Source organism: Mustelus asterias, chromosome 1 (assembly GCF_964213995.1).
Source record: "Mustelus asterias chromosome 1, sMusAst1.hap1.1, whole genome shotgun sequence".
In the NCBI taxonomy this organism is placed as follows: domain Eukaryota; kingdom Metazoa; phylum Chordata; class Chondrichthyes; order Carcharhiniformes; family Triakidae; genus Mustelus; species Mustelus asterias.
The window spans coordinates 71,775,477-71,847,565 of record NC_135801.1 but is presented as its reverse complement, the minus strand read 5'-3'; the positions used below and the strand labels follow the sequence as shown (position 1 = coordinate 71,847,565).

General features: G+C 44.3%; 1 protein-coding gene across 3 annotated transcripts; it reads left to right on the top strand.

Annotated features, from left to right (window-relative positions):
• The first annotated feature begins 25,088 nt into the window (after positions 1–25,088).
• Positions 25,089–55,190, top strand: LOC144494171 (arylsulfatase J-like). 3 transcript variants are annotated; one of them, XM_078213778.1, is made up of 2 exons: positions 25,089–26,085; positions 50,556–55,188. In XM_078213778.1, exons 1-2 carry the CDS (start codon positions 25,739–25,741, stop codon positions 51,925–51,927), a joined length of 1,719 nt encoding a protein of 572 aa, XP_078069904.1. In that variant the 5' UTR covers positions 25,089–25,738; the 3' UTR covers positions 51,928–55,188. The 3 variants fall into 3 exon arrangements, with proteins under 3 accessions (XP_078069904.1, XP_078069916.1, XP_078069909.1); XM_078213790.1 differs by having other exon boundaries at positions 26,032–26,122; positions 50,556–55,189; XM_078213783.1 differs by lacking the exon at positions 25,089–26,085 and adding an exon at positions 43,869–47,368 and having other exon boundaries at positions 50,556–55,190.
• Positions 55,191–72,089: the final 16,899 nt, after the last annotated feature.

Below are 72,089 nucleotides of genomic sequence, written 5' to 3'. Positions count from 1 at the left end.
ATTCTGATGTGAGTTCATCGCTGGGCAACTGGGGAACACAATCTTACTGACACTGATCATCACCAATATCACCATTGCAGCAAATTCCAGACCAAGGTCTCCGGTTTCTCCATTTTCATCATTTAGAGTATAGATAGCACCCGTTCGGTCTTTTGTAATTGTTAAATGTCCATTGTTCTCTATTCCCCCAGAATCCATTGATTATTGTGGAGCCTTTTCTAGATTTATATAAGAATTTGGGAGTATCAGGTGGTGTTCATGGGATGCGAGTGCCGCAGGCTAGGCCAGCATTTGTTGCCCATTCCTATTTGCTCCTGAGAAGGTGGTGGTGAGTTGGATTGTCGAACCACTGCAGTCCATGGGGTGCAAGTGCACCCACAGGACTCATGGAAGGCGAATCCAGTGACAGTGAAGGAACTGCCACATAGTTCCAAATCAAGATGGTATAAAAACAAAATATAATGGAAATACTCGGTCAGGCAGCATCTATGGAGAGAAACAGAATTAATAAAAGTTTAATAAAGTTTATTTATTAGTTTCACAAGTAGACTTACATTAACACTGCAATAAAGTTACTGTGAAAATCCCCAAGTCGCCACACTCCGGCGCCCGTTCGGGTACACTGAGGGAGAATTTAGCATGGCCAATGCCCCAAACCAGCACGTCTTTCAGACTGTGGGAGGAAACCAGCGCATCCAGAGGAAACACACGCAGACACGGGGAGAACATGCAGGCTCCGCACAGACAGTGACCCAAGCCGGGAATTGAACCCGGGTCCTGACGCAGTAAGGCATCAATGCTAACAACGTGCTGCCCCAATTAATGTTTCCTTTCAGTGACCTTTCATCAGAACAGAAGGAAGATATAAATGTAAGAGTTTTTGAGGTAGCAGAAAAGCAATTAGGGATGGGCAATAAATGTTGGTCAAGCCAGCAACACCGATATCCCGCATGGAGGATAAGCAACAATATGGACTGACTGATCCAAAAACATTGCTCTGCAACTATTTCAATATTATCAGCAGTGACAAAGGAGAAACAAATTGGAGATAAAATTGTAGATGTGCTGTTTATATGTATATGTATTTAATTTATATTCATACCAATGTAATAACTATACATAATAATATGTAAGGAATTTTGTTTTCTTTCCAGAATTCTGGGTCCTACAGGATTATTACAACATGCACAGGCCTCTCTGCACCAAACTTTATTTAAATTACACCACAATTAATGCTAAATCTAATACGACAGCTCGTTGCTGTTACTGCATGAATAACCACTCAGGTGTCCAGAAATCTGATCCACTTTCCTGCCTCTGGGGGAAATTGTTCATTTTCAGTTGAGCAATCTATTTTTCTTCATGGCAATCACATTATTGTGGTAATTTAAAGTAGGAAACCTTGCCTTCTGGGGCACATAATAAAAATTTGTATGTGTGCCTGAATGATTTTCCATCCATTAATTATGTCTGTTAACTTCTCAATCAATTGTTCATGGGCAAACATAACAGCCAGGCAAGAAAGCAAAGAGATTGTACTGAGCAGAATGTGGGAAATATCTTCAACAATCGTGAAGCTTGATTCTTAATATTGTGATCAAACACAAAGAAACTAAATGGAAATAGATGCCTTACGCCGGAATGCTAAGCTGATTAGATCTTAATAAAGAGTTCATAAAGGAGCACTTGTTGCACTTTGAGCTACCACAACTTTCTTCTATCATCATCAGTGAGATTCCCAGGTCAAAGAGAGACAACCATACGGAAAAGGCAGCCAGAAAAAGGCTAGCTTGGCCATCAATCTTGCCCCATCCAGTTGTGTTACAGTGAGACAACAGGACCCCAAAGTTCCCCTCTCACCACAACAACAACACCATGCAAACACTTGGAAGACAAACATGAGAATTTATTTTAAAAAACAAGTGCCATAAACCTCCAACCTCGTCCGTGGCTGGGATTCTCCTGCTCCAGTGCAATGAATGAAGCTTTGGCTGAGCACCAAATTCTTGCTGACAGCAGGGTGGGAACAGATGAGATTGGAATATCCCGTCCTCGGGCCAAAGAAGTAAAAGTTCTGGGAAATTATTTTTCAATTCCCAAAAGTAAAGAAAAATCATTTTCGGGCGATATCTTCAATTACTGCATGAACTTGTTTCAAATGTCAGTGACTCCTGTGAAAAGAACAAACCTCTTGACATTTAATTCTATATTTAATTAAGTTACTTGCATGTCCTCCAATTCTCCCGAATGTATCTAATTCAAATAATCTGTCTGCATGGGCATATTTTAGTCCTGTTATCAATTTTGCAGGTTGAATGTCTAACTGCAGGGGAGGTCTAATTGAGGTATTCAAAATGATGAGATGTTTTGCTGGAGCAAGCAGAAAGAAACTATTTCCTCTCCAAGTGGGTTGGTAACCTGGGGGTCACAGATTTAAAATCATTGACAAAAGTACTAGAGGGAAAATGAGGAGATGTTTCTTCACACTGAGGATTTTAAGATCTGGAATGCACTCTCTGAATGGGTATTGGAATCAGATTCTTTAAAACTTTTAAAAGGCACTGAGCACATACTTGATGAGAACTCTTTTGAAGGATCATCAGAAAAAGGCTGGGATGTTAGACCAAATTGGACAACTCTCTCAAAGAGCTATGGCAGTTCAAGTGGACTCCTTTTGCACAGGAAGATTGCTTGCTTCAAAATTTCTCTAGTCCCATAGCTTAAGATAATTAGTATTGCAAAGAGAGTTAATAGTTTTCGACTAAGAACTCACAATCACTGGAATCCAGTTAACAATGCACAAAAATCACACTACTTAAAGTTTATTTATTAATCACATATAGGCTGACATTCACACTGCAATGAAGTTACTGTGAAAATCCCCTAGTCGCCACACTCCAGCACCTGTTTGGATACACTAGGGGAGAATTTAGCATGGCCAATGCACCCAACAAATCTTTCGGACTGTGGGAGGAAACTGAAGCATCCGGAGGAAACCCGCGCAGACACAGGGAGAACGTGCAAACTCCACACAGACAGTGACCCAAGCCGGGTCCCTGGCACTGTGAGGCAGCAGTGCTAACCACTGTACCACTATGCCACCCGTAAGACCGTTACAACTAAAATAAATTTTCATATGCCAGTTAGATTAGGTTTCAGATGGATTTCTAACAGTGAAAAGACTGTAATACTGATTCTCTTGATGAACCACTCAGGAATTTACTCCTCAGTAATAGTGTAATAACCATGAAGTTTTGGGAAGGTAGCCTTCAGCACATTTGATACTGAACCTCTGATTCTGATTCTGGAGAGTATTGTTTTCCTTGTTAAGATCACTGTGTGTGTACCGACCTAATTTGGTGCTGCAGATTGGTTACATTTTCCATGATGTTGCTTCTGGTTTGCTGTGCGCCCATACAATGCAAGCTGTTCATTGAAGAACTCTATCAATTAAAGCTAACTTGTCATATTTATGCACGTTATATTTTGAATCTTGTTGTTGACTTTCCAAACTGAATTTTCTGTAAGTGCATTTAATTTGTCTACTGCTGCATGCCTGCAGTTCATCAGATTTATGAGGTGCTAGGGTGGTTTTTGTGTCTCTCCTACCTTGTGAGTCCAGCATGCTGATTAATTCGCACTCTGTTCCAAGGCCCCATAACTATTTGGTGAAGTATGGTTCCATGCAGAATGGGCACTCTCCAATGGCCTCTACCGGTCATTCCTCATGCTTAAATCTAGATGGTGAATGCTTTGATGGCAAGAGGGGCACAGTCAATCCCAATCATATCCTCTCCAGACATTCACACATTTATTTATTATTAGTGTCACAAGTAGGCTTACATTAACACCGCAATGAAGTTACTATGAAAATCCCCGAGTTGCCACACTCCAGCGTCTGCTCGGATACATTGAGCATGGTCAATGAACCTAACCAGCACGTCTTTCGGACTGTGGAAGGAAACCGGAGCATCTGGAGGAAACACACAGAGACATGGGGAGAACGTGCAGACACCGCACAGACAGTGACTCAAGCCAGAAATCGAACCCAGGTCCCTGGTGCTGTGAGGCAGCAGTGCAACCTCTGTGCCACCATGCTACCCTTTCAGTAGGTATTACTGGATAACGATGAGGGGAACAAACTCCAGTCCATGTTCCTTTCTCTGATCAAGAGATGGTGAAGTCAAGTGCAGTGATCCCAGTTGAAATCAGATAACCTATTGTATTTGGGTGAGTTCCTCAATGCTTAAACCAATTGAAACATTTTAACTTACATTGTATGACACTTGTGTGAATGCTAACTTTTTAAGCAATTTACTTAATAGTGTATTTAATTATAAAGACAACTGATATCTGCTACTTTGAGAGTGTGAGACATTCCTTCTTTCCATTCAGAATTGAATTATTCATTTGGATATTGCCTTTTATATCGGAAGTGATTACATATTTTGTAAAGATTAAACAGGAGAGCAAATAGTGGTGAATTTATTCCTGATAAGACTTCAATATTCCATGTTTCAGGACATATGTAGAGGGCAGTATTTCACAAATTAGAATATCATTGAAATTAACCACACACATCAATCAGGTCAAAAAGAAGTTCCGAAACTGTGGTATTAAATTTAAAAAAGCCCCCTCCCAGAAATAGACAATTGTTCTGACATTTATAATGTCCATCTCATATCACATCAATTTCTAACCAGTCTTACAGCAGAGCTGGGATCCTCATTAGGTCAGAGAAAGATCCAGCAATCAAAGTAAGCAATCAAAATATCGCTCTTTCAATCGTCCCCCAGAGGCAGAAAAGTGGCTCAAATTTCTGGACACCTGAGTGGTTGTCCTGAAAATCTGTGGGCCTGGGATGCTTGCAATTACACCAGAGTGGCACACAGCACAAACCTCTGCCATTGGTCCCAGTGCACTTTCTGTTGTCAGGAAAAGCTGCCTTCATTGGCAAGGCCCCCACTGCTGGGAGGACGAGGCAGCAGAGAGTGATGTCAAGGGGGCCTTGCAAAGAGGGAGAGCATGGGGTTCCCAAAAGTGTAAGTCAGCCTCTGAGCACAGCAGACAACCATGGTATGAAAGACCATTGCTGGGACATACTGAATGCTCCACCAGTGTGATCTAGACACGTGAATCTCATTATTAGCAGCCCAATGGCCGGCTTGATAGTCGATCAGGTGGATCAATGGCAGCTGTTGCACATTTCCTCTGCTGCAGTGTGAGGGTTCCGCACAGGTGCAATTAGCCATGTCCTCAACAGGTAGCACTTCCCCTCGAGATTCCATCCCAGGCATGTGAGGGGCCAGAACAGCACTGGTACCTGAGACTGCCAAAGTATGTAAATGTTGTGGGCCCTTCATATCTAGCTTGGAAACACCTGAAGGATCTGTTTTCAGTGGTCGCAGACCAGTTGAACATTAAGTAAAACCCTTCCTGTTGATGAAGGCCACTGGCTCAATCATGAGAGTCTTGGTGGCCACATGTATGTATGTAGTTACTTTGGAGAATCCAGCAATGGTCCTCGCCACCTGACTGCCAGGACCAGTTGGGTAGTGAACATAGTCACAGGCCCTTTTGAATATAGTATTGGTCACCTCCTTGATTTTCCTATGGGCTGCAGCCTTTAAGACCCCAATGTTGTCAGCGGATCCCTAGAAAGATCCAAAGGTGTAGAACTTGAGAGCCATGGTGATCTTCAGGGTCACTGGAATTGGTTGTCCTCCAGCCTCATCCTGAAACATGTCACAGAGATCATTAACTGCTTCACTGGAGAGCCTCAATCTGCATTTCAGGCATCCGAGATCGCTGATCTGTGTATGGCATGATCTCTCCCAGGGATAGGCCCTTCTTCATGCAGGAAGCTATTGGCATGGCCCTCTGTGTCCTTCTCCACCATACCCACACTGAGACTGACTTCTTGCTGGTCCTGATGTTCCTAATGTGGCTCTGCTGGTGCTTGAACTTCTCTGCCTTTGAGCTACTCCCCCTGCTGATGGGAACTGCAAATATAGAGTGGATTTTTCACAAGGCAGGTGGCCTATCTCCCAGTCCTGCATCTTCTGTCCAGCTACCCTTTCTCTATACTGTTCTATGGCTAGCCCCTTGGGAGCAAGTGTCTGTGTCTCTCTGACATTGGCAACATGCCCCTTCAGTTCCGGTATCTTTACCCCACTTCTGGTTTGTCAGGCAATGCCCTCTTTCACCCACCCTCCCTTTTACCACACGCTGGCTCTGCGTAAGGCTGGTTGGCAGAGGCAGCATTGAACTTTCATTTCCTTGCTGTCTCCCTGGTGGCACAGTGGTTAGCACTGCTGTCTCACAGCACCAGGGACCCAGGTTTGATTCCCGGCTTGGGTCACTGTGTGTGTGGAGTTTGCATGTTCTCCGTGTCTGCGTGGGTTTCCTCCAGGTGTTCCGGTTTCCTCCCATAGTCCGAAAAACATGCTGGTTAGGTGCATTGGCCATGCTAAATTCTCCCTCAGTGTACCCGAGCAGGCATTGGAATGTGGAGACCAGGGGATTTTCACAGTAACTTCATTGCACTGTTAATGTAAGCCTACTTGTGACACTAATAAATAAACTTTAAACTTTCCTTTAATCGGGTGGTGCTCTAATGTTCCATGGTTCCCATGCATCATTGATAAAATTGGAAATATTCGATAATATTCCAGTTAATTGGTCTTCTAAATACTTTCATTGATGTACCACCATACTGATGTTATGTTTCCTTCCATTGGTAAAATCTGGAAGTAGCATCATGACATTGAACGTCTGGCTGGATGTGTCCTAATTCCCCACTCCAGTGCCTCTGAACATGCTTATAATAGCCTGCTAAAACTCCAGCCAAGTTGGGCTAACTGCCAAGTAGATTGGGTGCATTGCTGAAGCAATATGATTGTATTCTAAGGTAACTTTGGCTTGAACCGAAATGTTCCAAATCAGATAATTAAGAATCTGTGTTCTCTGTTCAATTTGTGACATACACTCACACGTGTTTATGGACTAGCTATTGAATGGATCCAACTCCTATGGCAGTTTGGGAGTGGCGCTGGCAATGGCCTGGAACCAGGATGTCTGGCATTTTCAATCAGCTGTGTAAGTCATTCCCTTAGCAATTAAGAAAGAAAAGAAGGAATTTGCAGTCATAAATACAGAGCATAAATAAAACAAGGAATTAATTGTGTTTCTTTAACTGATGGATTTGTTCAACAGCTAGTCCATTTTATATATTTGGCGAGTGAGCTTAATATTTGTACACATTCAAGGGCTTGGTTGGCAGCCTTCCCCTCCCAGAGCAGCAACAAAACAAACTGGCAGGTCACGGAAAACTCTCTTGTGGGCTGCTTGTGGTCCACATAACTGTACAGTGAAAGACTGTATACCCTTGGATCTGACCACATTACTCTCCCCAAAAACACTTCAGCCTGTTTGCTTTGGTTTCTTTCCAATTTCATTGACATTCATAAGGAGCTTACCTAAATTATCCTGCATTTTCCTCTGAACTGCACCAAGGTTGTGGGTGTACCGTACCATTTGAAAGCCAGATTTGTTTAATATGGGCATTGTACATATTTTATGATAACATGCCTATTCTTGTTGTCAGGCATACTCGTGCCCAAATCTTTACAAAAAATACATTACAAAAGTATGAATCAAAAGCGAAATTGGCAGGATCAAGGAAGGACACCAGCAGGTGGGTAAGTTTCAGCAGCAGTGTGTAAGGCATGAATAAATAATTCAAAACAGAAGAGTAATCTTCACATTTTATAGCAGCTTTCAGAAAACATTTCAGAAGAAAAATGGTAATTCTTTTCAAAAAAAAAGGAGACCAAAGCTTATTTCAATTTAATTCTTGCAGTATCACTTGTTGCTGTTATTGTGTATGCATCATACACACAGCAAGTTGTGATGAGATCAGTGTGTTCAGACATCCCCTGACTGAAAGACTGAGAAACGTTTGAAGCATGAATTCCAAGATAAACATCATAAGCCATTATGATTTCAATTTGGGAGATTTGGAAAGGGAAACCAAGGATTGAAAATGGTAAGGGGTGGAAACCCATTCACATAGCACTGCTTCCCAGAGGAATCGACTAAGTCTAGCGGCGCTACAAGAACAAATATCTCCCTCAGTGACGTTATTGTACAGCTGTCTCCACACTGAATTCAGAGTCTGCACTTAATTCTTGTGCTGCACTTTTAATGTGCGAAATGTGTTAATACTTTGGCTGTCAATTGTCTGTGGTGTTCTTTCCAGTTCTCATCTGCTCTATAAAATATATTTGGGAAAAGCTATCTCATGGTTACTGTGCGTCAACAATATCATAAAAAATAGCAGAAAGATAATTTATTTCTACTTTAGGGTGAAAAATGTGTTAAACCTATTTTTGGGAGCAGGGGTAACAATTTACAATCTGCCCATACCCACTCTTATTGATGATGTGGAGATGCCGACGTTGGACTGGGGTAAACACAGTAAGAAGTTTAACAACACCAGGTTAAAGTCCAACAGGTTTATTTGGTAGCAAAAGCCACACAAGCTTTCGGAAGAAGGGGCTTAGAGCTCCGAAAGCTTGTGTGGCTTTTGCTACCAAATAAACCTGTTGGACTTTAACCTGGTGTTGTTAAACTTCTTACACTCTTATTGAGGCAGGGAACACATAAGCTTCATGCTGCTGCCTCAGTCGGGCCAAGTGGGGGGGCCAGCTTGCTGGCTGAGTGTTCAGCAGAAGCTCCCAGCAGCATGTGCTTTTAGCATGTGGCGCAACCACCTTATTTCTCTTGAAGGGGAGCTGCACTCATTGGGAGGAAGTAATGCAAGAGGAACGTTCATTTCCACTTTTCTTACACAAGCTCAACCAAATACTTGTTTGCTGCTTTCCTTCCGAAGCCTTGTGTAAGTTTATGAATCTGTTCATTCAGCTCAGCTTTTTCTTCTTCTATTTCCTTGCATTTCAGTGTCGGATTTACATTTTCCAATCTCCCTTCTGTGCCTGCAACAGAAGTTTGTCTTTGTTCTTCGTTTTTGTTTCGCTGTTGGCCAAGTCCATCTCCGGCGAAGTTTGAACTTGTTTCAGTTTGGCAATCGTGCTACTCATGGCTTCATTATCCACTTGTGGCTTGGAAAGTTCTCTGGCTTTTCCTTGCAATGCCTCTCCTCTTTCTTCAACTGCTTCTTCAAAGTGTTTCCTGTAGCTATTGGCTTCCTCTTGGTGTATAGAACACTGCTAGTGTCTTCTCTCACAACTGGTTTGTCAGCTTATTTAGCATGACGTAAAACTCATTTTTCTTCTCTTTGTAATCTTCCAGAAGAATTAACCTTGATCTCAAGAACTCGTGCCATGTGAAAGTCTTTCAACAGGTTTACATTTTTTTGTGAAACTCGCTTGTTTCACCTTGAGATGCCCTGTAATTTAGTAGAGTCTCCTCAAGTTCCATTCTGCTGTTTAAGAAAGTTTAATTTCTTCATGTTGCTGAATGATTATGCATTCGTTTTGCATTCAATCTTGAAGGACGCTCAACTATTTATTTTCTTTCTGCCCTCCTTACAGGGTTTTTTGTTGCCCTCCCTTTGGAGTCTCTTGTTGCCTTTGGTTGAGTTGCTCTCCGTCTGAATTCTCTTGTTGCCCTCAGTGGAGTTGCCTTCTCTCTGAGGTCTCTGTTGTCCATAGCTATTTTCTCTTCTTATATTTATCACTTTAAATGTGTTTCTGCTTTAAGACAGTAACTGTTTTTAAACTCAAGCTCTAGCTGCTAAGATACAGTTGGCTTCCCTCTGTATTTTTTGAGAGTCCGGGTGCTGGGAAGATTTTTGGCTCAATTTGAAAAGAAAGTTTTGCAGGTGTATATTTTGCAATAAATATATCAATGCAGGTACAGAGTGTTCCAGCTTTCTGTACTGTACTGCAATGTACTTAGTTTGGGACAAAATCAGCTCTTATTTTAAAAGAAGAGTCTTAAAGCCATTTCCATTTTTTCTGTCGGAAAACAGCAGCCAGGGCCGTTGCTGAAAAGGGGTCTCTTTCTCTTAAACTCAACAGACATTTTCCTTTTTATACTTAGCCATCTTTCTCTCTGTGGCAGGTTTTTTAAAACCCTTTGCTTTTATTTGCAGCTCTATTTCAGCTGTTCTCTATATGCTGAGCCTTGGGACTGCCACCCACTCCAGAATGTAGGTACAGCTTTGTATTTATGCTCACTCATCTTCATAGAGTATCATATAATCTCTACAATGCGGAAGGAGGCTATTCGACCCACTGAGCCTGCACCGACAACAATCCCACTCAGGCCCTATCCCCGTAACACCACGTATTTAGAGTCATAGAGGTTTACAGCATGGAAACAGGCCCTTCGACCCAGCTTGTGCATGCCACCCTTTTATTTTTAAAACCCCTAAGCTAATCCCAATTGCCCGCATTTGGCCCATATCCCTCTATACCCATCGTACCCATGTAACTATCTAAATGCTTTTTAAAAGACAAAATTGTACCTGCCTCTACTGCTACCTCTGGCAGCTTGTTCCAGACACTCGCCACCCTGTGTGTGAAAAAATTGCCCCTCTGGACACTTTTGTATCTCTCCCCTCTCACCTTAAACATATGCCCTCTAGTTTTAGACTCCCCTACCTTTGGGAAAAGATATTGACTATCTAGCTGATCTGTGCCCCTCATTATTTTATAGGCTTCTATAAGATCACCTCTCAGTCTCTTACGCTCCAGAGAAAAAAGTCCCAGTCTATCCAGCCTCTCCTTATAATTCAATCCATCAAGTCCCGGTAGCATCCTGGTAAATCTTTTCTGCACTCTTTCTAGTTTAATAATATCCTCTCTATAATAGGGTGACCAGAATTGCACACAGTATTCCAAGTGTGGCCTTACCAATGTCTTGTACAACTTCAGCAAGACATTCCAACTCCTGTATTCAATGTTTTGACCGATGAAACCAAGCATGCCGAATGCCTTCTTCCACTCTGTCCACCTGTGACTCCACTTTCAAGGAGCTATGAACATGTACCCCTAGATCTCTTTGTTCTGTAACTCTCCCCAATACCCTACCATTAACTGAGTAAGTCCTGCCCTGGTTCAATCTACCAAAATGCATCACCTCGCATTTGTGTAAATTAAACTCCATCTGCCATTCATCGGCCCACTGGCCCAATTGATCAAGGTCCCGTTGCAATTGGAGATAACTTTCTTCACTGTCCGCTATGCCACCAATCTTGGTGTCATCTGCAAACTTACTAACCATGCCTCCTATATTCTCATCCAAATCATTAATATAAATGACAAATAACAGTGGACCCAGCACTGATCCCTGAGGCACACTGCTGGTCACAGGCCTCCAGTTTGAAAAACAACCCTCTACAACCACCCGCCAGCTTCTGTCAAGAAGCCAATTTTGGAACGATTTAGGTACCTCACCCTGGATCCGTGAGATTTAACCTTATGCAACAACCTACCATGTGGTACCTTGTCAAAGGCCTTACTAAAGTCCATGTAGACAACATCAACTGCACTGCACTGCACCTTCTTGGTTACCTCTTCAAAAAACTCAATTAAATTTGTGAGACATGATTTTCCACTCACAAAGCCATGCTGACTGCCCCTAATCAGTCCTTGCATCTCTAAATGCCTGTAGATCCTGTCTCTCAAAATACGTTCCAACAATTTACCCACCACAGATGTGAGGCTCACTGGCCTGTAGTTCCCAGGCTTTTCCCTGCAGCCTTTTTAAACAAAGGCACAACATTGGCCATCTCCAATCTTCAGGCACCTCACCCGTGACTATCGATGATTCAAATATCTTGGCTAGGGGACCCACAATTTCGAGGCTAGGGAGGAAATTTACTCTGCTAATCCCCCTGACACTATTATGTCCCCCTGACCCCGTTATTTACTCTGCTAATCCCTGTGACACTAAGGCGCAATTTACCATGGCTAATGCACCTAACCTGCACATATTTGGACTGTAGGAGAAAACCGGAGCACCGGAGGAAACCCATGCAGACATTGGTCAAATGTGCAAACTCCACACAGTCATCTGAGGCTGGAATTGAACCCATTCCCTGGCATCGTCTCTCAGTCTTGGAATTATTTTTTCTTAGGTGCACATCTCTCTTCTATAGTCAGCTTCTACAGTCAGCTTCTACAGTCTTTCGTACCTTGGGATGCTTTTCTGGGTTCATTTTTTAAGATGTCACCTTTTTTACCACCGCCGGTCTCCATGGTACTCTGTCAGTTGGTCATCACAACCTATCCCACCACTGCACACGATGTCATAATATAATGTGTGGCAATGTTTTGATGATGAGGTGATCATGAGACTTGCAGTTTAAACTTGAACCCTTTATTGGTAGTCTTTAACTATTTACTGTTCCCACATTATTATCATGCATGGTGACGATCAGCATGCAGGTAGGCTACTTAAGACTGTTGTGTGACTAAATTGTTCTCCCAGGGTCTCTTACCATGGGACTCTGTGCATCATCCAATGGGCGGTGCCATTCTCTGATCCCAGGTTATCTCTTGCTCTGTCGGGCATCTGATCATTACAATGCTTACAGGCACAAAACCTTCCACTGGTTGGTAAATGTTTAATGGACGGTTGTGGACACAGAATTATAGTACATTGTTCAAAGAAAACTTTTTAAATCATTATTATACCATTGAAGGCTTTATCACAAGCAGTGATAAAATGCCATTTTAGAGGAAATTGAATAAATAATTTAAATAGTATCTAAATAATGGTATGGAGAGACTGCAAGGAAGTGGCATTAAAGTCGATCAGAGGTTCTTCAGTTAATTTTGGACGACTGGGAGGCTACTTTATGGAGCTGGCAGCCTCTATATGCAGTAGGAGAGGCAATCTGCTGGCAGCAAAGGCTGCAATGTTATCCCTAATTAGGGCCTCAATCATCTTCATTAGTTCCCTGACTCCGCATTTCCCACCCTCCTCTGCAAAATTCCCCAGTGGCAAGTAAGTGTCATGGAGTGGACCCCATCCATTCTCCCCCATTTCCCCCTTGCCCAACCACCACCTCCAGGGTGCCAAAAGTTATGGGGGATTAACAAGAAAAAGGCCACAGTTAAATCAGCAATTATTCTACTGAATGGTAGAGCACGCTTGATAGGTCAAATAGCCTATTCCTGCCCACTATATCTTATGATCATATACATCCACCGTCATGGGGCTGGGACATTCCAAACTATTTAATATGTATGAGTCTTTGTAAATCCCTGCAGAACTTGCTGTGTCTCTTCATTTAGGGTTAAAGCTTTCAGTTCAAACTGTGGAGGATGCTCGCTGGGCCTCTGACGCAAATCTATGTCTCGTCACTGGACACAGGTGAGGTCCCAGAGGATTGGAGGATAGCTAATGTGGTCCCGTTATTTAAGAAGGGTAGGAAGGATAACCCAGGTAATTATAGGCCGGTGAGCTTGACGTCCGTGGTAGGGAAGCTGTTGGAGAGGATTCTTAGAGATAGGATGTATGCGCATTTAGAAAGGAATAAACTCATTAACGATAGTCAGCATGGTTTTGTGAGAGGGAGGTCATGCCTCACTAACCTGGTGGAGTTTTTTGAAGAAGTGACTAGAATGGTTGATGAGGGAAGGGCCGTGGATGTCGTCTATATGGACTTTAGTAAAGCGTTTGACAAAGTCCCTCATGGTAGGTTGGTGCAAAAGGTTGGATTTCATGGGATAAAGGGGGAGGTGGCTAGATGGGTGGAGAACTGGCTTGGTCACAGAAGACAGAGGGTGGTAGTGGAAGGGTCTTTTTCCGGCCGGAGGCCTGTGACTAGTGGTGTTCGGCAGGGCTCTGTATTGGGACCTCTGCTGTTTGTGATTTATATAAACGATCTGGAAGAAGGTGTAACTGGGGTGATCGGTAAGTTTGCGGACGACATGAAATTGGCTGGACTTGCAGAAAGTGAGGAACATTGTCAGAGGCTACAGATGGATATAGATAGGCTGGAAATGTGGGCAAAGAAATGGCAGATGGAATTCAATCCAGATAAATGTGAAGTGATGCATTTTGGTAGAGCTAAACGATAAATGGCAGAACCATAAAGGGGGTAGATACGCAGAGGGACCTGGGTGTGCAAGTGCACAGATCCTTGAAGGTGATGTCACAGGTGGAGAAGGTGGTGAAGAAGGCATATGGCATGCTTGCCTTTATAGGACGGGGCATAGAGTATAAAAGTTGGGGTCTGATGTTGCAGATGTATAGAACGTTGGTTCGGCCGCATTTGGAATACTGCATCCAGTTCTGGTCGCCACACTACCAGAAGGACGTGGAGGCTTTAGAGAGACTGCAGAGGAGGTTTACCAGGATGTTGCCTGGTATGGAAGGGCTTAGTTATGAGGAGAGATTGGGTAAACTGGGGTTGTTCTCACTGGAAAGACGGAGGATGAAGGTAGCCCTAATAGAGGTGTATAAAATTATGAAAGGCATAGATAGGGTGAACGGTGGGAAGCTTTTTCCCAGGTCGGTGGTGACGTTCACGAGGGGTCATAGGTTCAAGGTGAGGGGAGGGAGGTTTAACACGGATATCAGAAGGACGTATTTTACACAGAGGGTGGTGGGGGCCTGGAATGCGCTGCCGGGCAAGGTGGTGGAGGCGGGCACACTGGGAACATTTAAGACTTATCTAGATAGCCACATGAACGGAGTGGGAATAGAGGGATACAAAAGAATGGTCTAGTCTGGACCAGGGAGCGGCGCGGGCTTGGAGGGCCGAAGGGCCTGTTCCTGTGCTGTATTGTTCTTTGTTCTTTGTTTTTGTTAGCTGTTTGCCACTATTGACAGTCATAATGGCACCACAACTTCTGTTGTGTACACGGACACTTACACTGAAAATCGCAAACTGTGATGTGCAAGAATGCACACTGGGAAAGTTTCTGCTGATCTGCTTGCTGACCTGCTTTGTTAAGCGGCAGGGATTCATCGTTCATCTATTTGGGTGAATTGTCCACAACTAATGTTGACTTTTATGTTGTTTTGCTTAGACCTGATATTAACACGAACAGAGCCTGTTCGGGAGGATTTATTTTGTCCAGGAAGGTAACTGCAGCAGCACTTTCAAAGCCAAGTGCAGACATTTTCAAGGTTGACTTTCATTTGTTATCTGTCAATATAGATTTCTAGCATACCTTATTAGACTTTTTTAATTGATTTTGCTTATTTGATTTTTTTGAACAAGATTGACCCGAACAGCCGCTGAAGTGCGGCGACTAGGGGAATTTCACAGTAACTTCATTGCAGCGTTAATGTAAGCCTTACTTGTGACTAATAAATAAAATAAGGTGACTGAGGCTCTCACCCTTGAACTAAATTTGAATCTCTGTACCACGAGTAATGGTTTAGGTTGTAATTGAGCCTTCACTAAATCCACAAGCTTACTCAAGGATTTGGAATCGGGCATACAAGACTGCAAATAAAGTTATATGTCTGAGTTCCACAAACACTTCGGAAGATTGCTTTGCATTTTGCCTCCTCCCCTGTTTCATTTGATTGGAAATAATACCCATTGTATTGTATTGTGTCTGGTCCTCGGTGCAGGAATCAAATTAGTCTATTCACCCAAAGACTGGCATCCTGGCAATTTTTTTTTGTTTAATTTTTGAATAAAACAGGATACTCACAGGTATCAGGCCAGAGGCAGCATCAGGAATATTTATCCTTGTTGTCAAATCTAAAGATGCATATTGCAGACTGCTTTCAAAACACAAAATGTATTTATTAATTTTTTAAAAATCAGCCTCATGCTGTGGGCAGCTCCCTAAACACGTCTGCTTTTTTCTGAGAAGCTTCCATCCTTCTCAGGTGATTCCACACTCTGAGTCCCGATTGGCTGCACAGGTCATGTGACCCTTACTCTGCTGTGTTACCTTTAAAGGTGCAATCACCACAAATCACCTCACAAGTACATGTAAAAGGATGGTTTTTGGTACCTAAAAATGGGAAATCATACATGTTGTGCCGACTTATATGCCATAGTCTACAAAAAAGTGATTAGAGAATCTTTAGCAAGATTGAAGTGACTTATTAAAGAATTATCTTATGTTTAAAGGCCTGAATTTTCAGGATGGCAAGCTCAGCACCTGTTAACCAGTCAGTGGGGAACACATCCCCAACTCCGACTGACCTGCTGCCTTTTCACACTCAAACAAGCATTGATTGACAGCAAGCTGGGCTTCTGCCCCAGAGAGCTGTTGACCAATCAGATAAGATGGAAGCTCTCCAGCCTATGCAGACATAGCACTGCAGTGGCCAGACAAGATACTGCTGCACCATGTCTGAGACAAGTCCCAGGAATCACAGTGCTGGTCAATACCAAGGGTCCCAGGGGCGGTAGGGGATACCCTGGGGGACCACAAGGGGAGTGATCTTGCTGTCAGGGGTAGGCCAGAGGAGGAGGGAGGGGGGTGGGTGAGAGGGCCAGAGGTCGCCAGTCCAATAAGGGAGGGCAATCCGATGGAGACCCACCCTTTCTGCCTGAGATGAAGGATAAGAACCTTTTCTGTTTCCCACACTCAGTCTTAGGGGGCCTATTAGCCTAAAAATTAAAACTGGCTGTGAAAAGGCCCTTAAGAGCCTTAATTGGCGGATGGGTAGGCTTTCCGACTGAGACCCCGTCTGCCCCAATGTAAAATTGCATCCAGGTCAGGAAGGGCAGGATACCAAAGGGAATCCAGTCCAGTCAATTTTACATACCTCCCAAAACCGCACCCTTCCCCCTGCCAAAATCCTGCTTATATGAATATGACATTGCAAGCTGACTTCAAAATAACAGACACTACCTTTCTAACAGGTACTGCAATGCGTTAAAGATTAAGCCTGTGAGGAAGAAATGTCTTTTCCACTTTGTGCACTAGTTTTGCATGGTTTCTGGTATATGTCAACACAATACAGGGCTCAACAAAACGTTAGGCACCATGTCCATAGCCTGATCAGGAGGGACTTTACACAACTTTGCCCTGTAGGAAGGATATACTTTTCACCCTGCAGATGAGATCGTTCGAGAATAGTACAAAATGGATGACACTAGACCACAGAAGGCCCAGTTCTAGCCACCAAAGTGGCTGGAGAACAACTGGTGGCTTATGCATTTGGATGTTGTGAGTGACAAAATATTCTCCCTCCCTCAGGAAATCAGATAAAAGAACATGGGCAATGGAAAGTGAAACAAGTGAGTCTTTATTTTAACAGCAAAGACACATTGCAAGACTTCTGAGGTAGTTATTGCTGAGCAATAGCACAAGACCTTGTATCTCATTTTTGCTAAATAGCTATTTTTCTACTTTATAGACTGTTATAACATTAAAATGGTTCATGTTTATAAAATTATTTTGAATACTGTTGAATGACTACAAATGTAAATACAACAGACTCAAGTTTTAAGAAACTGTAATGTTTTCAACTAACTTTGGAACTTGTGATTGGACTTGCGGACGCTATGCAACCTGGGGTCAATGGCAGTTTACATGATATGCAAAGTGATGCTTACTATTTCAGTTGAACAGAAACTTGACTAATTGTACCAGCATGCTTTGCAAGGCAAAAGGGCAATTTTCAAATTAAATAGCCCACAAAAAGCTGCAGGCAGCTTTTTCACAAATTAAACAAGGACCGCTGGAACATGACAGGTAAAAACACTTTTGAGGCACTATCATAAAACACAACTGAAGCTGTGTCTAGTCACTATGATTGCTGGAATGCAAAATTGACTAGCATGTAGGGCCTTATTGCATAGTTTCAATAGATCAGAGAGCATTGAGACTGGATAACCATTATGAACAGCTCTGAACATAGTTGGCTGGTAACAGGTGAATATGGACAAGGAATCTCTGAAAGTTACTTCAAAAATGGGAGACAAGACATCTCAAGAGAATTGTGGAAAACGGCCTTGGATCAGATAAGGAAATGAAAGTAAATGCTTGGTTATTCAAAGAGAGACGGCATGTATGAAAACTCTAGAAGCTTGTAGAGGATGACATTGTAGCCTAGAGTGGATTTAGATTGGACAGCAGGGCCCCCTGTCAATGGAATATCCATGCTCACCGTGGAAAAGAAAGTTTAAGGATTTGTTGCAAAGAATGATTTGGCACTGCAGTCAGAGGAGTTAGATAATCAGTCACCTTGCAGGGAGGACGTACAATGAACAAGGACTGATCTTCCACTGGTGGCTGTATATATGGTTACCTCTTGTAGCATTATTGGTATAAAGTTCACATCATGGTGTTCATTGTAAAGTTCATGTTATAGACTCCAGGAGTGAGGTCTTACAAGGAGAACTCCAACAGTAATTTTTAAATATAATTTGATAATGAACACAATACTGCTTGACCCTCTCTTCATACTAACTGAGATCCACCAGAAAGACTACATTACTCCAGGTAACTTCAATGAACTGTTCCATGTATTCTAGGGAGGAATTTTCCCATCCTGCCTGCCATGGGAATCATCGTAGGTGGGACACAGACCATGCAAAAGTCCGTTGACCTCGGGTGGGATTTTCCAGCTTTGGGGCGAGTGGTGCCAGAAAATCCCACCCCTAAAATTTTTAACATTTTTCAAAGCTTTGGGGCTTTACTAAATTATGTCAATTTTTAAATGTTTATACTTTTTAAAAAGTTTCATCATACTATTCACCTCAACTATTACAATTCACATCCAAACACTCTCAATAAAGGAGGTTTTCCTGAATTCACAATTGAGTTTATTCGAACTAACCTATACTTACGTTAGGTCTCCATCAAAAGTAGAAATACCTTCCCTGCGTCCATGCTAATCATGATACCTCCTTAAAAAGTTCAACTGAATTAGTCAAACATGATATGTGCTTCACAAATCCATGCTAAGTCTCATCAATTCATATTTATTCAATCACTCAGTCCATGATGACAGAGTTTGGCTAATTTCTCACACAAGGGATGTTTGACCAAGAGATCTGTGCCTGTAGTTTCCTTCCTTTTTATTAATCGAGTAACATGTCCAATTTTCCAATTTAACAGCACAATTCCAACGTTGAGGGAGCTTGGAATAATATGACTAATTCACCTGCAATTTCCTCATGTAGATTTAAATACCTGGCATCAAAAGCCTCAGGTCCTGAATATCTTTATATTCTTCATGACTATTTTTTAAACAGATATTAAATTCAATAAGATCATCCCTTTGATTTATTTTTAATTTCCCTTGTACCTTGCTGGTGCTTTGTTCTCTTCCTCAACCCTAAAAATAGTGTGGTGTATTCATTTAAGAGATCAATCATAAACGTATAATTGATCAGAGTGTCACCTGCATCTGTCCCTTGTGGGCCCACATTCTTCTTGGCCACTCTCTTCATATTGTATTTATTAACATTTTTGATATCCATTCAAGTTAGTTTTCATATCCCCTGTTTGCATTTGATAAACTCCATTTTGGGTGCTAGTGAAGCAATGTAAACCTGATTAGAGGGATTCAAACATGGAGTTCCAGGAAAGACAGGTATGGATTTGGGAGATGGCAACATGTTCTAGGAGGTTGGAGTTAGGGTGGTAATTTGCACGGATAGTGGGGGAAAGGTTTTTTTTTGAGGATTGGGGTGATGACAGCAGATTTAAAGGAGAGAGGGACAATATCTAAAGACCATCAAATGCCACATTTGGGTCAGTACATAGTATGAAAGCTAGGGGCACTAACATGAAGTCAGCAAATTAGTCAATGATGCTGATATTATTCACCAGTAATTTTTGGATTTGAGTGACAAAACACAGATATCCTCACATGTTTACCCTGGTGTGCCATCCCATTTGAAAATCTACACAATTGCCAGTTCATGTTGGAGAGCTAGCATTAGCATGGACAAAACTGATTGAATGGTCTCCTTCTGCCATGTAAATTCTATGATTCTAGGTTATAAAAATGAGTTAAACACCAAATGCTCCAAAATTGTATCTCAAAAAAGCACCCGACTCCATCAGTGTGAATTCTCAGCTGCATTCACCAGTCACAGAATCATAGAATCCCTACGGTACAGAAGAGGCCATTCAGCCCATCAAGCTAGCACCAACATCAATCCCACACAAGCCACATCCCTGTAACCCCACATATTTACCCTGCTAATCCCCCGACACTAAGGGGCAATATAGAATGGCCAATTTACCTAACCCGCACATCTTTGGATATGTCACTAGGTTGTCTTTTAACGAACATGTCAATTTAATATCGAACTGGTATCCATTAATGCAAATTATTTTCATGTTCAGCTACAAGTTCATTTGTACAGCCAACAGAAAATCATGCAATCCCTACAGTGCAGAAGGAGGCCATTTGGCCCATCGACTCTGCACCAACTCTCTGAGAGGGTATCTTACCCATGCTCTATCCCCACAACCCCATGTAGTTACCCTTCTAATCCCCTTAAACTACACATCTTGGGACACTAAGGGGCAATTTAGCATTGCCAATCCACCTAACCTACACATCATTTGACTGTAGGAGGAAACCGGAACACCTGGTGGAAATCCACACAGACATGGGGAGAACGTGCAAACTCCACACAGACAGTTACCCAAGACTGGAATTGAACCCAGGTCCCTGGTGAGGCAACAGTGTTAACCACTATGCCACCGTGCTGCCCTAAGAGAGAGAAAAAAGTGGTGCTCACCCCTTCTGTTTGGTTTGAATTTAAACTACAGTCTGAAAAGTGAAAATATTTTGTTCTCAGCCACTTTGATAATCTGTCCCCCATATCAGCATTTTCTGTGAGATAATTACATTCCAAAGGTTGGTTGCTATGATTAATAAACAACTGCATTATCTATGTACCAGGTGACTACTAGGACAGGAGAGGGCAAACTATATGGATCTGGTCTTTTTTTCAATTGTTGTTCTCATCTTAATGTAAACTGTATCTCACAGTTTTTCTGTTAGTCTTTGAACAATCTGTTAGAGTTAGTTAAAACAAAATTATAAACCTTTGATTTCAAAGAAAGGAAAGGGGGCATTTGTTCTTCCTAGGCCGACAAGAGGTGAGGCCACATTGGATTTGGTACTGGGAAATGAACCGGGCCAAGTGTTAGATTTGGTTGTGGGAGAGCACTTTGGAGATAATGACCACAATTCGGTGTCTTTTGTTATTGCAATGGAGAGGGATAGGGCCGTACGGCAGGGCAAGGTTTACAATTGGGGGAGAGGTAATTATGATGCGATTAGGCAAGAATTAGGGGGCATGAGTTGGGAACAGAAACTGTCAGGGAAAGGAACTAATGAAAAGTGGAATTTTTTCAAGGAACAAATACTGGGTGTCCTTGATAGGTATGTCCCTGTCAGGCAGGGAGGAAATGGCCGAGTGAGGGAACCATGGTTCACGAAAGAGGTGGAATGTCTTATGAAAAGGAAGAGGGAAGCTTATGTAGGGATGAGGAAACAAGGTTCAGATGGCTCGATTGAGGGTTACAAGTTAGCAAGGAATGAGCTGAAAAAGGGGCTTAGGAGAGCTAGAAGGGGACACGAGAAGTCCTTGGTGGGTCGGATCAAGGAAAACCCCAAGGCTTTTTACTCTTATGTGAGGAATAAAAGAATGACCAGGGTGAGGTTAGGGCCGGTCAAGGACAGTAGTGGGAACTTGTGTATGGAGTCAGTAGAGATAGGCGAGGTGATGAATGAATACTTTTCTTCAGTGTTCACCAAGGAGAGGGGCCATGTTTTTGAGGAAGAGAAGGTGTTACAGGCTAATAGGCTGGAGGAAATAGATGTTCGGAGGGAGGATGTCCTGGCAGTTTTGAATAAACTGAAGGTTGATAAGTCCCCTGGGCCTGATGAAATGTATCCTAGGATTCTTTGGGAGGCAAGGGATGAGATTGCAGAGCCTTTGGCTTTGATCTTTGGGTCCTCGCTGTCCACGGGGATGGTGCCAGAGGACTGGAGAATGGCGAATGTTGTTCCTCTGTTTAAGAAAGGGAATAGAAATGACCCTGGTAATTATAGACCGGTTAGTCTTACTTTGGTGGTTGGTAAATTGATGGAAAAGGTCCTCAGGGATGGGATTTACAACCATTTAGAAAGATGCGGATTAATCCGGGATAGTCAGCACGGATTTGTGAAGGGGAAGTCGTGCCTCACAAATTTGATAGAATTTTTTGAGGAGGTAACTAAGTGTGTTGATGAAGGTAGGGCAGTTGATGTCATATACATGGATTTTAGTAAGGCGTTTGATAAGGTCCCCCATGGTCGACTTATGATGAAAGTGAGGAGGTGTGGGATAGAGGGAAAGTTGGCCGATTGGATAGGTAACTGGCTGTCTGATCGAAGACAGAGGGTGGTGGTGGATGGAAAATTTTTGGATTGGAGGCAGGTTGCTAGCGGAGTGCCACAGGGATCAGTGCTTGGTCCTCTGCTCTTTGTGATTTTTATTAATGACTTAGAGGAGGGGGCTGAAGGGTGGATCAGTAAATTTGCTGATGACACCAAGATTGGTGGAGTAGTGGATGAGGTGGAGGGCTGTTGTAGGCTGCAAAGAGACATAGATCGGATGCAAAGCTGGGCTGAAAAATGGCAAATGAAGTTTAACCCTGATAAATGTGAGGTGATTCATTTTGGTAGGACTAATTTAAATGTGGATTACAGGGTCAAAGGTAGGGTTCTGAAGACAGTGGAGGAACAGAGAGATCTTGGGGTCCATATCCACAGATCTCTAAAGGTTGCCACTCAAGTGGATAGAGCTGTGAAGAAGGCCTATAGTGTGTTAGCGGTTATTAACAGGGGGTTGGAGTTTAAGAGCCGTGGGGTTATGCTGCAACTGTACAGGACCTTGGTGAGACCACATTTGGAATATTGTGTGCAGTTCTGGTCACCTCACTACAAGAAGGATGTGGAAGCGCTGGAAAGAGTGCAGAGGAGATTTACCAGGATGCTGCCTGGTTTGGAGGGTAGGTCTTATGAGGAAAGGTTGAGGGAGCTAGGGCTGTTCTCTCTGGAGCGGAGGAGGCTGAGGGGAGACTTAATAGAGGTTTATAAAATGATGAAGGGGTTAGAGTGAACGTTGAAAGACTATTTCCTCGGGTGGATGGAACTATTACAAGGGGGCATAACTATAGGGTTCGTGGTGGGAGATATAGGAAGGATATCAGAGGTAGGTTCTTTACGCAGAGAGTGGTTGGGGTGTGGAATGGACTGCCTGCAGTGATAGTGGAGTCAGACACTTTGGGAACATTTAAGCGGTTATTGGATAGGCACATGGAGCACACCAGGATGATAGGGAGTGGGATAGCTTGATCTTGGTTTCAGATAAAGCTCGGCACAACATCGTGGGCCGAAGGGCCTGTTCTGTGCTGTACTGTTCTATGTTCTATGTTCTATTATATTCCTGATAATAGAATATCAGTATATTATGATATTTCAATATGTCAAATCATTTTAATGTGTCAACTCACCAGTGGATGTTGTGCCAGGGAGTAACCACATAGCAGATGCAAAAGAGAACTCCCATTGCTTGTTGCATTAAAGTGGAGTGGACAAACAGAAATCACTGCAGGTGGGCAACATAAAACATCTGGAGATACACCAAATATTCCTCTGTCTGATCCAGGCAGAATTTACAAAGATGGAACACCAGTTTGACACAGAATTGACAGTTTCATTACTCAAAGCCACATCTTGCCCAGGTTTGCTGTACTCAGTTGCTCAATTTAAAAAGAATCCATTCATTGACAACCAATGAAAGATGCTTAACATTTCCTTTAACCCTGAAGTTCATTGAGAATTGGCTCAGAATTTGCTCATCCGTCAACTTAAACAGGAAATTAAGCTACGTCTCTGGTGTCAAAGCTTATTAGTTGCTTCTCAGGTTACTCTGACAGATGTTTGAAGGGTATTTGTTTTGACAGGTTAGTACTTAAAGTGAGGGGAAATAACATAAATGCATGCATAGAATCATAGAATTATAGAATCCCTACAGTGCAGAAGGAGGCCATTTGGCCCATCGAGTCTGCACCAACCACCCAGGCCCTATCCCCATAACCCCAGGTATTTACCTTGCAAGTTCCCTGACACTAGGGTCAATTTAGCATAGCCAATCAACCTAACCCGCACATCTTTGGACTGTGGGAGGAAACCCACTCAGACACGGGGAGAACGTGCGAACTCCACATAGACAGTCACCCGAGGCCGGAATTGAACATGGGTCCCTGGCGCTGTGAGGCAGCAGTGCATGCTGTGCCACCGTGCCGCCCATGAGTTAAAATGTATATTTAATTTTCACCGCAAATTCTGAAGTGGGGGATTAAAGTTCAAAGGGCCATACTCGTGCCTATTAAACATGACTTTGTCCCACATTGGTATAGGATATTGAATTTATTCAGTGTGTGTAAATAATTTAAGTACACTTTAAGTTTCTGTTATACAAAAAAAGTCTCTGCTATAATGAAAGGATAGGGGGGAACAGCATGGTGGCACAGTGGTTAGCACTGCTACCTCAGAGCACCAGGGACCCGGGCTTGACTCCCAGCCTGGGCCACTGTCTGTGCAGAGTCTGCACATTCTCCCCATGTCTGCATGTGTCCCCTCTGGGTGCTCCAGTTTCCTCCCACAGTCCAAAAGACATACTGGTAAGGTGCATTGGCCATGTTAAATTCCCCCTCAGTGTACCCGAACAGGCGCCGGAGTGTGGCGACTTGGGGAATTTTCACAGTAAGTTCATTGCAGTGTTAATGTAAGCCTACTTGTGACACTAATAAATAAACTATAAACAAAAAGATATGGGGAACGGATGAGGAGATGAATTTGAGACCAGGGAGAGATCAGCCATGATTTGATTGAATGTTGGAGCAGGCTTGAAGGGCTGAATTCGCCTATTTCTGCTCCTAATTCCTATATTCCTAGAAACCCTCAGTCCTTACAGTCTGCAGGTCCTGAGGAATTCCGCAGCTCACCGAATCCATCCTTGTGGCCTCTTCGGTTGCAACACATTTCTTTCCGAATTCTTGTAAAGAGAGGCTAATCCCAACTCTGTAACTTATTAAACCGGATAATGCAATTTGTGCAGAGATGTGACTGCGGGCGCCTTCCCGGCACAGTTAAGCGATGTTGGTGTTAGGGGCAGGGTTGGACTCAGTTTGAAGGTGCGCCCAGCCCCCTTTCCCCTCTGCTGGGGGTGAAGTGAGGGAGCTGAGCTGTGGCAGTGACAACTCACACCGGCGGTCCAGCCGGTCACCCTCCGGGAGGCTGCCGGACCCTGTGACAGGGTCAATAAGGCGCGGGGGGGCACACACGGGGACAGCAGGCAGGGTGGGAAGCAGCTCCGGCAGAGAGTCGGACAGTTTCATCTGACTGAGCGGGAGAGAGAGAGAGAGAGAGCAGCAGCATCTCCAAAACACATTCAATCCTCTCATACCCCTTCAGACCAGCAGCCCAGACAAGCTCTCAACACCCAGAGCTCCATCCGAACCTCCCTATTGAGAGAAAATAACTTTTTTTTACATATTTATGTATCCATCTGAACCTGCCTATTGAGAGAAAATAACTTTTTAAAACATATTTATGTATCCATCTTAAAGTGCCTACTGACAAAAAATAACTTTTTATATTTAGGTGTCTATCTGAAAGTGCCCATTGAGAGAAAATAACTTTTTAAAAAATATATAAATTTATGTATACATTTCAAAAAGAGGCAATTTTGACCGAGGGGCGTTTTGAATCCATGAGTGTGTCCCACTTGTCAGGAGCTCTGGAGAAGTGAGTCTTTTTCATGCCTCACAGCAGAAGGCAGAGCCTCCCTCCAGTCATGATCGGCGCCCTGGCCGGCTTCTCAGCGGCCAGCTTACTGACCTTCGGTTACTTGTCCTGGGACTGGCTCGAAGCTGAAGCGCCGGAGCCCGGGCTCCGGGAGCCGCCGGCAGGCAGCGGCAAGCCCCCCTCCCCGCCTCACATCGTCTTCATCCTCGCCGACGACCAGGGCTTCCACGATGTGGGTTACCACGGCTCCGAAATCCACACCCCCACCCTGGACCGACTGGCCGCCCAGGGGGTCAAACTGGAGAATTACTACATCCAGCCCATCTGTACCCCGTCCAGGAGCCAACTCATGACAGGCCGGTTAAGTATTGGACATGTTTCTGCTCACCCTCAAAGAGTAACATCTGTATTATTATTATTTTTAAAACTCATGATAGTTATCTGCATGTTTGTAGGATCGAGAGCGGGCGCAGAATTACTTTTTGTGGCGATGTCCACAGAATTTATTAATTATGCAAAGAAGGGACTGTTGCTTTTATTACATTAACAGGATGATACCTGCAGGTAATGCAACTAAAAGCAACAGGTGAAGTTGTAAAGCCCTGCCAGAATCCTGTTAATAAGCTCAAATGCATTGCTTACATATATTTCTAATATATTAAGAGTAAAAATTCGGCGGTGTGTGGCATTAGGTAAAAACGTGGCTCTTAAAAATATGTCCCTGTTTATGAAGAGGTAAATATTGCTTGCTTGACTTACTTTTTTCTGTAATTCTTCACAGTCAGTATTGAGAGAAAAGTATTCCCCCCATATCTTATACGTAAGAAGGAATGTAAATGTGTTTCTCAAATACTGCAGGAAGATTAGAAAAGCAGTATATTATTTAAATGGAAAGAGATTGCAGAACTCTGAGGTACAGAACGATCTGGGTGTCCTTGTATGTCACAAAAGCTTGGCATACAGGTACAGTGAGTAATCAGGATGGCAAATGGAATTCTGTCATTTATTGTAAGTGGAATGGAATATAAATGTTTGCTACAGTTGCCGAGAGCCGTTGGTTAGACCACATCTGGAATATATTTTTAGTCTCCTTCATTGAGAAAGGATATAATTGCATTAGATTCAGTTTAGTGAAGGCTCACTGAACTGACGCCCGGATGAAAGACTTATCTTACGAGGAACGGTTAGACAAGCTGGGCCTGTATCCATTAGTGTTTAAAGGTGTGAGAGGTGAGCTTATTGAAAGATATAAGATCCTGAAGTGACTTAACAGAGTAGATACTGAAAGGATGTTTCCCCTTGTGGGAGAAACAGGAAGCAGGGGATACAGTAGGGGATGGAGATGAGAATTATTTTCTCTTAGAGGATCGTTAGTCTGGGGTCTCTTACTCATTCGACAGTAGAGGCCATTGGTACCAGTCATTGAATACTTTTAAGACTGGGTTAGGCAAATTCTTGATTGACAAGGGAGTTCAAAGTTTATCATAGAAGTCATAGAAACCCTACAGTACAGAAAGAGGCCATTCGGCCCATCGAGTCTGCACCGACCACAATCCCACCCAGGCCCTACCCCCATATCTACCCACTAATCCCTCCAACCTATGCATCTCAGGACACTAAGGGCAATTTTCAGCATGGCCAATCAACCTAACCCGCACATCTTTGGACTGTGGGAGGAAACCGGAGCACCCGGAGGAAACCCACGCAGACACGAGGAGAATGTGCAAACTCCACACAGACAGCGACCCAAGCCGGGAATCGAACCCAGGTCCCTGGAGCTGTAAAGCAGCAGTGCTAACCACTGTGCTACTGTGCCGCCCACAAAAGGGAGGGGGTGGGGGCAAGCTGTAGACTGAAAAGTGAAGTTGAGGCCACAATCAGATCAGCCATGATCTTACCAAATGGCAGAGCAGGCTCGAGGGGTCAAATAGCCTACTCTTCCTCCTCACTCCTATGTTCATACATAGGTTCAAATATGGTTTTGAATTTATTACACACTGGTCACAGAGGAATTCTCCTCATGACAGAGAAGGAGTAATGGAAAGTTGGTCTTTATCGGAAAGGGATCAGAATACTGAAGTACAGAAGTGATGGTTCAGTTGTACAGTCTTGGTCAGATCCCACCTAAACTACTGTATTGAATTTCACTGGCTTTAGAGGAAGTACAGCTTGGATTCAGCAGAATGATACCAGGGCTTAAACAGATGAAATTGTTAGCTCCAGCACCACTGTTTGGCCAAGTCGCAGTTCTTGGCGATCTCAAGGGAGAAAGGCCAAGGGTAGACGAGAAGGAATGTATTCTTACAGCAGCTTCAATTTGTAAATTGGAAGGAATTGTGGGATGAAGATGAGGTGGGACATGCGATGGAAGATTAGTTAGGAATATACTGTCATCGTTGGTTACAGTCACACTGCTGTCCACAGCATCAGCCATGACCATCCCAATAATGATGAGTACCATTTCCACCATGGGTACAAGGACTCCACGTGTTAGATGCTGCTGCCTAAGTTGTGCGCCACTACGTCCTGCAAGTGAGAGGGAATTGTGATGGAGAGCATGGTGCAAAACTTTTGAAAAGCTGACAGTGTGCTCAAGCTGTGAGATGTAATGTGAGGCCCGCAGCAATGTAAAGTGTGTGAGGGTGAGGTGAAACTATAAATGTGAGGAATGAGTTGTGATTGATAAGAAATTGTTGGTTGGTGAGTAAAGATTGTTGGTTGGTGAATTAAGCAGTGTGTGAGGCTAGTGGTTCAATAGAAAGGGCATGGTATTTGAAGATGCATTCACTCATCTCGACCACTCGCATGAGGTGGCTGAACTTCTTGCAGCAGTACATCCAGGTCCTCAGAGCTGCGCTGCAGGCTGTTATATATTTTTTATATCTCAGATCTACATGTAACAGGTTTTATTTGCAATGCTTTAAAATGTCAACTCTACGCTGTAGCTCGAGCTTCCAGTTTTTACTACAGTTTGTTGTCTTTTCTCAAGTCCACACCAGGCTCACCCAATGAAGCACAGTGAGCATAGATCAGTTACCAGGCTCACATAATCAAATACAGAACAATTGAACACTAGGCCAGTGGTTGTTTTTGCTGATGCTGCAACTGTAGTTGCAGTGCCTATGATGTTACTTTCAGTGACATCCTTGGCAGCAGCCTGCATCAAAGGTGGCACAGACCAAATTCAGCTGGAAAAGAATACTTCTCAGCACCCTTCCCCTGAGCCCCTGCTGCCTTTTGTACAATGCCCCTTTCTCAAGCCCTCGCCGACTTGCTTCACCTCGCCTGAGCCCTCAGAGCCTCCTGCTCACCGTCCTTCTCCGAAGCCCACCACCTGCCATTTGACACGCCTCTCCTAAGCTTCCAATTCTTCCTGTTCGACACACCTTTCCGGAACACTTGTTTCTTCCTGGTCACCTCAGGCAAAACAGCAAGCCAAGTGGTAGGTGTCAGGAGAGGGACAGCAAGCAAATGAGGGCTTGGGACAGAGGTGGCGAGTGGACAAGGGCACGTGATCGCCATTCATCCACCTCCCCAGCGGGATCTGCACCACTGGGTGGGCTTTGGTGCTGCCCGAGGGGTGTCAAGGAGGTAAATGCAGTGCCCACATGCCCCTCCCACTGCTGCCAGGCTGCAGAGGGAGAGTCCCCTAAGGGTTCTAGGTGTTGGGTGGGCTCAGGCTGGGGGCAAGTGATGACCTCAGCACTCTCCCCTGGGATAGAGGGTCTAGTGGCTAGACTGCCCCTTCTAGCCCTTGGCTTGGCGATTTCAGAGATGTCGCTGATCAAAATCTTCATTCTTACCTGTCAACTGCGAAAACTTTGAGGCGGCCTGGTCACTTTAATCTCCATACCCCCTGGACACCTGGCAGGCTCGTAAGTCCCAGCAGCAGTCTATTCAGCAGAAGAGATTTCCCTTTCTCTCTTTAAGTACCTGCCCTGCTCCCCAATTCCCCCCAATCTCTGTGTTCAGAAGGGCGTTCAAAAAGGGTGCCCTGATCTTGTTGAAGGCAGGCGGCTGGCTGGGGTGCCTCCCGTTATGCATAATTGTACATGCTAAAGGTGGGTGAATCCCACATGGGAGGCGCTGCCATGCCAGTGGGAAACACTCTGGCATCAGCATTTTGTTTTTTATTTCCCCAGAGAATCATGGCCTCTGTTAGTTTCCTAGTTGAAAAGTACTGATTTAACATGTCCTCCTTTTTCATTTATACTGTCACTGTTATCAGTATTTTAAGAGGCCTACTTGCTCTTAGACACCCTCTTTTTCCAAATATATTTTTAATAGTTGCTTTATGTTGATTTTCATCTTCCTTACACAATTCCTTTATACTCTTTTATAGCTCATGCTACCTATTTTTTGCTGTTCTTTTTGTTCCTCCGATTCACCAGAATCTATGATTTCTTTTTTGTTGTTGCATTCTTGTACACCTTTTCCATGTTGCCCCTTACCTCTCTATTTGTCCAAAACACTTTCTTTTTGACAGGGAGAGCTCTTGTCCTTCAGGAGTATAAATTGGTTCAGCGTCACCTTACACTTGCAGTTCTGTGAAGTGCCTCAGACAATTCTCGACATTAAAGATGCTATGTCAATGAAAATTGGTATATTTTTGCACAGTCCTGATCAACGTGCTGAATGCATCAATGTATTCTTGCTGTATATAATATGACAGAAGTGGGGGCTTGCTGAGATTTTTCTCACCTGGTCATGGTAAAATGTGGCATGAGACTAAATGGGTAATATCCCAACAAAGCTTCATCATTGATAACTAAGTTTCTGTGCAATTGGAAAACACAAGGAAAAAATATACAAACCTTCCAAGCCAAAACATTGAGATCATTAAATAGAAAGCAATACATTTCAGAATTATTTAGTGACTAGGACGATTATGTAAGGTTTGATGGGCCATTCCATTGATAGGACATACACATTGAATTGTGATTCCTCACAAGCCAGAATCCCTTTTGCAAACAACCGAAATAAATATCGATACATGCCAGGGGCTTGGCCATTCTGCTGTCCCCTGGACGTGTCTTCTGGCAGTGGAGGGGGCTCATCATTTGCTGCTGGCAAGGTCTTCCAGTCCTGCCAATGCATATGGTGTTTTGCATGGCTTGCCCATACCACCTCCGGGGGCGGGGGTCACCTTCGGCGGTACCGGAAGATCCCACTGTTGGGATTGTCTGAAAAATCCCACACATGGTTTTAGCTTTCATGGACTAGTGTTATTCTTTCTGCAGGATAGTGATTTCTGACTGCTGTTCTAATTGGTCTTCATGATGTGGAGGTGCCGGCGTTGGACTGGGGTGAACACAGTAAGAAGTCTCACAACACCAGGTTAAAGTCCAGCAGGTTTATTTGGTAGCAAATACCATAAGCTTTCGGAGCGCTGCTCCTTCGTCAGATGGAGTGGAAATGTGCTCTCAAACAGTGCACAGAGACACAAAATGAAGTTGCAGAATACTGATTAGAATGCGAATCCCTACAACCAGCCAAGTCTGAAAGATACAGACAATGTGGGTGGAGGGAGCATTAAACACAGGTTAAAGAGATGTGTATTGTATCCAGACAGAACAGCTAGTGAGATTCTGCAAGCCCAGGAGGCAAGCTTCTGGATTCGCATTCTAATCAGTATTCTGCAACTTGATTTTGTGTCTCTGTGCACTGTTTGAGAGCACATTTCCACTCCATCTGACGAAGGAGCAGCGCTCTGAAAGCTTATGGTATTTTCTACCAAATAAACCTGTTGGACTTTAACCTGGTGTTGTGAGACTTCTTACTAATTGGTCTTCACAGACTGAATTAATCCAACCTAATCAGTGTCTATTGACTATTATTCTGGCATAGCATGAAGCGGCAAGAACTGCCATCAGGCACTTAATAGGCCAAGAGGGCTTTCTGTGAGATTCTCCCCTCTCCACTGCCCCCCCCCCCCCCCAGTTGTCAGCCAGTCACAAGCCTGCTGCCTGTCATAGATTCTCTACAGTGCAGAAGGAGGCCGTTCAGCTCATTGGCTCTGCACAAACTCTCTGACAGAGCATTCTACGCAGGCCACCCTTTTCCCCGCCCCCCCCATCCCCATAACCCCACACATTTACCTGCCCCTTAACACTATGGGGCAAGTTAACATGACCAATCCATCTAACCCACACATCTTTTGACTTCAGCGCCACCCAGGCATGGTACAGCTCTTAGCAATGCAGTCTCCAGAGGCAAAGAATCTCCGAGGGACCCAGGCCACAAGTCAGCAAGGATGGGATGGCGGTCATGGGTCAGTCGTCTTTGGCTGTGATGGAGGGGGGTGCAGGGGGTTTGGAAAACAGGGCAAGAGGATAGCTCTCAGTGGCCATCCTCCCTCCTTTCTGGTGCTGGGTCCCTTGATCATGCACTGATTGCCTTTGAATGAGAACCACCTCCCCCTCCCGCCCCCGGGTTTGCTTTTCAGGCTTCCCACATGACGAAACCTGCACTAAATTCTGCCCAAGGTATGAGATTATAAAATATCAATATTGTACATCTGCTTTTGCTGTTTGAGAAAATTATGATTGTATAGAGGAAGTATATTTTCAATTAATTTTTACTTTAGAATGATCTGTATTTTCCCACTCCTAACTCTTGCCTGTTCATTCATGTAGAATTCCGCTCACTATGACTCATGTAGCGAGTTATTGTTCCAAGACAATATCATCCTTATAAACTGAATTTGTTGTCAAAAGGCACAAAAGTGTACACTTCAATTATACTCACTCATTATACCTCCCAATAAGTTAAGATTTAAAAAAAATCTCTCATGGCATTGTAGTGATGCAGCAAGTTACCGCTTGCAAATTTGCTTGCATCGGTCGGACACAGAACCACACCTGCACTTCTCACAAACAGCAAGTTACTGATTTCTTGCCCATGATGTGACACAGGCTGCCAAGCGGTTGCTTGGTGCTTTCCAAGTCAGAAGCCGATTGTGGAGCAGTTTCGGTCGACGAATTCTATGTTGCACAAGAATTAAGAAGTGGAAAAAAAACACTGAGTAATTGGACTAGGAAACTTAGATCTGATTCCCAACCTTGGCTGGCATTGATATTTTAGCTCCTGTCAGGTGACTTCAGTTAACTGAGGCATTAAGTTAATGTAATACGAAGTGAAAATGAGAAACCTACCTTCAAGTTGTACTTTACACCCAGAGGATGCTAATAAAAATGACAGAATCATAAGCGGTCATTTACTCGTACCGTCAGATAGAAAAAACAGCACTAAAAATAGCTGATTTTTGACCTTTAATAAAATGAACAATAATAAGAGGACAAATATGTTGTAAAAATTGCCTGGAGCTACCTGTAATGAAAAATAATCCTGTTCTCTCTGTCAGGAAAACAATCAGTGATGTGAACCCCCTATATTTCTTTAAAATTTGGACAAGAGGCTGCTATCATGGTATCCATAGTTCCCCTATCTTTGTTCAGAAACTATTAACTCACCATTTGGCAATCAGGACTTTTTTAATGTATGTCAGTCTGCAAACTATGAAAATGCTTGAGAGATAAGTCTCAACATTGTAAAATGAAAGGCTTGTTTTTGCAAGAATCTGCTCGCTTTTACTGCTGACTAATTGACAGCTGAGATCCTTGCGGTAGACGGGGAATTTTGCACCACAGATATACTGCTATCGCACCGGAAATCACCAAGAGTTTGTTTCATTGAAAAAGCCTCTCAGATTATCAGACCATGCAACAAATATGTGCTAACAGGAATGGTTAACCTTTTATGAAATCATTTTCTCTATTGTTTAGTGTCGATACCATCACTAACTTGTGTCATTTTGGTTTTATGGGATTATCTTACTTGTAAATAAATTTGACCATTACGTTTAGCCTCAATGGAGGGATAACAAAGTGCTACTTACCATTCCTGAAGCAGAGCGCTGATCCTTGTGGGAACTCCATGTGGCCTCTTGTGGAATATATTGGAGCTAAATAGCAATTGTTAGTGTCATGGTATGCCACACCATTAACAGCAGTTGTAAGGTAGGCTGTGGCATAGTGGTATTATCACTGGACTAGTAATCCAGAGACCCAGAGCAGGATCTTGGGGACCAGTGTTCAAATCCCACCATGGCAGATGGTGACATCTGAATTAATTAAAAATCTGGAATTAAAAGTCCAGTGGTGACCATTGTCACTTGTTGTAAAAAGCCAGTTGGTTCATTAATGCCTTTTGGGAAGGAAATCTGACCTACATGTGACTCCAGATCCACAACAATCTCAAATGGAGGGCAGTTGGGGATAGTAATAAATACTGGCCCAGCCAACAACACCCATGCTCAAATTCATAAGAGACACTGCCAGCTTATAGAATCTGCATTTCTGCCATGAAAAGAGAACAAAGTGTTGGAAGAAAGCCTGAACCACAACAGTGTACATTCAATGATCCACTCTTAAATCTTGAAGCAATGAAAACTTGTCATGAGTGTGAACCATATTGGCTAAATTAACAGGCTGCTCAAAAGCTGCAAAAAAACCCCAGTAAGTTGGAAGGACAATATCCTGGTTCGTTCTTTTGTCCTATCTTCCTGTCAAATCCTTGAATATATTTCTGAATCTTTCCAATCTGGTGACTGCTCTGAGCACAGCTCTGCAATGACTGTCAAAAACACAAAAGCTAACTACCATGGATGCTGAAAATTTGAAATTAAAACAGAAAATGTGCAGCCGTTCAGGCAGCATTCGTGGATGGAAAAACCACAGCTAACATTTCAGTCTGTGACCTTTCATGAGAAGTGGAATTGAAATGGTGCTAATCAAAGTTACAAATTGCATCCTGTGATTGTGGTGTATTCTCCATCCTCATCCTTCACCACCTCTCTGTCGTCTTTGCCGACCACACACATTCTCCATCTGCTACTGCTTACCATTTCAACAATGTGTTAACCCTTGTCCCCCTCCCCTCTTTCTCTGTCAGTCCGAGAAATTGGGCCACTCTTGCTTCCTCTACCCAATAGGACTGAAAGTAGAGCAGCCTATCCAGTGATTCTTAAAGGGTTAAATGGAGGATGTTTCAATAAAGGCAACAAATTTAACCTCGTACAAGAACGTAACAAATCTCAGCCCATTTAACATCTCTCCCTGATTTATATTTTGTTTGACTTTGCATCTTGTTCCCAGGGAAATTTAGGCTGGACAATAAACATTGGCCTTGCCAGTAACAATTTTTCATTCTCAGCATATTTCCTAAGAATGAATAAGCAAAGGAAAAAACGGTTGTCCAGATCCATAGCATTCCCTTTAGCAGTACATCTAGCCACTTGTCAATATTATGTGAAGTCAATCAGATTCACTGGATGCTGGCATCTAAGATGGGATGAACCTTGGGTAGAAGATAAGTAGATAAGTAGCCCAGCACTTTTAGCTAAAGTTGATTATGCAAAAACACGAGCATTGTCTCTCGGTGAATGTAATGTTTGCTGTATTGCATGTTGCCAAGGGTGAATCATTGAATCTCTACAGTACAGAAGGAGGCCATTCGGCCCATTGTGTCTGTATCAACCACATCCCACCCAGGCCCTGTTCCCATAACCTTTACCCTGCTAATCCTCCTGACACTAGAGTCAATTTAGCATGGCCAATCAACCTAACCCGTGCATCTTTTGAGTGTGGGAGGAAACCGGAGCACCCAGAGGAAACTCACGCAGACACGGGGAGAACATGCAAACTCCACACAGACAGTCGCCCAAGGCTGGAATTGAACTTGGGCCCCTGGTGCTGTGAGGCAGCACTGCTAACCGTGCCACCCTTAAATCTTCAAAGATCAAAGCGAGAATATCATGATAACCCAGGAGCTTGCTTGTGGTTTTAAGTCTAATATTTCACTTAACCTTTAGTAAAGATAATGGAATAGAAACTGTGAACAATGATTAAAATGAAGCGCCATCAAACGTTGTTTCTGGAAGGTGCTAGGAAAGATAAAGATCTATGGACTCAAAACAAATTAGTGCGGATACTTAAAATCTAAAATAGGAATGGAAAATGCTGGAAATATTCAATAGGTACTACTCCTGCTCCTAATTGGTATGCTTGTATGTAGGTCAGTCGTTGGTCTGGAACATTGGTTTGAATTTTCCGGGCTCCTAATGGTGGATTTAGTAGGGTGAGGAGGAGGAGGGGAGCTGAAAAAACAGGGACTGGGTGTGGGGGAGGGAGCCGGGATGCAGAGTCTCCCTGACACACTCCAACCCACTGGAGAGCTTTCCCAGCCGAGGTGGGCAGGGAAAGAGACCAACTGCCTGCCTCAGCCAGCTGACATAGTGAAAGGTCCTGACCAATTATTGACTGCTGCACAGCGCAACAAGGCAGCTCAACGTAATGGACCAGACCCAACCTCAGCAACAGCCACTTTTCCCAGTGGAGCTGGTGTGGGGGCAGAGCTGCTGGCCCTCTGGTCAACAGTGTTGAGAACGCACTCACCAAGTGAGCAATAGGACATGAGATCAGAGGTGTCTAATTAGGAAGCCACCTCTGAGGAGATGGCTCTGCCAATCTTGCCCTCAGGAAGTGCAGTCTCAGTGTCAAGATCCTGAAGTCCGTGGCAAAATCCACGATGCTAACTCTGTTTTCCTTTTCACAAATGCTGCCTGAGCAGTATATTTCCAACCATTGACTCAGTTTCCTATTTGTTTTAAGGGGACTGTAAATTTGGTAAAAGTGAAGTTTTGGTATCTTGAAATGTCTTTATATTCCAGCTGTAAATAACTATGATCAAATAGTTTAGCCCAGGGTAAACTGGGTTCCAAAACTCCAAGCAGTTCTGCAGCAGGGCAGGCTCAGGGGTAAAATTTGAAAAATAACACTGAAGCGCAATCAGTAAGGCAAAAGACTACTTGTGTACCAATACAACTGTAGGCTTTTATTCATTGCAGAACTAGGAGCATATCCTAACAGATAACCGACCCGAACTGAACAAGGGGGAGGAAACAGCCACCTTTATACTAGGTGACAAGGGGAGGAGCCGGCAGGGGATGTGTCCAGGCATGACAAACACAACAACAGTGGTCCAGACAGGACAAAGGCGCAACTGTAGTCCACCACATTCACCCCTCCTTTAAAAAAAAATGGGGTGAAGCGGAAACAATGTCACAAGTTCAGACGAACCGGTGGCTTGATCCGCCGCCGCGATCGTCGTAGGGCAGGTTGCAGAGTCGTCCGAGCAGGGAGCGGTGTCAGCCCAGGCTCCAGGCACTGAGCGTCGAGAGGAGGCACCAGGTGGTGTGAGGCGGAACCCTCCGTCGTCCCGTCCAGTAGTCGGGTACTGCGTGGCGACGGTACCGGCGACTCAAGCGAGCTGTACATAGGGGTGAGAGAAGTGAGCTGTGGCCCTGGTGGTGTATGGAGAACAGAGGGAACTGGGGCTGGGGGGTGGAGGGACGTAGTGGGCTCTGGGCGCACAACATAGGAGACTGGGACTGAAGGGGGGAGGGGCGTAGCGGTCTCTGGGCGCACAACACAAGGGACTGGGACAGTGGGGCGGAGGGACATGGTGGCCTCAGGGGCACCTGCGGGTGCCAAGTCACGGACAGAGACTGTGTCCTCCCGCCCATCAGGGTACGCCACATAAGCGTATTAAGGATTAGCATGTAGCAATTGGACTCTCTCGACCAAGGGGTCTGCCTTATGGGTCCGGACATGCTTCCGAAGCAGAACGGGCCCAGGGTACATCAGCCAAGCTGGGAGCGAGGTACCCAAGGAGGACTTTCTGGGAAAAATGAACATCCGCTCGTGAGGGGTCGTATTGGTCGTTGTACACAAGAGTGACCTAATTGAATGTAGTGCATCCGGGAGGACGTCTTGCCAATGGCTGACTGGAAGGCCCCTAGACTGTAGCGCTAATAGAACAGCCTTCCAGACAGTTGCGTTCTCCCGCTCTACTTGACCATTACCCCTGTGGTTATAGCTAGTGGTGCGGCTGGAGGCAATGCCTTTGGCGAGCAGGTACTGCCTCAGCTCGTCACTCATGAAAGAGGACCCACGGTCGCTATGAACATAGGATGGAAAACCGAACAGGGTGAAGAGCATGTTCAGGGTCCGAATCACCGTGGCCGAGGTCATGTCCGGGCAGGGGAAGGCAAAAGGGAAACACGAATATTCATCGATGACATTCAGAAAATAAATATTGCGGTTAGAGGAAGGGAGGGGGCCTTTAAAATCAATGCTGAGGCACTCAAACGCGCGAGTGGCCTTTATAAGGTGCGCCCTACCTGGCCGATAGAACTTGCACTCTGCGCAGACCCTGCATTGCCTGGTAACCGACCGGACTTCCTTGAGGGAGTAGGGCAGGTTGCAGGCTTTGACAAAGTGGAAAAATCTGGTGACACCCACGTGACAGAGATCATTATGGAGAGACTGTAGCTGAACCAGTTGGGCGCTGGCACATGTTCCACGGGACAGGGCGTCTGGGGGCTCATTGAGCTTCCCAGGCCGGTACATGATATCATATCTATAGGTGGAGAGCTCAATCCTCCACCGCAAGATCTTATAATTTTTGATCTTGCCCCTCTGCCTAGTGTTGAACAGAAAGGCAACGGACCACTGGTCCGTAAGTAAAGTGAACCATTGGCCCGCAAGGCCAACTCTGAGCCAGTGCCAGAAGGCTTCCACGATGGCCTGGGCCTCCTTCTCAACCGAGGAGTGTCAAATCTCAGGGCCTTGTAGGGTCCGGGAAAAAAAAGGCCACTGGACGGCCCCTTTGGTTAAGGGTGGTGGGTAGGGCAAAGTCAGACGCATCACTTTCCACTTGGAATGGGATGGATTCATCCACAGCATGCATCGCGGCCTTCGCGATGTCCACTTTGATGTCATCGAAGGCCAGACGGGCCTCCTCCACCAGGGGAAAAGAGGTCGATTTGAGAAGCAGACGGGCTTTATCCGCGTAATGGGGAACCCACTGGGCATAGTAGGAGAAGAAGCCCAGGCATCGCCTCAGTGCTTTGAGAGTAGTAGGGAGGGGAAGCTGCATAAGGGGACGCATACGGGCTGGATCGGGACCAAGGACACCATTTTCCACCACGTACCCAAGGATAGCGAGGCGGCGTGTCTGAAAGACACACTTCGCCTCGTTATATGTCAAATTCAGGAGAGTGACAGTACGGAGGAATTTTTGTAAGTTGGCATCATGGTCCTGCAGGTCATGGCCGCAGATGGTGACATTATCCAGATACGGGAAAGTAGCCCGTAGCCCGTGCTGGTCCACCATTTGATCCATAGCCCGCTGGAAAACTGAGACCCCATTGGTAACACCAAAAGGGACTCGGAGGAACTGGTAGAGGCGACCATCCGCCTCAAAGGCAGTATGAACTGCTGCACTTCAGATCAGCCATGATCTTATTGAATGGCGGGGCAGGCTCGAGGGGCTAGATGGCCTACTCCTGCTCCTATTTCTTATGTTCTTATATGGGGGATCCTCCGAGCAGATAGGAAGCTGATTTTAAATCAATCGTGGAGAAAACCCTATAGTGCGCGATGCGATTGACCATGTCAGAGATGCGGGGAAGAGGGTTCGCATCTAGTTGTGTATACCTGTTTATGGTCTGGCTATAGTCGATCACCATGCGGTGTTTCTCCCCCGATTTAACTACGACCACCTGCGCCCTCCTGGGGCTGGTGCTGGCCTGAATGATCCCTTCCTTGAGCAAACGTTGTACTTCGGACCAAATGAAGGCCCGGTCTTCCACACTATAGCGCCTACGTTTGGTGGCTATAGGCCTGCAATCCAGGGTGAGATTAATGAATAAAGGGGGGGGGGGTAATCTTGAGGGTCGAGAGACTGCAGGTGGTGCACGGGAGGCGCTTAAGTAACGGCGCATTGCAGACAGTGAGCGGGGGATAAGGGCCATCATACTGCAAAGTGACGCTCCTATGATGGGTGAGGAAATCTAACCCCAGCAGTACAGCTGCGCAGAGTTGCGGCAGCACGAGGAGCCGAAAACGCTCGTAGACTGTGCCCTGTACCGTCAGCGTCACTAAACAGCACCCAAGGACATCCACTGAGTGAGAATCCGAAGCCATGGAGATTGTCCGTCTCCAGGGCCGCACGGGAAGGGCATATCGACGCACTGTGCGAGGGTGTATAAAACTCTCTGTGCTCCCGCAGTCGAACAGGCAGGTTTCTACATGGTCGTTTACCTTAATCTCCATCATTGACTTGGAGAGTTGGTGAGGTTGAGATTGGTCCAGACGAATCGATGCAACCGTTGAACCCGGTGGGCATTCATATTCGTGCGCATCTGATGACGTCGCGGATGATGTTTCCCGCTCGGCGCGCCTTGACGACGGCACCCAAGATGGCAATTTCCGCGCAGCCACTGACTGCATCAAAGATGGCGGCGCCCGCGGAACACACGCGGCGCCACGAGACTTCGCGATCGACTTCGCCCGGCAGACTTTGACGAAATGGCCTTGCTTACCGCATCCGGAGCAGATCGCAATCTTCGCCGGGCAGCGACGCCGAGGGTGCTTGGCTAGGCCGCAGAAGTAGCATTTAGGCCCCGCTGGAACAGCCGCGCGGTGGAACCGTCGATGGAACGGGGTGCATTGTAGGCCCCGAAATTGCGGGAGGCCGCTTCTAGGGATTCAGCCATCGTGGGCGTTTTCTGGAGATCCAGGCCACCCTGTTCAAGCAGACGCTGCTGAATGTAAGTAGACTCAATAAGTGTCCCGGATCAGGTCCTCCGTGTTCTGAGTGGCTGAAACAGCCTTACAGTCGCAAGCTCTAGCCAGAACCCGCAGGGCGCACAGAAATTGGGCGCACGATTCTCCTGGCTGCTGCCTGCATGTAGCCAAGAGATGTCTGGCGTAGACCACGTTAGGGCTCTTTCGAAACTGCCCTTTTAAGAGTTCTATAGCGTCCATGTATGTAGTAGCATCCCGGAATATACAGTAGACTGCATCGCTTACCCGGGCGCGGAGCACGCGGAGCTTATCGCCGTCAGAGTCGACGGCCGCAGAGGCGCTGATGAAAGCTTCAAAACAGTCCAGCCAATGGTCAAAACTATCAGAAGCTCCGACCTCTTGAGGGTCCAAGGTTAATCTGTCAGGCTTCAAAAGCTGCTCCATATCGGTCAAAGGTAATGAATAAAATTGAAGCGCTATCAATTAGGCAAAAGACTACTTGTGTGCCAATACAACTGTAGGCTTTTATTCATTACAGAACTAGGAGCATATCCTAACAGATAACCGACCCGAACTGAACAAGGGGGAGGAAACAGCCACCTTTATACTAGGTGACAAGGGGAGGAGCCGGCAGGGGATGTGTCCAGGCATGACAAACACAACAACGGTGGTCCAGACAGGACAAAGGCGCAACTGTAGTCCACCACAAACACAGAGCTAATTGTCCAATCAGAGACTCACTTCTGGAGAAACCAGCCTCTGATTGAATGAGCTGGGAACAGCACAAAACTAAAATCTCCAGATCAGAGCAAGCGTGGAGAGCAAAGTGATGGGGAGAGTGGGACTTGGAACGGGATTCAAGCAGGGCTCGGAGCGGGATTCAAGCAGGACTCGGAGTGGGATTGAAGCAGGACTCGGAATGGGATTGAAGCAAAACTTGGAGCAGGATTGAAGCAGGACTCGGAGCGGGATTGAAGCGGGACTTGGAGCGGGATTGAAGCGGGACTCGGAGCGGGATTGAAGCGGGACTCGGAGCGGGATTGAAGCGGGACTTTGAGTGGGAGCAAGGTTGAAGAGATTAAACAAACCCTAGCCAGAACTGAAACTGTTTTCCTCTACAAGCCTAGATTCTCCCATCACCACATTGTGACATGACCCTGTCAATCAACCTAATCAAAATCCCCGGAGAAATTTCCATTGATAAACAAGAATGCATTAGCTCTATCCTAAGTAAACACAGCATGGCTAAAATGAGTAATTATCCTCCTCTCCAAGCATCTAGCTGCATTCTCTTTAGACATACCCACTGCCTGTAGAAAAAAACTGAACTTTAAATCATTCCCCTTAAAAATAATATATATGTATATATATTTATCTATAGCAATGACTGTCAGCATGTGTGCATGAGAAGGAGGGGTGAGTATATGTGCACATGTATGAGAGAGGTGAGTACGTGCATGTGTAAGAGAGAGAGGTGAGTTTGTGTGCATGTACGAGGTGTGCGGTGTGTCTGTGTGTATGGGTGTGTGTGTGAGAGGTGAGTGTGTTCATGTCCAATATGTGAATCCAGCCTACATAGAAACATAGAAGATAGGAGCAGGAGGAGGCCATTTGGCCCTTCAAGCCTGCTCCGCCATTCATTAAGATCATGGCTGATCATCCAACTCAATAGACTGATCCTGCTTTTTCCCCATAACCTTTGATCCCATTTGCCCCAAGTGCTATATCCAGCCGCCTCTTGAATACATTCAATGTTTTGGCATCAACTACTTCCTGTGGTACTGAATTCCACAGGCTCACCGCTCTTTGGGTGAAGAAATGTCTCCTCACCTCCGTCCTAAATGGTCTACCCTGAATCCTCAGACTGTGACCCCTGCTTCTGGACTCCCCCACTATTGGGAACATCCTCCCTGCATCTATCCTGTCTAGACCTGTTAGAATTTTATAAGTCTCCATGAGATCCCCCCTCATTCGTCTGAACCCCAGCGAAAATAATCCTAACATAGTCGATCTCTCCTCTTACATCACTCCCTCCATCCCTGGAATCAGCCTGGTAAACCTTTGCTGCACTCCCTCGAGAGCAAGAATATCCTTCCTCAGAAAAGGAGACCAAAACTGCACACAATACTCCAGGTGTGGCCTCACCAAGGCCCTGTATAGTTGCAGCAACACATCCCTGCTCCTGTACTCGAAACCTCTCACAATGAAGGCCAACATGCCATTTGCCTTCTTTACCGCCTGCTGCATCTGCATGCTCACCTTCAGTGACTGGTGCACAAGGACACCCAGGTCCTGCTGTACACTCCTCTCTCCCAATTTATAGTCATTCAGGTAGTAATCTGCCACCTTGTTTTTGCTTCCAAAGTGAATAACCTCACACTTATCCAAATTAAACTGCATCTGCCATTGATTAGCCCACTCACCCAACCTGTCCAGATCATTTGGAAGGATCTCTGCATTCTCGTCACAGTTCACCTTCCCACCCAACTTGGTATCATCTGCGAACTTTGAGACGTTACATTTTGTTCCCTCATCCAAATCATTAATATATATTGTGAATAGCTGGGGTCCCAGCACCAATCCCTGTGGCACCCCAATAGATACTGCCTGTCAATTTGAAAAGCATCCATTAATTCCTACTCTTTGTTTCCTCTCTGCCAACCAGTTTTCTATCCATCTCAATATACTTCCTCCAGTCCCATAAGCTTTAATCTTGCACGATAATCTCTTGTGCGGGACTTCGTCAAAAGCTTTCTTAAAGTCCAAATATACCACATCTACTGGCTCCCTCTTGTCAACTCTACTAGTTACATCCTCAAAGAATTCCAACAGATTTGTCAAGCATGATTTCCTCTTCATAAATCCATGCTGACTGCTTTCTAAATGCTCTGCTATAAAGTCCTTGATAATGGATTCGAGAATTTTCCTCACTACCAATGTTAAGCTTACTGGTCTATAATTCTCTGTTTTCTCTCTACCTCCCTTTTTGAATATTGGAGTGACATTGGCTACCCTCCAATCTGCAGAGACCGTTCCAGAGTCTATAGAATCCTGGAAGGTGACCACCAATGCATCCACTATTTCTCGAGCTACTTCCTTAAGTACTCTAGGATGTAGATTATCAGGCCCTGGGGATTTATCTGCCTTCAATCCCATCAACTTTCCCAGTACCATTTCTCTACTAATATTGATCTCCCTCAGTTCTTCCCTCTCACTGAATCTTTCATTCTCCAACATTCCTGGCATCTGATTTGTGTTCTCTTTTGTGAAGACAGAACCAAAGTATGTATTCAGTTGCTCGGCCATTTCTTTGTCCCCTATTATACATTCCCCTTTTTCTGTCTGTAGGGGACCTAAATTTGTCTTCACCAACCTCTTTCTCTTCACGTATCTATAGAAACTCTTAGTGTTAGTCTTTATGTTCCCTGCACTACCTGCCTATCACTCTTGCTCTGTCTGATGGTCACCTATGGTGTACAAGATTATGAAGGGTATAGATAGGGTGAACAGTGGGAAGCTTTTTCCCAGGTCAGAGGTGACGATCACGAGGGGTCACGGGCTCAAGGTGAGAGGGGCGAAGTATAACTCAGATATCAGAGGGACGTTTTTTACACAGAGGGTGGTGGGGGCCTGGAATGCGCTGCCAAGTAGGGTGGTGGAGGCAGGCACGCTGACATCGTTTAAGACTTACCTGGATAGTCACATGAGCAGCCTGGGAATGGAGGGATACAAACGATTGGTCTAGTTGGACCAAGGAGCGGCACAGGCTTGGAGGGCCTGTTTCCTGTGCTGTACTGTTCTTTGTTCTTTGTTATTCCCTTCCTGCCTGTGGAGTCTGAGCCTGCGGTGTGACCACATCGCAAGTTTTTTACACAGAAGGTGGTGGGTGCCTGGAACTCGCTGCCGGGGGAGGTAGTGGAAGCAGATAGAATAGTGAGTTTTAAGGGGTGTCTTGACAAATATATGAATAGGATGGGAATGGAGGGAAATGGTCCGTGGAAGGGTCGGGCATTTTAGTTAAGTCGGGCAGCATGGCCGGTGCAGGCTTGAAGGGCCGAAGCGCCTGTTCCTGTGCTGTAGTTTTCTTTGTTCTTTGTTCTATACGTGCTATCCACGATACTCTCTGACTCGTGGATGCTCCACAGTGTCTCCAGCCACCGCTCCAGCTCTGAAACTCGAGCTTCCAGGAGCTGTAGCTGGAGACACTTCCTGCACACATGCTGACCCAGGGGACTGGAACTGTCTCCAGCCTGCCACATGGAGCAAGAGGAGCAAACCACGGCTTGGAGCTCCCCTGTCATGTCTCACCTCTTTAAATTAAACTTTTGAAAGATGTTTTGTTTCAGATTTTATCCAATTTTCTAGGGCCCTTCTTTTCTGCTCCTCGTTACTACCGAATATAACCTTTACAAACTATAAACCACAGAAATTACACGGAAACACTATTGTAGTGTACAACAACAACAACTACAATGCCAAGAGTAAAAAAGAAACCGTCACCAACCAACCACTTACCTGCTGGCTGTGATGGCACGGTTCAATTTCTTTGTACCTCTCACTTGCCCTCGAGTCTCCCTTCAAGGTCCGCTTCTCCCAAAGATGAGCACCTCTTTCCCCTCGGCACCGAATTCCCACCCAGCTCCAAATTCCCAAAGCCCTCACTCTGGCTAAAACTCACTCTCTCCCACTGGCGTGCACACGCTCACTTTCCAGCAGCACTCCTCCCATTAATAATGACAAACAAGTAAGACTTAAGTATGTTTTTTAAAAGGAGAACTTTTTAATTATAATAATCATATACAAATAAGAAATTAAAAAGACTTCTAAAAATTAGTTTTTTGTATGTTTGCACCTATTGAGTGAAAACAATAATTTTTTGTGGTTGAACCTTTCATTGCAATAAAAATGTTTCTCAGGGGTTCTGTCAGTGCTCTTGGGAGGTCAGAAGGGTTCCATGGCTAAAAAAGTTTGGGAAACCCTGGTTCAGCTGAAGCACATTGATTTAGTCGTGTGCTATTTTCCAGCTGCTAAGATGATGAGAAAATATGATGAGTATCATAACTGTTCCCCAGTGGATAGCCTATTGCGGTTTGGGGCGGACCTTTCAAATTGAGTGTGTAAACCCAGCACATATACAGCAAATAGTAAAATCGCAGGTTTCAACCATAAAGGATAAGGTCTACTTATTGCAAGGTTGATTATCGCCATCCACTTAGGAAACATGCTTGGAAAAAGCCTGCCTGCCCCACACAATTGCTTTTGTTTAATATAAGCAAAGCTCCAGTTGTTTCAAAACCAAAATACCCAATTATCTTATACAAACATTTGCACATTCGTGAGAACCAGTTGCCAGCTAGGGTTTGATATGAAGCCTGATTATATCTGGCCATTGTCTAACACACAGCAATGACCAAATAAAATTTTAAGAAGTCGTAAAATTTAGAAATGTTTATTTGGAACATTAATTTTTGTGCCGGAACTTAATATGTTGCAGGCTGTCATTATTTTAGGTGTTTTTTTGAGCAAGTCTTTGCTGCCTACCCTGTTTCTTTGAGGCCCATAATAAGGAACACATTTTGAATCATTGCCAGTAAAATTCCACATGCATTACAGCACCATTAGCTAAACCAGAAAGTGTAGAATGGGTTTTAGCTTTCAAAAATGTGCAGAAATGTCAGACAGAATCAGATCCATTGAACAGAATTAGGCAGATTCTTTTCACACAGATTGTACTTAACTACATTCTTTTCAATCTGCTAAATGATCCAGTTCAGGATGGGAAAAATTCCACATCATTAACGTCCTGACAACATGTAATAAATATGGTACGTAACTGGATCCTTTAAAGGGGAATTGTTATCTCATTAGTGACAAGAAGGAGAAGAACAATTATGATGACAACTTGTGGTTGTCTTATCTTTGCTTCTAGCAGGAGTACAAGAAATGACCTGTAGTATTATTAGGAGTGGTGTTTCTGCAGCGTTTACATGATGATAGTGCATCTGAAATACTTCAATGGCAGCACAAGTAGGGTAAGGTATCCTGAGGCTGTCACCATCTCGAATGTCGCAAAGTGAATACAATAACACCAGGTTCTGGTAGCAAACCAGAGATTCTGTAGAACAGCACATTTTTTTAAGCTGTCAATCCAGCTGCTGATACCAAAGTCTGCTTTTATTTTTATAATTTGGATTTTATTTATATTTTAATCATCTACCTGCTTGAGCTCAAAGATAATCCCACTTTTAATTGGAGATGTTGGTGCATGATGTGGAAGTTGAAGGGAGAAAAAGGCTTGCAGACGTGAAGCCCAGGCCATTTTATTCTCGGTCCTTGTCTAAATTTTGGAAAATTGACTCTGGCCCAAACACTAATGGAGAAGTCAGCAGGCAAGAGTGGGATTTCAGGCTGCCAAGAGAGTATATAGAGAATAATTTGAGTCATTAAGATTCTAAGAAATAGGTGCAAGAACAGGCCTTTTGACTCTTTGAGCAAGTCGCAGGGGAGGGAGGATTGGGAAACAATCACAGAGAGAGGAGGAAACCCAAGATCTCTTTTTGAAGCCCTGGAAAGCATCTTGCCCCTCTTGTCCCATGAGGAAAGAAGCAAAGATATGTTAAAACCTAATTTTCTGGGCCTCTTCTGAACCTGAGTCCATCCACTATCAGTTGTAGAGGGCATATCCAGCACCAATCGAGAGTTGCAGGGCCTGGGATTAAATTTGAGTCAAGGTTTGAATTACATAATTGGATCCTGACTTTTGAATATTTATGAGATCTTTACTTGCTGGTGTATTGTTGTGTTTGTCACCACCCCTGATGTGTGCTGCTTAAACACCATTATGCATTTTTGTAGAAATTACCAAGAAGCTTTTATTAACATTACTGAACTATGTACATATTTACAGTGGAGGGTCCAAGAATGAAGAGGATTCCATGGCATGTCCTTACATATTGCTACCTAGTTCTAGACCACCCTGGTCTAAGCTCCAGGTCAGGCGCTTTCTTGTATCACCAGTAGATGGTACTGTACTCAGTCCTAGGTTAACCCTTAAAGTACTGGATTCTACTGCTACACCTGCCTATGGTAATGCTCTCATATAGCTCCTGAAACTAGGGTCTAAAATTATAAACTAGCCAGAACCTGATAGAAATCGGAAGCACTTTACCCCTATTTTACCCAGTGGCCCTACTCATGTAAGGCACAGAGGTGGGTAAGGGAAGGGAGGGGATGGGGAAGGCATGTGAGTGTGGTCAAATCATGGCTTTAGCCAGTGAAATTATTGTGTGTGATTATTAGCACAGAAATCCTAAATTGTCCTTGGATAAGATTGTTTTGCCTACTAGTTCAATGGATCAGTTACCCTGTTTATTTACAAAATAATTCTGTATATATGCATTAAACATTCACAAGCTAAAATTGACGCGGTAAAATTTCAATGTTCGAATTTCTTGAGGAACAGAAAATCAACCCGTATTCCTGTTATTGTATCCTTAAGACTCTTCTTCAGAACTTGGAAGAAAAGTTATATGAACTCGAAATTATGTTTTCCTTCACAGATGCTGCCAGACCAACTCAGTTTTTCCAACATTTTCTGTTTTTATTTCTGATTTCCAGCATATGCAGTATTTGCTTTTATTCCTCCATTATTGGTTTATTGAAACTATTTCAGGGTAATGTGGGCAGGGTTGGCCGTCCCATATTTCTTTAATCTGCAGGGTACAGTTGAACTGTATTTGGTGCCTTTGGATATGACACACAACATGGATGAAAATCATCCATTGCCCCTTCACCTATCTGCCAATCCTGCCAGATTTGGTTAAACTCAACATTTGCTGATAATATTTATTGCCAGTAGTAAATTAAATATAATCAGAAATAGCCTCCTAGGTATCATTTATCTGTAAATGCCAAGGCATCCAGCACCAACCTATACAGGAGTTCATTGTCACTTTTGAATGCATACAAGTGATCCCAGAGATGAAAAGACAGGAAATATTGTCAGCAAAATGAAGAAAATCTCCCTTGGGAAAAGATTTTTTACTCTTCCAAGAGATCTATTGCATCCTGCCTGAGTTTAGAGAACGGGGGAGTGTACAGTTAGAGGAGTATGTGATGTTCACAGTATTAACATTTGAAAGACTTAATGATAATGCAGATTTACTTTTCAAAATAATTTGATAAAGTTAATGAAAGTCCATATGGTCAGTCACTTTGTGAGTTTCCTTCAAATCCATTTCTCCTAAATCCAATGAATTTTTGTTGACTTGAATAGATTGACTTCTTTCCAATTAATGTAAATCAAATATAGAACAGGAGCAGAATTCCAAACGTCTATGCAGAGAATGCTTTCTTAAGACATGCACCTGTACTCTAGATTTACAAAGTTATGAGGTGGAAAATTTAGGGGGACAATTTTCCGACCTGGCACAGATCACGTGAATCCTGGGCCTAAAAATTGGCTTTGTGCCCGGCGCCAAACGGTTTGCAATCATCCCAGTCCATTTCTACTAACACAAACTGGATCGCGCCCAAAAAGAGCATGATGCCAATTAGCATATTTAAAGTAGCATTAAAATATGCATAGCCCATTTGACGCCAGATTTTCCCTGCTCCCAGGACCTTCTGACAGGTTGGGCACTGCCAATGTGCCGGGGCAGTGCCAAGGGGATAAGGTCTATGACAAGGGGGCTTTGCAGGGGGCCTATACAGGGGGGTTGTGAAGGGGTGGAGCATGAAAGGGGTTCATGAAGGGGTGGAGCATGGGGGGCATATGTTGGGGTGTCAAGCGGGGGGATATATTGGGGGGCATGTCAGGGGTCATGATGGGGGCATCAGGGGTCATGAAGGAGGGGCACTGGGGAGACTTCTTAATGGATTATGCATCTCGGATCACAATGGGCTGATTTTGCTGAGAAGGTAATGGTAAGGCTAAAAGCATTCACTTCTATTTATGCACAAATCAGACGGCAACTTTCAGTGACTGTTGTAAGGCATCTATGATTAGAGGCAAATGATTCTTCACAGTCAAGTTCAAGTGTGTTGTTGAATCTAAGTTCCCACAAAGCCACCTCGAGCATAATACCTATTACAGTTATATAGTAAGAATTAAACAACTTGATTTCCTCATAGTCCCAAAGCATTTAGTCTTGGCCTTCATAGACTGTGGACTTGTTACAATCCCTGAGAACTGTTCTAACTTTAGGCAGCCCGATTCCTGCCTTTATACCCACTGCCTGTCTCATTCTAATCATTTCTTGCACACAAATTTAATCTCCCATAAGTGACAACTTCTTGGCTCGGCATGTTCCAACCCTGTCATTATTTCATTAAATTGTCCAGCTTATCAACAGTAATGGGTGGATATGCTGAGTCAGCATGATTGTGTCAACCTGCCCATATCTTAGCTTCTCAGACAGTTCTTATTTTCCTGACTTCAATTAGGCCAGTACTTGCTTTTACGTAAGCAGTAGTATGCAATGTCTGATAAGATTCTTGATTTCATGCAACTTGACCCATATCCCCAAACCGGTTAAAAACAAAAATATGGAATTTGTCCAAGATACAGTGCTCCTCCATTAACAATGCAAAAATTGCATCTCGCTGTTGATTTCCTATTCAGACAAATTCAACTGCATGATGGTCCTATACTGACATTGTAGATACAAAGTAAACACCACAGAAAATTAGCCTATTCCAGTCAAAGTGCTACTTTTAGCTGTATGATAAATCATACAACCTTTCTGGCACTGAACCTTTAGAAGTGTGGAGTTTCATTCCTTCAGCTTTTAATTATTGTTTGAGATTTAAAAGCAATTGAATATATTAACTTTTACTTTTTCCTTTTTCATCTCTCTTAATCATATGCTTCATGAATTAACACTGTTCTAACTTGCGCTTTCTGGTTCAGACTCTGTGCAGCACACAGTTGATTCTTTAATCTGATTGGTTGAGGAGATAGAGTTGCTTGCCCAGTTCACAGAGGTCCCAGATGTTCTGGAGAAGACATTGAGCTATTTCGACATTTGTCTGACCACAGCTTGCAACATAAAACCCCGCAGCACAAACTGTTCGCTGCTCACAGCAAAACATGACCCAATTTATTGTGCAACTATGTTGGAGATATCACATCATGTAATGAAACTGATTGCTATTGTCTTCTTTTGTTTAACTTTGTAGGTACCAGATACACACAGGACTTCAACACTCTATCATAAGGGCTGGACAGCCTAATTGTATACCCCTCGCTAATGTAACACTACCTCAAAAGCTTCAAGAAGCTGGCTATTCAACACATATGATTGGAAAATGGCACCTAGGATTTTATAAAAGGGAATGTCTGCCGACACGAAAAGGATTTGATACATTCTTTGGCTCACTTACAGGCAGTGGCGATTATTACACCCATGAAATTTGTGATGGGCCCAAGACTTGTGGCTTTGACTTACATAAGGATGAAAATGTGGCTTGGGAGTACAGAGCTCACTCTTATTCTACTTTCCTATATACTCAAAAAGCTGTAGATATTTTAGCATCTCACAATCCTAAGGAGCCAATGTTTCTGTACCTCGCTTTCCAAGCTGTTCACACACCTCTGCAGGTACCTAAAAAGTACCTGGGCCGTTACATGTCAATTGAGAACCTAGGCCGGAGGAGATATGCTGCTATGGTAACATGTTTGGATGAAGCAGTAAATAACATTACAAGGGCATTAAAAAAATACGGCTACTATGACAACACTGTGATAATCTACTCCTCAGACAATGGAGGGCAACCATTAGCTGGGGGCAGCAACTGGCCGCTTCGTGGACGGAAAGGAACTTACTGGGAGGGAGGAATTCGTGGTATTGGCTTTGTGCACAGTCCCCTAATAAAAAACAAAGGAAGTGTGAGTCAAGGATTAATGCACATCACAGACTGGTACCCAACTCTAGTGACACTGGCAGAGGGAGAACTTGAGGAGAACTTGGATCTTGATGGATATGATATATGGGAGACAATCAGTGAAGGGAAACCTTCTCCACGGACTGATATACTGCATAACATAGATCCCCTTTACACGCGTGTCAAAACCAGATCACCACGTGATGGATTTGGAATTTGGGACACAGCAATCCAAGCAGCAATCCGAGTTAGAGACTGGAAATTACTGACGGGGAATCCAGGTTTTAGTGACTGGATCCCCCCTCAAACATTCCCAAATTTTGGCGGGAAGTGGTGGAATCTTGAAAGAGTATTATGGGCCAAAGGGAAATCAGTATGGCTATTTAACATAACAGCTGATCCATATGAAAGGGTTGATCTTTCTCAACAGTATCCTGAAGTTGTCAAGAAGTTACTCCGGAGACTTGCTCAATATAACAAGACTGCAGTTCCTGTCAAGTACCCACCTAAAGACCCTCGGAGCAATCCTAACCTCAATGGTGGTGCTTGGGTACCGTGGGATAATGGGGATGATGACGAAAATAACCTATTTAACAGCAATGCGGGAGAAAGAACCTGCAACCTCTGTAATACAATACTGCGTTTCAAAAAACCCATTTGGGGTTAATGCTCAGTTCAGAAAGTTAAGTTATAAAAAAGGATAATGTTTAAAAAGTGCTACGATGGCACTTTATGGCCTGAATTCTCCCAAAAAAATCCTAAGTGTCGAATTTGCGTGAAAACTGGTGTAACTCGCACTGTTTTTTTCAGTGGGAGTTCAGAGAAGAATCTCCCACACACTGTGCACTGCAGAGGTCACTAGCTTGTATATCATTAAAAATCAGTGGGTGGGGCATATTCCTGCTGGAGAGGTCAGCAGCATAGCACTGAGGAGGCCATTGCGCGTGCGCCTATCTGTCAGCGCCAAGATCGGTGCATGCGCAGTAGCCCCGCACTGCCAGCCTCCCAATTGTTGGCCAGCTCGATCGCTGGTGAGCCCCGCGAACCTTGCGTCGCTGGCCCCCTCCCACCCCCCATGGGCCGATCGCTGGCTCCCTGACCATTCCTATGCCAGCCCTGATCTCCAGCTCCCCCCTGCCCCCCATTTCCCCCACCCCCACGGTCCTGATTGCTGGCCTCCCTCCTTCCCCCATCGATCCTGTTTGCAGAGTGGCAGCAGGACCCCCCATTCCCACTGATTGCCGCACTCCCCTGGCACTGCCCCATGCCTGATGGGCAATGTCAAGGTGTCCCCGGGCATCGGCACTTTGCCCCTTGGGCAGTGCCAGGAGGCCCAGGCTGACACTGCCAAGGTGCCAATGCCCAGGTGGCACCCCCCACCACCTGACCCTCTTTGGAGCCCTGATTGCCTCCAATTCACTCCAGCGGGGTCAGGCTGCTAGTTTCTCATTAGTGGGCAGCTACTGTAATCCCCACCAGAGTCTGGAGGGAGATTCTAGACTTCAGTCCCAGGCCTGCTCGTCACATTGAAATTATATTAAAATGACCATTTAAATCATCTTGGCGCCTCCCCGCCGATTTCCGGCGTGGAGCTGCTGCCTGGGAGATGCTATCAGGGCGGGAACACATGTGCAAATCCCACTAATCAGCCGCCACAAGAATCTCCTGGTCCGCTGCGCTAAATAATTAGCACAGCAGGATGGGAGCATTGCCCCCTACACTTTAAGGCGGTACTAGTGTGAATAATTTGTGATGTATAAACAACAAATTAATGTACAATCTGTGAGGGGTTGCCGGGCCTCTCACAAGACCAGTCGAAGATAAATGAGGACTGCTCAGGAGAAGGGCAGGTATTGCCTGTGCACTTTGCTCACCAAACAAAAATGAGATACAGGGTGAAAGTTACAAATATGTGTCCGTTTGCATAGATTTGTATCAGTGCAAATCCACGATGTCCCTTTCTTCTCAGGTGTACTGAAAAATATATTTTTGCTAGCATTTGGGTCAAGTTTGGGAACACATTTTTCTAATGACAATGTTTATATCAGATCTTTAATAGAATATTAGTGCGTTGATTAAATAAAACACAAGAAATGGATTATCTCTGATTCTGAATATTTCCGGGAGGGATGATTTTTAACTCCTGAAGGCAAGCCAGTGGGAGTGGAAGACAATCCTGTGTGGGAATGGAAGGCCTGGGAGTCTAAGTGCCTGGCCTCATTTGAACGCTGCTGGTCAAATGTTCGGCTCATTCTGATGAAAAGCGATAGCTGGCCATTGGGGAAGGACAAAAAAGATTGTGGCCTAGCAGCCACCCCTACCTACATCAGTGGAAAGGTTGCTGGCAGCAAAGGTTATATCTGAGTGAAAGGTATTGAGAGGCTAGAGAGGGAAGGGACCCAGGGCAGCAGACGCCCAGAACTTCCATGTGGACCTGCTCTCCTGTGTCCTACTAAGGAAAGTCCTTTTTAAACTTAGCTTTTTGCACCTTGCTAACATCCCACCAGGATTACTTGGCAGAGCTGGAGGAATGGGTTAAAATTCCATTGATGAGCCATGTGCTTCAATTGCATTTATTAAAAACATACCCACCAGAATCCATTGATCGCCAAAGGTGGCAATGTTAAAATCACAGATCAATGCCAAGACAGTGGGAAGTGGAGTAGATAAATGCAAAATACTGTGGATGCGGGAATCTGAAACAAAAACAGAAAAATGCTGGAAAATCTCAGTTTCGAGACTAGATGAACCTTCTTCAGAACTGGGAAATGGAGTAACTCCACTTTATACCCGTTATTTAACAATGGAAATGGGAGTTGCAAAACCCCATTATATTAAAGGAATGCTTGACCCTGCAAGGTCATGTGTGAGATATAGTCTAGTCTGAGAATCAACATTGTAGCATTCACGTCATTCCATTTTCCTCTTTGGAACCAATCTCCTGCTGCTTTTTGCACTGGCGATTTTCAATTATTAAAGCTGTAGCACTGTATAGAGTTTGGCAACTCCTTAAAGAATGTGGTATCACCTCCTACATTGACATTGCTTGGGTGCAGCAATTTACATCATAAAATTGGTTTTAATAAAATGTCTTCACTCCATTTCCATGTGCAATAACATCGCATCCCCTTTTTTCCTTTCTCCTTCGAGATACAGATATCACTCATGCGTACAAATATCATTCTATACAATTGGAATTACAAAACAAGCATCATAATCCTCTGAGGGGCTGGAGCCTCATGACTTATCATATTTTCTGGATAAAATCATTGCTACATTTAGGAAGACATAAAACATTTGTTAATTCCATTTTTCTTTCTATTTGAGAATAATCGCACAATAAGACCTTGCCCAATATCATCATGCTTTTCAGAATTTTCTGAAAAATGATATCTCTGAGAAATTGATGACTGTGAATTTCTTGTTAGGGAAAAGTGCACATCTGTGACATTTTTACATGCTGAAGAATCACCACCCGTCAGGAAAAACAGAGCAGGCAATTCTCCCAAAAAAATTCTAAGTGTCAAATTTGAGTAAAAACTGGAGTAAATCATGCTGTTTCTTTCAGCGGAAGTTTCAAAAGGAATCTCCCACTCTCTGTGCACTGCAGAGTGCCTCAGCATAAATCAGTACAAAAAGCAGTGGACGGGGTCTATTCCCACTGAAGAGCCTGGCATCATAGCACTGAGCGGGGCTATGATGCCGGGCTCTGTCAGTGCTGAGATCGGTGCATGCGCATTGGCCCCTATCTGCCGGCCTCCCGATCGCTGGCCAGCTCGATTGCTGGTGAGCCTTGCGAATCCTGTATCGCTGGCTGTGCAACCCCATCACGGCCCGACCGCTGGCCCCCCGAACATGCTCAGGCCAAACCCACCCCCCCCCCGCAGCCCCGATCTCCCGATTTGTCCTCCCCCCCCCCCCCCACCCCCGGCCCCCCACCGAATCTCCCCACCTCACTGGCAGCCCCAACCCCACTGCCACAGTCCCGAACACTCCCACACTCCCCTGCAGCCCTACCCCCCGCCCCCCCCAAGCAGGCTGCCCCCCACCCCAATGGCCAGCCCCGATCGCTGGCCTCCCTCTGTCACTCAGCCCAAAGTGCAGAGTGGCAGCGGGACCCCCCATCCCCACCGATCACCCCCCAGAGGCCTTGCCCCATTAGACACCGCCCCCTTGGCAGTGCGCAGTGCCAAGGTGCCTGCTGGGCATTGCCACTTTGCCCCTTGGGCAGTGTCAGGGGGCCCAGGCTGGCACTGCCAAGGTGCCAATGCTCAGGAGGCATCCAACCCCCTTGGGAGGCTTTGCTTGCCCCCTCTTCACTCCAGCGGGGTAGGCCATCAGCTCCCCGCAAGTGGGGAGCTATACTAAACCCTGCTGGAGTGAAATAGTCCTGGCGGTGGGGGAGAGGCGAGTGGGCCCGGAGATTTCAGTCCCAGGCCCACTAATGGCATTTAAATTAAAATGAGGGCCTACATATATTACGCAGCTCCACACCAATTTCTGGCGCGGAGCTCAGAAATCCAGCTGCTGGATTGTGGGAGCATTGTGGGATGTAAGAACCAAAATGAAAGTGGATGAAAAAATGCATTGCTTTATGGTGTCCTGACTATCACTATGGAGGGCTTTTCACTTTGCATTGTACACTTGTTTGCCACCATCTGCACTACAAAAGCAGTGGAGCGGTTGGGAGAATCGCCCCAGACTCTTTATGCAGCCTTTTCAATTCTGGTACATTCTCTAAAGTTATCAGGAACTATTTAAAATCCATTACATTTTTTGAGAAAGCAAGACTGAAGAATGTACGCAACAGGATTGCCAAGACTGATCGCGTGGGAATGCATGGGCCAGACTCCGATGCAGTGGGTACTGGGGAAAATACCCCTAGTAGTATACATCTTTAAAGGTTCTTTTCATCTAGTGAGCAAAGTAGCACAATATCAGTCAGTAAATAGTAAGCTAATGTTGACTAGGAACAATTAATCTGGCTTTCAGCACGTCATGCAGTAATGCAGCTTGTTCAGTTTCTTTACATTGTAACTTGTTCAACTCCTTAACACTGCAACTTGATTAATTCCATTACACTGTGACTTGTTCATCATTTTTTCTTTAAAGCTCAACTTTGCAGTCTCTCTAATGCTTTGTAATAAATCAACCATACTCTTGCTGCATTCCCAGAATTATTTTGGCTGGCTTGTCCAGTTGAAGACATTTATACCAACGAAACATTACTTTGTAATAAAATATTTAACTGACTTGAATCCATTTTGTCCTGGGCACGAACACAAATGTGAATGGCTCATTACCAATACGGCGTATTAAAAGTTATCGGGGGAAGATTTGTGGGAACAATGCCCAGTCTTTAATCTGAACAGGATACTGTTAAGAACAAAACAAAGCCTATTTTAAATGCTGTCCAATTGACTTAGTTGGATTGTCTACTCAGTAAAGCTGGACTCCAACTTCATGAACATATACAATTCATGTCTTCCTTTATTAATTGTAAATTAGATGTATTGTTGGCATGCGTGACACTTCATCTCATGTTCATCCACAATCTTCTTGTTAGGCAGCCCCTTGGGGATGACTTGCTTCTAACACTAAAAGTAAGCTCTCAGGTGACTGAAGAGTGCAAAGTGTGACCTGCAGGCTCTGTCACCGATGGGATACATGGTGGGTGGGGTGCCCGGGTTGCCATGCGCTCCTTTTCGTTATTGACACTTCAGTTTGCTCTCAGCAGTGAAACTTGAGATGTTCCGGTCCTTCCTGGGCACTTTTCCTCCACTTCAGGCAGACTTGGGCCAGGGATTCCCAGTTGTCAGTGGGTCTTGCACTTTTTCAAGGAGGCTTTGAGGGTGTCCTTGAAGCAAGGCTTCCTGGGGCTCGCTTGCCATGTCGAAGCACCGAGTAGAATGCTTATGTCTGGAGTATCATGTCAGGCATGCAGAGATATGGCGCACCCATTGGAGCTGATTGAATGTAGTCAATGCTTCAATGCTGAGGATATAGGAGGGCAGGTATCCCTACTGTTCTGTAGACCTGTAAAGCTTCTTGCTGGGACTGAGACACTTGTCTTCAAACACTCTTCCTCAGGTGATTGAAGGCTGCACAGGCACTCTGGCAGTATTGAACCTCATTGTCGATGTCTGGCCTTATTGACAGTAGGCTCGCAAGATGTGGAAAATGGTCCACATTATCCAAGGCCACTTTATGGATTTTGATAACCAGGGGAGTAAATGCAGGGAATAGTACGAACCCTTGCATGTGGCCTTCTTTGAACTCACAAAGGCCTTCGACACTGTCACCCCTGAGGGATTCTGGAGCATCTGCCTCCGTTTTGGCTGTCCCCAAAAGTTTGTCATCATCCTCCATCTGCTCCACAATGAGATGTAAGCAGTGATCCTGACCAACAGATCCACCACAGACCTAATTCACATTTGGACTGGGTCACACTGGTACTCTTCTCGATCTTCCTTGCTACAATGCTCCATCTCACCCTCAGCAAGCTCCCTAGAACAAACAGGAATCTGTTAGTCATCTGATCCTGATGTCATATTTACATCATCATTAACATCGTTATCTCATTGGCATAACTATTAACCCGTTACAACTTCCCCAGTTTAATCTCATAGAATCATAGAATCCCTACAGTGCAGAAGGAGGCCACTTAGCCCATCAAACCTGCACCAACAACAATCACACCCAGGTCCCATCCCCGTAACCCAACATATTTACCCTCCTAATCCCCCTAACACTAAGGGGCAATTTATCATGGCCAATCAGCCTAGCTCACACGTCTTTGGACTGTGGGAGGAAACTGGAGCACCCAGAGGAAACCCACGCCAAACACATCTCCAAACACATTATTCGGTTAAATTGACATTACATTCCCATCATTAGTTAATCTCCTGTACTGTTTACAGTTTCCATCCAGCTCCTGCCTCCCTCCACCCCTCCTTCCCAAAGTCACCATCACCAAAGGTGTCATTCCCCAACAAGATGTTCTTGGTTCTCTTGGAGGATGTGTTGGTCATATGTGTTCTGTTATTTTCTCCTTGGAAGGCAAACACATTGGTGGAGTGGGGTAGCAGCTTCTCAAGAGTGCTGCTTCCTGAGCTGTGACTCTTATGACAACCTGTTTAAAGTTTTTAAAGTTTATTTATCAATGTCACAAGTAGGCTTGCATTAACATTGCAATGAAGCTACTGTGAAAATCCCCTAGTCGCCACACTCCGGCGCCTGTTCGGGTACACTGAGGGAGAATTTAGCATGGCCAATGCACCTAACCAGCACGTCTTTCAGACTGTGGGAGGAAACCGGAGCACCTGGAGTAAGTCGACGCAGACATGAAGAGAACGTGAAACTCCGCACAGTGACCCAAGCTGGGAATCGAACTTGGGTCCCTGGCACTATGAGGCAGTAATGCTAACCATTGTGCCACTGTGCCGCCTATATAAACCTGAATATAAAGACTGTGACTACTAATTGAAGAAAAATTGGTTCAAGAGAAAAATCTTCACAACTCGGACAATCACAATTCCTTGAAAAGGAAGGCAACAAAATTACATTTGCTCTGTAGTCTTCTTCTGTGTTGCACATTGAGAAAAGGAAAATGCACTGGCTTGAGAAAATGAAGCACTTTCACTTCTATGAAGAACTTCACAGCTGTAGCCTTCACTGCTGCTGTGACGACTCGAGAAGTACTCAATACCTGAGACATGAATGAATCTGGTAGACAAAAAGAAGAATGAAGAACATGCTGGCGACATTGCAGATATGAAGAAAAGAAAACTTCTCTACTACTTTTAGGATAACATTTTCACTTTCTGTAGGTAGCAGTATGATTTCCACATTTGCTTCAGTGTGCCGCTGTTAACTCCAATAACTGTATTGACATGGTGACGGAATAAGTCTGAAGCCTGTTTCTTACAGTAAACACATTTATTCTCAGGACAGCTTAGCAGAGTTACAGCTTTTTCTGTTTCTTTTCACTTCACTTCACTTCGCTTTGCCTCACCTCACCTTGCCTTGCCTTATGCGCCAACCCGCCAAAGCAGATAATAAGCTTCCCTGCCTTCTGTGTGTGCTGAGTGGACATATGTCAGGTCTGAGGACGTAGCTTGTGCAGGATGTGACAAGGGATGAAGATGTTAAAATGTATGTCTGAGAATCAGTGATGATATGCCTTGTGCTGGTGGTATGTGAGATCCCTATGGGCTGGAAGTCTGCAAATGCCTGATGGCCTTACATGAGTATGAGGAGAGAGTGAGGAGAGGTTCGACTTACACTGGAAGAGTGGATGAGATCATTTGTTCTCTTGCACTGGACAGTAGTCCTCTCCTGGAGCGTATTGCCACTAACTGCATTGGCAACTTGCTCCCAAGCTTTGGTGGTGAAGTTGGCGCACCTCTGGCTCCTGTTATGGGGTAAAGGATCTCCCACTAGATCTCAACTGCCTAGAGGCCAACAGTGCATTGTCACTGATCCTGGGTGCAAAACATTTGTACCTTCTCAGAGTCATTCGGGTGGTTGTCACGACAAGTCCTGGGCTGCAAAGTGAATGTGTGCGCGGATGCCGTTTAAATATAGTGCCCAGAAATATGAGCCAATAAGCTAACAGTAGGGTGGGCCGTGCTTTGCCTGGACAATTCAAAAGAAGCCATCCCACCCTCACTATGAGATATGGCATGCTGCATGTTTCCACAGACGTAATTAGCTAAAAAGTGGACAAACCAGCCAACATCAGCTAGTCGGCAGGTGTCACACGACTCTCCTGCCCATCACCACACTTAGTCTCCAGAATGCAAAATTCAACCCAACTGTTTCTCTCTCCACAGATGCTGCCTGACCTGCTTAGTACTTCCAGCACTTTCTGTTTTTGTCCTGCTTTCAGGACTCATTAGCCCTTCTGCTCCTGCTCCTCCAATTCCCTTGAAGGACCTGTTAGAATTGAAAGCCAGGATTTTGAACTGACTTTGGAAAAGGTTTCAAAATCTAGCTTATCAAAAAAATCAACATTTCAGTTAGTGGTGACAACAATTCAACATGACTTATCATGTGCCAAATGACAAGGTGATATCTAATTCTGTCACCAGGTATGTGGGGACCCTCATCTCTCCATCACCAATGCCCACAGACTCTGCCATCTGATTTCCAAGGCCCTGCAGTCACTCATTTGGGAACCATCCCCAGTTGTGTACCATCTGCTCCTGCAAGAAGAGAAATCAGAGAATTATGGGGTGTGACAAATGGAATATGTGGAGAGGATAGAATGAGAACCTTTGTGCAGGGTGGCAGTGAGGATGGGTGCAAGGTGGCAATACGGTGAGGGTGAGTGTGAGTTGTTCAGATGGGGACATGGAGAAATGCCTCTGCAGAGAGGAATGAGTACAGCTGCAAGATATATTGTTGCGAGGAGCGTTGTACAGGACTATGCTGTGAAACTTCAAGAGGGTTGATACCTGAAAGTGTGGCAGTCACTTTCCCTGCCCTTATAAGAACATAAGAACATAAGAAATAGGAGCAGGAGTAGGCCATCTAGCCCCTCAAGCCTGCTCCACCATTCAATAAGATCATGGCTGATCTGATAGTGGATTCAGTTCCACTTACCCACCCGCTCCCCATAACCCTTAATTCCCTTAATGGTTAAAAATCTATCTATCTGTGACTTAAACACATTTAACGAGGTAGCTTCTACTGCTTCATTGGGCAGAGAATTCCAAAGATTCACTACCTTCTGGGAGAAGAAGTTCCTCCTCAACTCTGTTCTAAATTGACTCCCCCGTATTTTGAGGCTATGCCCACTAGTTCTTGTTTCCATTGTAAGTGGAAATAACCTCGCTGCTTCTACCCTGTCTAGCCCCTTCATTATCTTATATGTCTCTATAAGATCTCCCCTCAACCTTCTAAACTCCAATGATACAGGCCCAGTCTACTCAATCTCTCCTCATAAGCTAACCCCCTCATCTCCGGAATCAACCTGGTGAACCTTCTCTGTACCCCCTCCAAAGCTAATATATCCTTTCTTAAATAAGGGGACCAAAATTGTACACAGTACTCTAGGTGCGGCCTCACCAGTACCCTGTACAGCTGCAGCATGACCTCCCTGCTTTTATACTCCATCCCTCTCGCGATAAAGGCCAACATTCCATTTGCCTTCTTGATTACCTGCTGCACCTGCAAACTGAGTTTTTGTGATTCATGCACAAGGACCTCCAGGTCCCTCTGCACAGTAGCATGTTGTAATTTTTCACCATTTAAATAATGTTTATGAGATTTATGTATACCGTTTATGAGATGATTACTGTTTATGAGATGATTGAACCTTTTCTGGCACTAAATCCATTTGTAGGGGACCCTGACAACTGTTGGTGTTTCTGCCGCTTCCAGCCATGCCTGTATAGTTGGCCTCTTCCTCGCATCCACGGGAAACAGCACTTATCTTTGAGCCCTCATCACCTGTACAGTAAACTCCAGGGAAGAGTCAAAGTTTCCCACATCTCATTTTCATTGCTTTGTTTCCAAAACCATCCAATGCAGTATAAGGCAATTCTAACCCCTATTGAAGTCCCTTTAAATCGAGATCTTTCCATTGAAACATCGGGGTCACCATCACACCGGTGCTTTATGAATGTTCTGGAAACCTGGGAGCTTTAAGGAACCAGGGCAAAATCCACTCCAGCAACGGTCAGGTTGGTGACCCATTGTCAGGCCCGCCGCTGTGAATGGGTGGGTTTCATTATAATTTTGTCCATTATGTCACAGATAACAACCGTAGCTGATTAAAATATTGACATCGGTAAGCATAATTTTAAGATTTCTTTCACGTTCTCACAAGAAAATAGTGTCCAAGGCCTTTTTTTCTAAATGTTCTTGGCAGTAATCTGCATCTGTTCTTTGGTAAAACATGACCTTGGCATTCGATCAGCACAGGAGCAGTTTATTGCTTCATACACAGGGGATGACTGAAAGTAATCACTGAATTTAATATGCACTAGGCAAGCCTTAACTGGTTTATTTTGCACTTAGAATGTGAAACCAGATTATATCGTTGATGTATATCAAACTTACTTGAATAAATACTTTTGCAGTCAACAACTTCCAATATAAATGCTTATTTATGAGTATATTTCTGGATCCACATTTTGAGTAGGTGGCCATTTTTTGTTGTTCAAAAGGTGAACCATCAGTGGTTTGCACCAAATGTAAACTATACTAAATAAACCACTTCTAACTTGATAACATGTTTCATATACATGAATTGCATTTGTATAAAAGTTCGAAGAATTACTTACTCCACAAGAGTTGGTGATTATTGACAAAATACGACATACTGCAAGGCTACTTAAACTAGTCACAGTACTTTTCTACAAGAATTTGAGTTCCTTTTCCTGTGATTAAATTCACTTTGCTTACACAGCACAACGTTGCTGTGTGAGAAAGTTAAAAAGGTGGGTCTGGATATCTCACTAGGCGATCATCCCCCTGGCCTATTTTGCTATTTTGTCTCCATCAGGTATAAACTTGTAATATTCGGAATTCAAAATATAGTTACATTTGGGATTAGATTGCTGACAAACAAAACTCACCCTTATCATTGCAGCTCAATTTATTTTATATTTAAAGACATAACTTACACACAGCTGGAATACAAATATAAGTAGGATAGAAATTCAGCTCCAAATTCTCATGAAAATGTGGCCACCAATCTATTTTATAATTTTTACATTTGGCCTGCGCTTCGCCACAAGGTCAATGTCCATTCCTTCCCGTTTATATAGAAATTTCATTGATATAGTGAAAATGGAAAGAAGCTAGAAATGTATTGGCAGCATCTAAAAGTGATGAGTAGATTAATGCTTCACAGTCCCTCCACTGGACTCTTTCCCAAATCATTAAGCTTTCCTTCTTTATCCGCTGCTAATTGATATGTTTCTGACATTTCCAATGGGAATTTCCTTTGGAAGCCCCACTTACACATATATCTGAGCATTTCCGCCAATCTTCTGCCGAAGTTCCAGGAACAAACGAGTTTTTTTACAAATGCAGCATGACTTCTAGGCTACTTAAAAATATATATAAGGGGTCATTGATGATCCACCTATGCTTCTGGTGAATATTTGTTTCTTTCTGCTGAAGTTTTAATGCTCACCAACTTCACACGGATGGAGCTCCAACATTAAATGCAATCATGAGATACTGGAAGCACAGTGGGGCAGCACGGTAGCACAGTGGTTAGCACTGCTGCTTCACAGCTCCAGGGACCTGGGTTCGATTCCCGGCTTGGGTCACTGTCTGTGTGGAGTTTGCACATTCTCCTCGTGTCTGCGTGGGTTTCCTCCCACAGTCCAAAGATGTGCGGGTTAGGTTGATTGGCCATGCTAAAAAAAAAATTGCCCCTTAGAGTCCTGAGATGCGTAGGTTAAAGGGATTAGCGGGTAAATATGTGGGGATATGGGAGTAGGGCCTCGGTGGGATTGTGGTCGGTGCAGACTCGATGGGCCGAATGGCCTCCTTCTGCACTGTAGGGTTTCTATAAAGTCTATTCATATTTTCCTCAATGGCCTAGTCGATGACAACACTGCCCAGTTCAGCACTTCTACGAGCTCAAAATGTTGCATATTGGATACCTGTCTTGAGGCAACTGACCTGAACTGTGCCATCAGCAGGTTATCCTCATGAGCTAGATGGACTCTGAGGGAATTCCCCACATCCTTTCATTTCATGTTTCTTTGAATTGCAATCTTATGATTTTAACTTTGAAGTTCTGGACTGGGAGTGTAAGGTTTCATGTTAGCGATCATGCTGTCTGACCAAACTTAGAATGAGACAGCACGAAAGACCATTCAGCCCATTGTGTTTTTATCAGCTCTTTAACGATTCAATTAGTCCTGCTCCCCTGCTCTTAGCACATAGCACTGCATGTTTTTTTCCTTTACAATTATGCATCAAATTCTATTTTGGAGGTCATTGTTGATTCTGTTCGCACCTTAAAGGCAGTGCATTCTAGATCATAAGAACGGACTGCATTAAAAATAAATTCTCTTCACTTCTGTTCCAGTTCTTTTGTAAATTACCTTAAATCTGTTTGTCTTTGCTAACTGACCCGCCTGCCTGTATAAATAGCTTTTCCTACTTCACTTTGTCTGGGCCCCTCATATCTAACTAACTTAAAGATATTAATTTCTCAAAGGGGATGTTCAATGCCATCATTACTGCAAAAATATTGCAGTGACACCTTTGACAGGCATGACAGTACGTTTTTGAGTAGAAGTGCTTGCAAGACTGTCAAAAATTGTTTTTTTTTTACAAATGCAGCATGACTTCTAGGCTACTTAATATATATATATATATATATATAAGGGGTCATTGACGATCCACCTATGCTTCTGGTGAATATCTGTTTCTTTCTGCTGAACAAAGAACAAAGAAAATTACAGCACAGGAACAGGCCCTTCGGCCCTCCAAGCCTGCACCAACCATGCTGCCCGACTTAACTGAAACCCCCAACCCTTCTGGGGTCCAAATCCCTCTATTCCCATCCCTATTCATGTATTTGTCAAGATGCCCCTTAAAAGTTACGAACATATCCGCTTCCACTACCTCCCTCGGCAACAAGTTCCAGGCACCCACCACCCTCTGTGTAAAAAATCTGCCTCGTACATCTCCTTTAAACATTGCCTCTCACACCTTAAACCTGTGCCCCCTAGTAATTGACTGTTCCACCCTGGGAAAAAGCTTCTGACTATCCACTCTGCCCATGCCTCTCATAATCTTGTAGACTTCTATCAGGTAGCCCCTCAACCTCTGTCGTTCTAGTGAGAACAAACCAAGTTTCTCCAACCTCTCCTCATAGCCAATGCCCTCCATACCAGGCAACATCCTGGTAAATCTTTTCTGTACCCTCTCTAAAGCCTCCACATCCTTCTGATAGTGTGGCGACCAGAATTGAACACTGTATTCCAAGTGCGGCCTAACTAAGGTTCTATAAAGCTGCAACATGACTTGCCAATTTTTAAACTCAATGCCCCGGCCGGTGAAGGCAAGCATGCCTTATGCCTTCTTGACTACCTTCTCCAGTGACCTGTGTACCTGTACACCCAGATCCCTTTGCCTATCAATACTCTTAAGGGTTCTGCCATTTACTGTATATTCCCTATCTGTATTAGACCTTCCAAAACGCATTACCTCACATTTGTCTGGATTAAACTCCATCTGCCATCTCTCCGCCCAAGTCTCCAACCGATCTATATCCTGCTGTATCCTCTGATGGTCCTCACCGCTATCCGCAAATCCACAAAGCTTTGTGTTGTCCACAAACTTGCTAATCAAACCAGTTACATTTTTCTCCAAATCATTTATATATATTACAAACAGCAAAGGTCCCAGCACCGATCCCTGAGGAACGCCACTTGTCACAACAAATTTTTAATGCTCACCAACTTCACACGGATGGAGCTCCAACATTAAATGCAATCATGAGATACTGGAAGTCTATTCATACTTCCCTCAATGGCCTAGTGGATGACAACACTGCTCAGTTCAGCTCTTCTACAAACTCAAAATGTTGCATATGGGATACCTGTCCTAAGGCAGCTGACCTGAACTCTGCCATCAGCAGGTTGTCCTCCCGAGCTAGAGGGAATTAAACAATCATCATTCTTGAGCCTAGTGGGTTCTGTTGGAGAATATCCGTAAGTACACCGAAAATGGGCAGTGGTGGACATCAAATGAGTACAATATTGTTCTTTTCAACTGAGTACTTGTCAAAAATAACATTTAGTTCTAATGTACAGTTATGAAACCTTACCATTGGTGGCTGTATCTTCAGACAACAAAGAACAAAGAATAATACAGCACAGGAACAGGCCCTTCGGCCCTCCAAGCCCGCGCCGCTCCCTGGTCCAAACTAGACCTTTCCTTTGTATCCCTCCATTCCCACTCCGTTCATATGGCTGTCTAGATAAGTCTTAAACGTTCCCAGGGTGTCCGCCTCCACCACCTTGCCTGGCAGCGCATTCCAGGCCCCCACCACCCTCTGTGTAAAATATGTCCTTCTGATATCTGTGTTAAACCTCCCCCCCTTCACCTTGAACCTATGGCCCCTCGTGAACGTCACCACTGACCTGGGGAAAAGCTTCCCACCATTCACCCTATCTATGCCTTTCATAATTTTATACACCTCTAATAAGTCTCCCCTCATCCTCCGTCTTTCCAGGGAGAACAACCCCAGTTTACCCAATCTCTCCTCATAACTAAGCCCCTCCATACCAGGCAACATCCTGGTAAACCTCCTCTGTACTCTCTCTAAAGCCTCCACGTCCTTGTTGTAGTGTGGCGACCAGAACTGGACGCAGTATTCCAAATGTGGCCGAACCAACGTTCTATACATCTGCAACATCAGACCCCAACTTTTATACTCTATGCCCCGTCCTATAAAGGCAAGCATGCCATATGCCTTCTTCACCACCTTCTCCACCTGTGACGTCACCTTCAAGGATCTGTGGACTTGCACACCCAGGTCCCTCTGCGTATCTACACCCTTTATGGTTCTGCCATTTATCGTATAGCTCCTCCCTACATTATTTCTACCAAAATGCATCACTTCGCATTCATCAGGATTGAACTCCATCTGCCATTTCTTTGCCCAAATTTCCAGCCTATCTATATCCTTCTGTAGCTTCTGACAATGCTCCTCACTATCTGCAAGTCCTGCCAATTTTGTGTCGTCCGCAAACTTACTGATCACCCCGGTTACACCTTCTTCCAGATCGTTTATATAAATCACAAACAGCAGAGGTCCCAATACAGAGCCCTGCGGAACACCACTAGTCACAGGCCTCCAGCCGGAAAAAGACCCTTCCACTACCACCCTCTGTCTTCTGTGACCAAGCCAGTTCTCCACCCATCTAGCCACCTCCCCCTTTATCCCATGAAATCCAACCTTTTTCACCAGCCTACCATGAGGGACTTTGTCAAACGCTTTACTAAAGTCCATATAGACGACATCCACAGCCCTTCCCTCGTCAACCATTCTGGTCGCTTCTTCAAAAAACTCCACCAGGTTAGTGAGGCATGACCTCCCTCTCACAAAACCATGCTGACTATTGTTAATGAGTTTATTCCTTTCTCAATGCGCATACATCCTATCTCTAAGAATCTTCTCCAACAACTTCCCCACCACGGACGTCAAGCTCACTGGCCTATAATTACCCGGGTTATCCTTCCTACCCTTCTTAAATAACGGGACCACATTAGCTATCCTCCAATCCTCTGGGACCTCACCTGCGTCCAGTGACGAGACAAAGATTTGCGTCAGAGGCCCAGCGATTTCATCTCTCATCTCCCTGAGCAGCCTTGGATAGATTCCATCAGGCCCTGGGGATTTGTCAGTCTTTATATTCTCTAACAAACCTAACACTTCCTCCCTTGTAATGGAGATTTTCTCCAACACTTCAACACTCCCCTCCGAGATACTCCCAGTCAACACATCCCTCTCCTTTGTGAATACCGACACAAAGTATTCATTTAGGATCTCCCCTACTTCTTTGGGCTCCAAGCATAATTCCCCACTTTTGTCCCTGAGAGGTCCGATTTTTTCCCTGACAACCCTTTTGTTCCTAACGTATGAATAAAATGCCTTGAGATTCTCCTTAATCCTGTCTGCCAAGAACATTTCGTGACCCCTTTTTGCCCTTCTAATTCCCCGTTTGAGTTCATTCCTACTTTCTTTGTACTCCTCCAGAGTTCCCTCCGTTTTTAGCTGCCTGGACCTAACATACGCCTCTCTTTTCTTTTTGACCAGTCCCTCAATTTCCCTGGTTATCCACGGTTCTCGAATCCTACCCTTCCTATCCTTTTTTACAGGCACATGCCTGTCCTGTAGCCCTAACAACTGTTCCTTAAAAGACTCCCACATGCCAGATGTGGATTTACCCTCAAACAGCCTCTCCCAATCAAGAGCTGCCAATTTCTGCCTAATCCCACTAAAGTTAGCCTTCCCCCAATCCAACACCTTACCCTTGGGACACCACTCATCCTTTTCCATCACTATCCTAAAGCTAACAGAATTGTGGTCACTATTTGCCACATGTTCCCCTACCGAAACTTTGAAGACCTGACCAGGCTCATTCCCCAGTACTAGGTCCAGTATAGCCCCCTCTCTAGTCGGGCTATCTACATATTGTTCCAAAGAACCCTCCTGTACGCATTTTACAAATTCCTCCCCATTCAGAGTCCCAGCTCTCAGCGATTTCCAGTCTATACCAGGGAAATTGAAGTCTCCCACTACAACAACCCTATTTTTCCTACACCTATCCAGTATCTCCTGACATATCCGTTCTTCCACTTCCCTTGGGCTGTTGGGGGCCCTGTAGTACACCCCCAACATAGTGACTGCGCCCTTCCTGTTTCTAAGCTCCACCCAGAGTGACTCGTTACACGACCCCTCTGAATTGTCCTCCCTCTGCACCGCTGTAATATGCTCAGGCATATATACTCAGGTAATATAACAAGGTGGATGTTGATGTCTGGAATAAATTTCAGCATTTGGATTTTGCAATATATTTTCGGCAGTGTTTAACCCTACTTTAAGAGTCTCCCTGATGCAACGTTGATCCTTGTGTAACTTGGCTAGTTCAAATGTTTCAGAACAGTTAAATATGAGAATTATAAACGAAGTAAGCAAAGCAAAAGTTACTAATGATAAACACAATTAGATTTTCCACAGCCCAAAGTGTGAATTCTCCTTTGCTCAATCCCATGCAGATATCCAAATCACGGTCCGAGCGAGTTCTGACCTCTCATCTTCCAAATTAAATTTTCAGTTTCCATAATGTAAATTAAAACACACAAACACTTAAAAATCACTTTATAATAATATAATACAGATTTAAATAGTTTCCTAGATTTAGAATATTCTAAACTAAAACATACGAGCACTTATAAACATGCCACACGTAAAGTTATATACTGTAATGCAGATTTAAATAGTAGTTTCACAAATTTAGAACAAATAACGGAATGTATTTATATATTAAGTAATACTCGTATTCAATCAATAAAAAGACAAATCAACTGCTGGGATTCCCTCGCTAGATCCTTCCAACTCTCGCTTCTCCTTTTAAGACTCTCCTTGAAATCCACTTCCTTGTTCAATCTTTTGGTAATCCTTCCTAACATATTCATCTTTTCACAATATTATTTTTGCTTGATTATGCCTGTGTGTGTGGCTATCTTTCTATGATGAAGGTACTCTATGAACATATGGATTTGGAGCAGGAGGGGGCCACTCAGCCCCTCAAGCCTGCTCTGCCATTCAATAATGTCATGGGTGGTTTTAACTTCGACTCCACATTCCTGCCTACCCTAAATAACCTTCCACCTCACATCATAAATTTCCTTGCTATAGTACTCTATTTATAAAGCCAAGAATCCCATTTGCCTTTTAACCACTCTCACAACTACCCTGCCACCTTCAACAATTTGTGCATACACATCCCTAGTTCTCGCCATTCCTACACCCACTTTGGAACTGCATCCTTTATTTTAAGTTACTTCACCTCATTCACCTTACCAAAATGTATCACTTGACACTTCTTTGCTTTAAATTTCATCTGCCACATGTCCACTCACTCCATCAGCCTGGCTATGTTCTCCTGACGTTTATCAATATACTCTTCACAGTTCACAATGCTTCCAGGTCTTGTGTCTTCTTCAAATTTCAAAATTGTGCCCTGTACACTCAAGTCTCAGCCATTAATATCGATAAAAAACAGCAGTGGTCCGAGCACCGACTCTTGGGAAAAAAACAACGATATGACCCATAACCTCCAATCACCAGGGGACAACTATAGTCCACCAGAAGCACAAGAAGATTTTGGGCACTTACCTGCCCTGAAAAATTGTGCCAGAAGTCCCAATGGGGCCAACAGCCTTCAGTCTTCAGCAAAACAACTTCCACAGACCCAGCGCAACACAGGAGACCCCTCACCACATGCCCTGATGATGTGGCCAGATTGGGAATGCCCATTGAGGTCCAGTTTGGAACTAGTAATTCTACGTTGAAAACAGAGAAAGATTACCCTGCTGTTATAAAAGATATGTTAATGTTTTTAGAATTTTTAAAAACTATTTATTTTGAGTAGTTAATGCTATTGTTATTCACTTACTTAAAAAGTAATTTTTGTCTTTTTATTGATTGAATACGAGTATTACTTAATATATAAATACATTCCGTTATTTGTTCTAAATTTGTGAAACTACTATTTAAATCTGCATTACAGTATATAACTTTACGTGTGGCATGTTTATAAGTTCTCGTTTAGAATATTCTAAATCTGGGAAACTATTTAAATCTGTATTATATTATTATAAAGTGATTTTTAAGTGTTTGTGTGTTTTAATTTACATTATGGAAACTGAAAATTTAATTTGGAAGATGAGAGGTCAGAACTCGCTCGGACCGTGATTTGGATACCTGCATGGGATTGAGCAAAGGAGAATTCACACTTTGGGCTGTGGAAAATCTAATTGTGTTTATCATTAATAACTTTTGCTTTGCTTACTTCGTTTATAATTCTCATATTTAACTGTTCTGAAACATTTGAACTAGCCAAGTTACACAAGGATCAACGTTGCATCAGGGGGGCTCTTAAAGTAGGGTTAAACACTGCCGAAAATATATTGCCAAAATCCAAATGCTGAAATTTATTCCAGACACCAACATTCACCTTGTTATATGTGAACTTACTTTTTGTCTGGAATTAGTTGGATTAGGACAAAGTTGTTTTTAAAAAATCTTTCTTTCACTTTCTGTGTATTATATATATGTTAAACATCTTTTAAAAACATTTCTGAAAAAAATCCACCCAAGGAATATTTTCTGCCTCTACTCACTGCAGCTGGACCAAAAAATAACAGTGCAAATAAATAAGGACAAAAAAAATCACCCAACATCAGCGCAAGTGACAGAGGTTTTGGCACAATTGCAGCTCAGCGCTTCAAAACCAGCAGCTTTCCGAACCTCAATGGGAGGTTCAAAATTGGTGCTCTTTCAGCACTCATGTGCATGAGCCTTCTGTGTTGTACCAACACAATGTGTGGGACACAGTCGACTTAAGCCGGCATTTGGGCAGGAAATTACAGGCGTTTATCTTCCTTCAGCCTGACAAACAACTATTCACCACTACTGTTTCCCACCCTACCTGCACCTACTCATGCCCGCATAAAAATTGAGGCTGGGAGGGAAAAAAGCCTTTAGGACCTTAATAGGCGAAAGGATGGGATTTCCGCCCGAGGCTCTGCCCACCCACGTGTGAAATTGTGCCTGGGATTGGCAGGTGGGTTCCCGGGAAAACCCCATCCATTCCATTTTACACTTCTCCCCCCTCCTCCAATCCCCACCTCAGAACGCACCTTGAAGGGAGCATAAAATCCTGCCCATGGAGGGGGAGAAAGTTCATTTCAAATGCAGGCTATTACATCCCTCTATTTAATGTCAGGGGGATAAGACATCACACTCTATATTTTTATTTTGTGTATATATGATCTGTGTACATGCTTAATTTCTACAATTTTAAAAATTGGACAAAGACTTTAAAATTGGCTGAAGTTATGCCTTTCTGTGACCCTGAACGAAAGGAGCTATCTGGGTGATATCAAAGAAACTTGCATCTCTTTATCCCTGAAGAGACCTGAATGACCCTTGTGGGCTGCAGAGACCAAATTTAAAGAGAACTATACAAAAGCCATCTACATAATCTAGGCCTGGCCAACCAGAGCTGATTTGTCGGCCGGGACAAAGGGCCCCATAGCGGGGTACATAGCGAGCCC

What these genes read in the sequence shown, in the direction of transcription:
- LOC144494171 (XM_078213778.1), top strand. Translation starts at nt 25,739, where the DNA reads ATGCCTCACAGCAGAAGGCAGAGCCTCCCTCCAGTCATGATCGGCGCC. An exon ending in AGCCAACTCATGACAGGCCG is followed by an intron (nt 26,086 to 50,555) that starts GTTAAGTATTGG and finishes TTAACTTTGTAG; the next exon opens with GTACCAGATACACACAGGAC.